General features: G+C 40.3%; 1 protein-coding gene across 2 annotated transcripts; it reads right to left on the bottom strand.

Moving 5' to 3' along the window:
• Positions 1–35,370: 35,370 nt before the first annotated feature.
• LOC311523537 (uncharacterized protein C10orf143) lies at positions 35,371–56,047 on the bottom strand. 2 transcript variants are annotated; one of them, XM_084633630.1, is made up of 5 exons: positions 55,817–56,047; positions 47,945–48,109; positions 47,764–47,829; positions 41,793–41,870; positions 35,371–35,779 (listed from the first exon to the last, which is right to left on the bottom strand). In XM_084633630.1, the coding sequence occupies exons 1-4, from the start codon at positions 55,895–55,897 to the stop codon at positions 41,841–41,843; spliced, it is 342 nt and encodes a 113-aa protein (XP_084489756.1). In that variant the 5' UTR covers positions 55,898–56,047; the 3' UTR covers positions 35,371–35,779; positions 41,793–41,840. The 2 variants fall into 2 exon arrangements, with proteins under 2 accessions (XP_084489756.1, XP_084489755.1); XM_084633629.1 differs by lacking the exon at positions 35,371–35,779 and having other exon boundaries at positions 41,132–41,870; positions 55,817–56,045.
• Between the last annotated feature and the right edge of the window lie 16,042 nt (positions 56,048–72,089).

Genomic DNA, 72,089 nt, shown 5'->3' with positions numbered 1-72,089 from the left:
CACACCGTGCTGCTGTGACAAGCTGCAGACATGCTCCCAGTCTTACAGTTCCACCAGCATACATATAAGTAGGGACACAACCAGCTGCAGTTACGTGCAGGCTTTCTGACCAGCCACTGCATGTGGACCAACAATAGAGAGGCTACAGCCAAAATAACCTCCAGCTTTCCAGTTTAGGACCCCCTCTGGAGTATAAACCCAGAATTATACCATCTTGCGCTGCACAGGGAACTGTACAGTGTAAACTCATAGAGTTTGCCCCACCCCCCAGCGTGGAGAGGAATATGCAACAGCCTTTGTCCCTTGAGCTAAGATTTCAAGGCACTTCACTCCAAACTCATTGGCTTAGATTAAAACAAAAACAAAGATTTAAAGTGATTACAAAGCATAGCAAACAGATCAAAGCAGATTAAGCTTAGTTTGTGTTTTGTTTATTTGCTAAAAGAAAAGGAGTACTTGTGGCACCTTAGAGACTAACCAATTTATTTGAGCATGAGCTTTCGTGAGCTACAGCTCACTTCATCGGATGTTACTCTGAAACCTGTTTATTTGCTAGGTAATCTACTAGATAAATTGGATATGAATTAGCAGATTCTCGCCCTAACTGATGGTACAGGCAGACTTGTAGATTCTTAAGGCTCAAGCTGCATTAGCTTTACAGCTTGGGTTTCTCAGGTCTTCATACACCGGCTAGAAATCCCCTTAGTCTGTGTCCAGCACTTCCCCTAGTTCAGTCTTTGTTCATCAGGTGTTTCCAGGAGTCCTCTTCTGAAGAACAACAGATGTAACTCCCTGTCTTATATAGTTTTAGCATATGGCAGGAACCCTTTGTTTCAAAATTTGGTTCCTATACCAGTTTGTGGAAAAATACTGACATCCCAAGATGGAGTACAGAATCGTGTGACCTGGTCACATGTCCTTGTAGAGTCACAGAGGCCATAACGTACAGACTGTCTGGAGTGTTCTCAGGAAGGCTCACCAGGTGGGAGATTAGCTTCTCCTAAGGCCTATTGTTTTCCCTAATGGTTCATTACCCTGAATAGGCCCTTCCCAACCAGCTATCTAGAGTCAAAGCATCTTGTCTCGTGGCCATTACACAGGTGTAACTACATTTGAAGTACAGATAGTCAGTGTTTATAACTTCAGATTCAAAAATGATACATGCATACAAATAGGATAATCCTATTCAGCAAATCATAACTTTTCCAATGACGCCTTACATGACCCATCTGCCATAAAATACTTATGTATCACACTTACTTTAAAGCAATCCAGTGTTTTTTTTTTTTTGGTCTCCAAAACTTCTGGCTCCTGAAAATAATCTGAGAACGTTTGCCCAAAGTGAGGTTAGTAGGCCATTTGTAGTCCAATCAGTAAAAGACAGAAGCCTAAGGTCATAGAAAATGCAGTTTTCATTCATATGTGAAGGTTAGACTGCAACATCTCAACTTTTTTTTCTTTCATTTTTCTTTTTAACAAAAATCTGCTTAAATTTTGAAATAGATTCTTGAACAAGTCAAAAGATCTTCCCTGGTGAATTTCACCACCATTAAGGTTGCTCTTTACTGATGTTTCCCGTTCATTTCAGTGGAATGAAATGGCATCCCGTCTCTTACATGGTGGGTAAAAGCAGCAGGAAACTGAAACTGAACAGTGGTACAATCCACAAGGGAAGTTCTACTACAGGTTTAATGTATTCCCATCAGAAATCACAAAAGTCTTTCAGAGTCTTGTGTTTATTGTTAAAGTTCTACAACATTTATGTGACTAAAGGCACTTGTATATTTTACGTTTTGTTGTTGCATGTAAAAAGAACAGGAGGACTTGTGGCACCTTAGAGACTAACCAATTTATTTGAGCATGAGCTTTCGTGAGCTACAGCTCACTTCATCGGATGCATGCTGTAGCTCAGGAAAGCTCATGCTCAAATAAATTGGTTAGTCTCTAAGGTGCCACAAGTACTCCTTTTCTTTTTGCGAATACAGACTAACACGGCTGCTACTCTGAAACTCATTGCATGTAGACATTTTATAAGTGAGTGCAGAAATTTAAAGTAACTATTCTTTGTTTTTACAAGGTCAGAGTAAGAAATATAAATATTAGTGGAGAGTAACTTTGGGATATTCTTAATTATGCTGACAGACTTTTGTATTGATTTGTATTGTTAATGACTAAAGTATCAGTATATTGTATAGCAATTATTTTTGCTTTGAATACATTTAAGTAATGATAACATGCTATGTACCATAGTAGAAGGGGCAGTATGTTTATTTCTTCACGAACACTTCATTACACAAAACCAATTATTTATTTCAATCCATGTATTTCTTAGAATCCTCTTTCCAATAAATAAACTTTTAACATGTTAGCCGTGTTTAAAACCAGCTCTTTTTACAGCCCTTATAAGTGTATCAGCAACACATACACACTGAAAACACGTCTCTCCTTTTCTTTGAAATGCAATTAGACATGCTTATGTTTGTAATTCTATTGGGATTCTATGTTTTTCCAATTACCAAAGAGTTTTCCCTTATTTGAATTTTTTTTCCTTTGACAGCCCAAGAGAATCTTTATAAAATAGCCAAGTGTTTAACTTTGAACTAGAATTCAAGGAAATAACTAATTGCATGAAGGCAATGAGTTCTTAATTTAGACACAATATTAAAAGGAGATTAAAAATTATCAAAATAAATAAGAAAGGAAATAGTAACAGCAGTATCAGAAGCAAGTACACATTTTACTGTAGAGGCCTGCAATAGGAGTGTGGGATAGGGATAGAGAAAGGGAGAACCTACTTTCATAGCTGTAAGTTATCAGAGGGTGATAAAAGGGGTGGAGAAGGGCACAGGCTTTCAAATTTACCTAAGTGATCTTTACACATTTACTATAGTTTATTTGTTGTCTAGCACTTAAAACTTGTCATTGAGTCTGCAATGGAAATACTTTTGTAATTGCCCGTATTATATGGATCATTGACCTTCAACAGTGGAACTGCTGAAGCAACTGTCCATTTATCTGGAAAATTACCACATGGCAAGTTCACATTAGACAGTTTTACAAGGGCCACTCTAGCAAAGTGCCCATGTATTATTAGATCCTGGACCACACAAATCTCTTTGCATTTGGTTATCAGCTGTACCTGTAATTACTAAATATAAAAGAAAAAAGGCACCAGACTACCAACTTGCCTTGTCAGTAATTTTTATGTAGTTATATTTTCTGTTTTCACATAATTCATTATTAGAAAGAACTTGTAAAAACATAGCCCTTTTTAGCATTGAAGTAAAAAAATACTGAACGTTATCACAGGAAAATATACACACCAAAGTTCCAATTCAATGGAAAGGTTAAAAAGATGAGCAAGTGATAACTTGTTTCTGCTCTACTTTATATTGCCTGAAATATATTAGAAACAATATTTTAATTTCTATAAAACAGCAGAAAGTGTTTGGGCTTGAAAATAGAAATCTAGACAGCATTTTGGGGGAATAAAGCATTGAGAAAATGCCAGCAAAACCACTAATTATTGACTAAGGATTATATTTACCTGCAGTATAATCTCTCCAAAGCAGATGTGAACAACAACAATGAGACTTTTCTATATGGTCTGGCTGTAAGAGACAAATGTAGGCGCTCAGCTGCAGACCTGAAATGACAGGAGATAAACATTGTAAAGAATGTCACACACTCTAGTGCCAGTTGTGTCAGGGTGCTATAGATAGCAACCCTCATGGGACAGTTTACTTAAAATACAGCATGTGTTAGCAACAGTGATCACGGGCTGATGTGTATGTTTGCATATATGTGTCTTGTTTTAGCCTTCTGAGCGGTCTGCATATCATAGTTACAGAAGCTATATGAATAGAAATGTACTTAATGTAGATGAGATTATTGATTGTGATAATCTGCATTACATTATCAAGACCGCATTTCTTTCTAAATGCGATGCTCTATTTACGCAGAAATAACTGGGTAAAATCCTATGCTGTGAGTTGTGCAGGAGTTCAGACTAGATGTTCACACTGGTTCCCTTTCACAAATTTGAAGGCAAGAATCCAGTTAAAAAACATAAAAGGCTTCAGTCAATTCTTCCACTATCAATAGCCTGGTTTTTACAGCTAAAAGAGCATGAAGTGCATTCCTGGCTAAGGCCCTGATTTTGCAAATGTGGCCAACCGCTATGAAGCCAGCCTTGTGCCCAGGCAGATTCCTACTGCCGTCCGTGAGACTCTTGCTAGCACAGACCAGGTATCCATGTGATCCCACATGGAAAAACTTATTTAAATCAAAATCCTGTGAGTGCACCCACTTAATTTGGAATCTGAGCTCTTGAGTCTAGGTTATAGATTAGGAAGATGCCCAGAATAAAGATCCAGACACCTGAAGATTTCCTAAGGAGCTGATAGACATGCTTTCTGAAGTTCACCAAACTCACTGGTTTGGAAGTCTTCAATATCCACATGGGCAATGCCTTTGAGAGGACAGCCCAAAACATAAAAAACTCTGTTTTTTATGTTTCTCACTGGCCATCTCTATCCAGCCCCACCTATGGAACCAGCCATACCCAAGATTGAATCTGTGGAGTGGATGTAAGAAATGCAAGGGCCACCCTCTCCCCCCCCCCTTGCCTGCTCAGACCAGGAAATAAAAAACAACTCCATTGCAAGGCAAGAAGAAACCACTCTGGCTGACCTCCCGGGAACTCCTGGACTTTACCACGTTCCAAAACTTAACCATAGAAAACTCCATCCAACTAAAAGACCAAGCACTAGAATGACTAACGCCTGGTCTACACTAAAAAATTAGATCGGTTTAACTCAGGGGTATGAAAAATCTACTCTCCTGAGTGGCATTGTTACAACAACCTAAGCCACCATGTAGATGGCACTAGGTCAACGGAAGAATTCTTCCATTGATCTTGGTGAGGTAGATTACTTCTGGTGACTGGAGAACCCTTCCCCTTGGCATAACTAATGTCTACACTGAAGCGGCACAGCTGTACCACTGTATTATTGACATACCCGAGGCACTGCAAAGTCCCTGACTGTTGCTATATATGGTTTAGCAACAATGTAACCTGTGACACTCCATTGCCCATGCAGACTACTGTGGTTCTCAGATTATCTTGGATGTGGGGGAAGCGGGGAAACAATTTGGAGCATTGGTAACAGAAAACATAGTCTGGTGCAGACAGAGTCAGGCTCAAAGGAGAGCTGACCTGTCCTAGGCCACAAAAGTAGCAAAGGTTTCAGAGTAACAGCCGTGTTAGTCTGTATTCGCAAAAAGAAAAGGAGTACTTGTGGCACCTGAGAGACTAACCAATTTATTTGAGCATGAGCTTTCGTGAGCTACAGCTCACTTCATCGGATGCATGCCGTGGAAACTGCAGCAGACTTTATTTATACACAGAGAATATGAAAAAATACCTCCTCCCACCCCACTGTCCTGCTGGTAATAGCTTATCTAAAGTGATCATCAGGTGGGCCATTTCCAGCACAAATCCAGGTTTTCTCACCCTCCACCCCCCCACACACAAATTCACTCTCCTGCTGGTGATAGCCCATCCAAAGTGATAACTCTTTACACAATGTGCATGATAATAAAGTTGGGCCATTTCCTGCACAAATCCAGGTTCTCTCACCCCCCTCCCAAAAACCACACACACAAACTCACTATCCTGCTGGTAATAGCTCATCCAAAGTGACCATTCTCCCTACAATGTGCATAATTAAGGTGGGCCATTTCCAGCACAAATCCAGGTTTTCTCACATCCCCCCCCCCCACCCCCATACACACACAAACTCACTCTCCTGCTGGTAATAGCTCATCCAAACTGACCACTCTCCAAGTTTAAATCCAAGTTAAACCAGAACATCTGGGGGGGGGGGGGTAGGAAAAAACAAGAGGAAATAGGCTACCTTGCATAATGACTTAGCCACTCCCAGTCTCTATTTAAGCCTAAATTAATAGTATCCAATTTGCAAATGAATTCCAATTCAGCAGTTTCTCGCTGGAGTCTGGATTTGAAGTTTTTTTTGTTTTAAGATAGCGACCTTCATGTCTGTGATTGTGTGACCAGAGAGATTGAAGTGTTCTCCGACTGGTTTATGAATGTTATAATTCTTGACATCTGATTTGTGTCCATTTATTCTTTTACGTAGAGACTGTCCAGTTTGACCAATGTACATGGCAGAGGGGCATTGCTGGCACATGATGGCATATATCACATTGGTGGATGTGCAGGTATATGAGCCTCTGATAGTGTGGCTGATGTTATTAGGCCCTGTGATGGTGTCCCCTGAATAGATATGTGGGCACAATTGGCAACGGGCTTTGTTGCAAGGATAAGTTCCTGGGTTAGTGGTTCTGTTGTGTGGTATGTGGTTGTTGGTGAGTATTTGCTTCAGGTTGCGGGGCTGTCTGTAGGCAAGGACTGGCCTGTCTCCCAAGATTTGTGAGAGTGTTGGGTCATCCTTTAGGATAGGTTGTAGATCCTTAATAATGCGTTGGAGGGGTTTTAGTTGGGGGCTGAAGGTGACGGCTAGTGGCGTTCTGTTATTTTCTTTGTTAGGCCTGTCCTGTAGTAGGTAACTTCTGGGAACTCTTCTGGCTCTATCAATCTGTTTCTTTACTTCAGCAGGTGGGTATTGTAGTTGTAAGAAAGCTTGACAGAGATCTTGTAGGTGTTTGTCTCTGTCTGAGGGGTTGGAGCAAATGCGGTTGTATCGCAGAGCTTGGCTGTAGACGATGGATCGTGTGGTGTGGTCAGGGTGAAAGCTGGAGGCATGCAGGTAGAAATAGCGGTCAGTAGGTTTCCGGTATAGGGTGGTGTTTATGTGACCATTGTTTATTAGCACTGTAGTGTCCAGGAAGTGGATCTCTTGTGTGGACTGGACCAGGCTGAGGTTGGTGGTGGGATGGAAATTGTTGAAATCATGGTGGAATTCCTCAAGGGCTTCTTTTCCATGGGTCCAGATGATGAAGATGTCATCAATATAGCGCAAGTAGAGTAGGGGCTTTAGGGGACGAGAGCTGAGGAAGCGTTGTTCTAAATCAGCCATAAAAATGTTGGCATACTGTGGGGCCATGCGGGTACCCATAGCAGTGCCGCTGATCTGAAGGTATACATTGTCCCCAAATGTGAAATAGTTATGGGTAAGCACAAAGTCACGAAGTTCAGCCACCAGGTTAGCCGTGACGTTATCGGGGATAGTGTTCCTGACGGCTTGTAGTCCATCTTTGTGTGGAATTTGGTGTAGAGGGCTTCTACATCCATAGTGGCCAGGATGGTGTTATCAGGAAGATCACCCATGGATTGAAGTTTCCTTAGGAAGTCAGTGGTGTCTCGAAGGTAGCTGGGAGTGCTGGTAGCGTAGGGCCTGAGGAGGGAGTCTACATAGCCAGACAATCCTGCTGTCAGGGTGCCAATGCCTGAGATGATGGGGCGCCCAGGATTTCCAGGTTTATGGATCTTGGGTAGTAGATAGAATATCCCAGGTCGGGGTTCCAGGGGTGTGTCTGTGCGGATTTGATCTTGTGCTTTTTCAGGAAGTTTCTTGAGCAAATGCTGTAGTTGCTTTTGGTAACTCTCAGTGGGATCATAGGGTAATGGCTTGTAGAAACTCGTGTTGGAGAGCTGCCGAGCAGCCTCTTGTTCATATTCCGACCTATTCATGATGACAACAGCACCTCCTTTGTCAGCCTTTTTGATTATGATGTCAGAGTTGTTTCTGAGGCTGTGGATGGCATTGTGTTCTGCACGGCTGAGGTTATGGGGCAAGTGATGCTGCTTTTCCACAATTTCAGCCCATGCACGTCGGCGGAAGCACTCTATGTAGAAGTCCAGTCTGCTGTTTCGACCTTCAGGAGGAGTCCACCTAGAATCCCTCTTTCTGTAGTGTTGGTAGGGAGGTCTCTGTGGATTAGTATGTTGTTCAGAGGTATTTTGGAAATATTCCTTGAGTTGGAGACGTCGAAAATAGGATTCTAGGTCACCACAGAACTGTATCATGTTCGTGGGGGTGGAGGGGCAGAAGGAAAGGCCCCGAGATAGAACAGCTGCTTCTGCTGGGCTGAGATTATAGTTGGATAGGTTAACAATATTGCTAGGTGGGTTGAGGGAACCATTGCTGTGGCCCCTTGTAGCATGTAGTAGTTTAGAAAGTTTAGTGTCCTTTTTCTTTTGTAGAGAAGCAAAGTGTGCGTTGTAAATGGCTTGTCTAGTTTTAGTAAAATCCAGCCACGAGGAAGTTTGTGTGGAAGGTTGTTTTTTTATGAGAGTATCCATTTTTGAGAGCTCATTCTTAATCTTTCCCTGTTTGCTGTAGAGGATGTTGATCAGGTGATTCCGCAGTTTCTTTGAGAGCGTGTGGCATAAGCTGTCAGCATAGTCTGTGTGGTATGTAGATTGTAATGGATAGCAAAGTCATGCCCCAAAGAACTTTTCTGAACCATAAAATGGCTTTGTAACCCCAGATCAATGGGAGGAAGTATGTGAGCATCAGAGACTGGGCTTTCATAAGAACTAGACCAAGGCTATGGAACTCACTCCTGCAAAAGATCAGAATGATCTTGGAATTAATTTCAGACTAAATGCAAAAATAATTCCATCTTAACTTTCCTCCAGTAATATGTTCATACATAAAGACACAGAATAAGGCCACACACAGCGCATAAGCAGGTGGGGGAAAAAAAAACCAAACACCAAACTCTCAGTAATAACACACCAAAAAACAACTTCTGAATTAAGGTATTTCTTACAGGCTGGGAAGGGACACATACACAGAAATTATTATTGTTCTATTTTTAAATTACCGAGAGGCATTTCAGATTCTAGTGGGGCTATATATATATAAAATTTTATATATAGATATATATACATTTAGACAGAAAAAAGCAAGACTACATTATTTTTCCTTTTGAAATGATTTTTAATGTGATGTAATATACATGTAATCTCTGATTTAGTACACAAATACACTATAGGTATTACATAGTGGGTGCTTCAGATATAATATGTTAATACAGAGTGGATTGTTTCTCAACTTTTCATCAGTTTCAAAAAAGCTAAAATTTGTTAGGTTTGCTTTTAGGACAAAGCTATTCGTACAGTTCTGTTTCTTTAAAGAACATTAGATAGGAAGAGAAACAAACCCCAACACTTCTCAGCACTAACCCACACCAAAAAAGTCAAGAAAGGTGACTTAAGGAATAAACATTCATAAAAGTCGCACTAAACTCGTAATAATGCTTTGGGCTAAATTCTGTTCTCAGTTCCATATAGATCTCAGTTCTAATGTTCTCTCCCACTGCACACAGAATCAAACTCCTTACAGGTCGAGGGCCAACATGTTGGTTTGAGATTAGAATTTTGGCTTTAATATTTGTAGTCCATTAATTAAACTCACCCTGGTTTGTAAATCTGGTGCATGTGTAGACTTTCTTAGGCTATATCAAAGTAAGTAATGAGCTCAGTTGCCAGTGGGGAATTTCATTGTCTAAATACTGCTGTTCTGAGATCAACTCTTATTGTTCTACTTTGTATGGTTCCTGTAAGGAAACTGAACTTGAATGGTACAAAAGTTTCTAGATTAACAGAACTTAAAAGTGGAGAAGATTTACTGGTTCAACCGGTCCAAACCCCTCCCAATACAGAATTGTTTCATCCAGAATACTTTCTAGTATTTGTCCAGTTTTAAAAGTACCAGTGGTTGAGTGCTCACCACTTACCTTGAGAGACTTTTCTGTAGCTGAATACATCTCCTTGACAGGAACTTCTTCCTGCTATTCAGACAGATTTTTACTTTATTCCTTTTATCCCATTACTCTTAGTGTATCACACTGGAAAAAAAAAACAAACAAACCCATCCTCTACTTTTATGGTCTTCAGACCTTTAAATTTTTGCATACTGTAACCAAGTCATGTTGTATTTGACAGATGTTAGTCATGTTACTGTTGTAAGGTGCTCTGATACTACAATGATGAGACTGGTATCAATCAATAGGTTTTTTTTCTGCTTAGGATTTTGACTTTTTGGCAAAAAATAAAAAACAGAGAAATTTGGGTCAACAATTAAAAAAAAATTGTTTTGTAAATGCTGCTGCAGCAGTGCCTCATAGGAGTTGCTGTTCAGGTTCCTCATACCTCCCTTCTCCTCTGTGGACCAAGCTCACTAGCTAGATTACATCTCCCATTGTGCACCAGGGCTCCTCTCTTGCTGAGCAATCACCATGCATTATAAGAGTACCAGGTTGTCTTGCATCCTGGGAGATGTAGTCTGAATGGGGAACCTAGCCCACTGAGAAGAATGGGGGCATGAGGCTCCCAACCACAACTCCCATAGGAACCACAGCAGCATTTCCAAATCAAGACAGTTTTGGATTTGGATAAAATTTTTAGGTTTTTGAAGTATTCAGTTTCTCAACAATAAGTTAAATTTTCCACAGAATGCAGACATTTTTCATGAAAATCTTTAGTCCAAAACCCATTTTTTTGTCAAAAATATTTTAATCAGAAACCACAACTATTCAGAATTTATATAGAATAGAATGTCCCTTTTTCACTTAGCTAACTTTTCTATAATTAGCTCTCTTAATCTTTCCCTTAAGTAAATACTTCCAGCATAATTTTTGTTACTCTTCTTTCAGTTCCCATGAACTTATCTATTATCCTGTTAATTAGAATTAGGTGCAGAGAAGTGGTGGAAATTCAGCTATTTATTGGGGGAGGCAAATTCCAGTCCTCTTGCCCTCCCAGCCCCCTAGTAGGGACCTCATTCCAGTCCCTGCTTGTTCCACTCCATTCTCTCCCAAAGGGACTCTGGGTCTCTCTCACCCATGCAGTGCACGAGCTGGTGCCACCAAGAGTAGAGTTCTCAGAGGACTCCTCTGTGTTCCATCACATAGGAACAGACTCCCCCTGCAGCAGGTTACACCAGCATTTGGTCTGGCCACCCTTCCAACTGTGCAGAGGGCCGACTGGGTAAAATTTCAGTGGTGTTGTGACCACATAGCCAGAGCTATGTTCTGGCAGCAGCTGTACTGATTTAGTATGGGACCACTGCTTAAAAGTGGTCAGATCATGGTCCCCTCAGCTCTGGATGAAATTTGAGCAAGTACAAAAACCTTGGAGGGGATGGAGGGGTGATTGCGCCCCTCCCTCCCATCCCTTAATTGGTGCCACTGGTGCAGAGCTACACAGAGAGGGCCTATTACCTCCTTTCCCCACTGACGCATGCTTCTGTTGATGCAACTCACCATTGGCATTGGCTTTTTTATGCTGCCATATCATACGGGACGCTCAAGTTTACTATACTGTCCACTATTGCTGGATGAATGCACTATAAGGTGGGTAGAAAGCTGCCTAGATTGTCGGGCTCAACGGGTAGTGATCAATGGCTCCATGTCTAGTTGGCAGCCGGTGTCAAGTGGAGTGCCCCAGGGGTCGGTCCTGGGGCCGGTTTTGTTCAATATCTTCATAATTGATCTGGAGGATGGTGTAGATTGCACACTCAGCAAATTTGCGGATGATACTAAACTGGGAGGAGTGATAGATACGCTGGAGGGGAGGGATAGGATACAGAAGGACCTAGACAAATTGGAGGATTGGGCCAAAAGAAATCTGATGAGGTTCAATAAGGATAAGTGCAGGGTCCTGCACTTACGACGGAAGAATCCAATGCACTGCTACAGACTAGGGACTGAATGGCTAGGCATCAGTTCTGCGGAAAAGGACCTAGGGGTGACAGTGGACGAGAAGCTGGATATGAGTCAGCAGTGTGCCCTTGTTGCCAAGAAGGCCAATGGCATTTTGGGATCTATAAGTAGGGGCATAGCGAGCAGATCGAGGGACGTGATCGTTCCCCTCTATTCGACATTGGTGAGGCCTCATCTGGAGTACTGTGTCCAGTTTTGGGCCCCACACTACAAGAAGGATGTGGATAAATTGGAGAGAGTCCAGCGAAGGGCAACAAAAATGATTAGGGGTCTGGAACACATGACTTATGAGGAGAGGCTGAGGGAGCTGGGATTGTTTAGTCTGCAGAAGAGAAGAATGAGGGGGGATTTGATAGCTGCTTTCAACTACCTGAAAGGGGGTTCCAAAGAGGATGGCTCTAGACTGTTCTCAATGGTAGCAGATGACAGAACGAGGAGTAATGGTCTCAAGTTGCAGTGGGGGAGGTTTAGATTGGATATTAGGAAAAACTTTTTCACTATGAGGGTGGTGAAACACTGGAATGCGTTACCTAGGGAGGTGGTAGAATCTCTTTCCTTAGAGGTTTTTAAGGTCAGGCTTGACAAAGCCCTGGCTGGGATGATTTAACTGGGAATTGGTCCTGCTTTGAGCAGGGGGTTGGACTAGATGACCTTCTGGGGTCCCTTCCAACCCTGATATTCTATGATTCTATTACCCCTCGGTCTCTTTCAGCATTACCACTTCCTAAGATTTTCCTTCCCATTGTTTTGGGTGGTTTTTCCTCTGCTGTATTAGTTATATGAAATTCAACCTGGGAAAAAATTTAGCTAATGTTTCCTATGTCCTCTGATATTATTCCTCCATGTTCCAGATATATAACATTCAAATTTGAATGAAAAGGGAATGAGGTATTTTAAGTGTTATGAGGGAAATTTTGTCCCTAGGAAACAACTGGGTTGTATGTTTGGGAAGTCGGTAGGGTGAGATAAGATTCAGAGAATTCTGTGTAGGGCATGGAGTAACATTAGGCAAGCTCTGTTGTTGCTATTGCAACTTTCAGGTGATTCCCCTCTATGGGACCAATCCAAAGCAAATCAAAGTGGAAAGACTTTCACTAGTTTCAATGAGATGAGGCTGATGGAGCTGAGTAGTTGCAACCTCCCTCTTTTCTTACCCCAAATCTTTTCTCCGTAGTGTTATGTTGGGATCTCCTGAGGAACTGTGCTGTGCAGACCCCCTGCATGGGCACTCCAAATCCTGCTTCCTATGAACAGTGAGGCCACATCAATTCCACTTCGTCCAGAATCTTCTGCACTTATGGAAGTAGAGCAGGATTTGCCCTTTAGCATGCACAGGTCAATGAAGATTTACACTCCTATTTTACACACACACACACACACACTAGCCAGGCTAACAGTGTTCTTTCACCTAAATAGTGTGCATCTTGCTGCATTACCCCATATCATTGTGGGGTTGATCCAGGATGAATCATGGCATGACTAAATGCTGACATTTGTATCTTCCCTATTTTGATATCACATGGCTGTGATGTCATTGTCAATGACACTGGTAGAATTATGTTGACATAATATATTTTTAAAATATTTTTAAAATTGTCTTTGGGATTACATGGAAAACTGCAATTTTATATATAAATGTGTAATCTCTAAATATTTGCATTTTATAAAGTGACTATATCTACAGAAAATGGAGAGAGCAGGATCAAGCTGAAGATAGGTTCTTTGTTTTGTTAGGAAGAGCAGTTTTTAACAGGCTTCATTTTCACTACATAAGCCACTCTATGATCTTTCTTATGCATCTATTTTCCCTTGATCTTACTGTGTGAGTGACATTTACTTTACACTAGCATTATCTGTCAAAATATTAACTGGAATATACTATCTAGAGCACATTTTTATTATTATTAACAATAAAAATGCAGGGATAATTGAATCCCTTTATATTCTCTATATAATGTAAGGAGAGTAAGACAGTGTTCAGACCTAAGGGGAAAACACATGTGGATTTCCTCTTTGCCCTAAGATCATGTACTCTCCCTTGCACTGTAACTACTTTGATTCAGTGTACCTTAGAGGGAGATAAAATTTTCAATATGTGCATATCATCTAAGGAAACAATAGCATACATACATTTTGCTATAAAACTCACATTAAATAAGTATATAGCAAGCTGCAATGTCACAACAAGTAGATGTACAATTATGAGGACAAAATACCCAAAGGAAATCAACACAAGACTTTATTAATATCCAGACCTGTAGAAGACAACTGTCAGACAATTGGTCAACAAGGTACATTGTATCTGTTAGATACTGACTAACCCATTATGATCTTTATGAAGTGTCCTTTTGGGGGTCTAGATCTTCAAATATGAGTTGGAAGACCCTTTTCTTTTATTAGTTGCTAAGCTCTTTATACTTTTACCATATTGCAGCAGGTTAGAAGTCTGAGCTTTATTGTCTTATGTTATTGAAAATCCAGATTCCCGCAGCCTTCTCCCTCAGGTCAAGATTTGTCTGAGAATACATTCTCATTTCTCCATGTACAAAGGCTGTCTGGAGAGAGGCAGAAAAGATTATGACTGTAATATACTTAAATCCAATTTATTTGCCTGACTAGAAACTTCCACACTTCACAATTGCTTCCTACAGAAGATTTTGTATTTAATTCTTTCATGGCAGTAAGAAGAAAGAGTGATCCTAGTCATCCAACAGGTATATATATTCAGCACACACCTGAGCCATACAAAATGCAACAGAAAAGACAGTGGTGAAAATAGCAAATTTATACATTTATTTTTCCATTTTCAGTTTATTTCCACTTAAGAATGATTCATTTGTTTGTTAGAAATAGATATTTAAATCTCATGTGCAAAGCTGGTGTTATACATCTGTGCACGAGGAATAGATTTTTAACTAGATAATCAGATGTCTGACATAAAAGCTATTTGATCCAAATGTGTAGTGGTTTTTACTGTAACATTATGCACACCCTTTTCATGTAGGTTATAATTCAGGAGTTTGCTATTTTATCCCAGCATGTTCACTGATGATACTATACAAGGGTTGTGTTGTTGCTTCCATTTTAAATGCTCATTTGAGAGAAAGGGTGAGAGAAATGTTCATATGGATGGTCTTATTTTTGACATGCAGGATTCTGTGTCAGGAGATCTGGGTTATTTGCACCCCACTTTGCAAGCTGTGAGTGAAGCAAATCCTTCCTGTGTACTTTTAAGAAAGTCAATCTCTCTCTCTTGGTCAGTTTTCTTTTGCATAATGTGGGGCCAATAATACTTAGCTATCCTGCAGGGGTGACATAGTGCTTAAATTGTTCCTGTTTGAAAGCACTTTGAGAGCCTCAAAGGCAAGGTGCTATGGAAGGACAAAGTATTAATTATTACTGTTACAACTTTCAGGGATGTATTAGTATGTGATTGTCTCAGTTTTCCTACTTAGGAGACCTCAATAACTTCAGGCTTTCTTGTTGCACTACTACCAGGGGTAGTTTATTATAAGAACATAGTCCGTAACAAAAGTGTCAGACATGTAGTCCATTTTCACACCAGTGCAAGCAATCATTAAAACTCAAGACAACTCATCATTCCATTCCCCAAATACCATGCACTGATGCCTCCAACCATGCCCGGACACTGTCAGTCATCTCCTGTCCTTGTACTAGAGCAGCCACCCTAGCCCTTCCAATTGGGGTGCACCCACCCTTTCCCCAGTGGGCACTCCCATAGTCTCTCTTCTGGGAACTTCCTTGCCATGGGAGCATTCCTCACTCTCCTGGCCCTCTCACAGTTCCTCAGGTCCAGCTCTCTGGCCCACAGATTTCAGTAGGTAAGCCCCCAAGCCTTTGGCCTTCTGGCCCTAGCTCTGGCCTGGGGACACCAGCTAGCAAATCCCTCTTGTTACTCTCTTGCCTTCCGCTTCCTTCTGGGACTCCTCCAGTCATAGAATCATAGATTCATAGAATATCAGTTTTGGAAGGGACCTCAGGAGGTCATCTAGTCCAACCCCCTGCTCAAAGCAGGACCAATCCCCAACTAAAGCATCCCAGCCAGGGCTTTGTCAAGCCTGACCTTAAAAACTTCTAAGGAAGGAGATTCCACCACCTCCCTAGGTAACGCATTCCATTGTTTCACCACCCTCCTAGTGAAAAAGGTTTTTCCTAATATCCAACCTAAACCTCCCCCACTGCAACTTGAGACCATTTATTCCTTGTTCTATCATCAGCTACCACTGAGAACAGTCTAGATCCATCCTCTTTGGAACCCCCTTTCAGGTAGTTGAAAGCAGCTATCAAATCCCCCCTCATTCTTCTCTTCTGCAGACTAAACAATCCCAGTTCCCTCAGCCTCTCCTCATAAGTCATGTGTTCCAGTCCCCTAATAATTTTTGTTGCCCTCCACTGGACTCTTTTCCACATCCTTCTTGTAGTGTGGAGCCCAAAACTGGACACAGTACTCCAGATGAGGCCTCAACAAAGTCTAAAAGAGGTGAACGATCACGTCCCTCGATCTGCTGGCAATGCCCCTACATATAAATCCCAAAATGCAATTGGCCTTCTTGGCAACAAGGGCACACTGTTGACTCATATCCAGCTTCTCGTCCACTGTAACCCCTAGGTCCTTTTCTGCAGCACTGCTGCTGAGCCATTCGGTCCCTAGTCTGTAGCGGTGCATGGGATTCTTCCGTCCTAAGTGCAGGACTCTGCAGTCCCGTGGTCACTGGCAACTCTCACCTGCACTTCCTGACTTGAACCAGTTGGATCTGACTCACTGGGATTCCCCCTCACTGGGTTGCTCTCTCATCCTTTATAGCCCCCGGGTGCTGCCCTGCCCTCTTTGTTAGCCAGATTGGAGCAATTGCTCTGGCACAGGGGAGCTGGACCTGCTTTGTTTACTGGGCCCAACCACCCTGTGATAGTGATTCTATTTGTTTTCAGGGTCCAGACCATCAGGAAGTCTGCCTGGGGGGAATGGTTTGCAGTAGTGCAAAGTGTCTGTGACCTCTCATCAGATGGGGGAACAACAGGGAACCAGCACTATTCCAAATGTAGATAGTGTTTGGCAGTGAGAGGTTGGCACCTGGTCATTCTCTTAGCACTGTGTTCTGGTGAAACAGAGATTAAAACTGCATCCTACTGGATGAAACAAGGGAAGGTCAATGGTGAAATACTCCTTTACTGTGGTGAGAAACCAGGATGGTGAAAGGAGCTACTAATGCATCTCACTGTGTTAGTAAAGATGAATTTGGCCCCCAGATTTCACTTGGTCTTTGCTACACCAGTCAGAAATGCAGATGTCTAGCAGCTTTTTAAACAGGTTGGTGGTGTGGTGATGATGAAGAAGATTAGCAGAGACAAGGGCATTCAATACTCTACAGGTGAGAGCTACATGTACTGAGGAGTATGTTTGGTAAAGGAAAGGAGAAAAGACCAGACTAGATTAAGAGGGCCTTGTCTGTGTCTGCCACCAAGGCTTCCTCTCTCTTTGCCCTGTAAGTGGCCATAGAAAGAGAGCAATGTTCCCACACTCAGGGAACCTGTAGCCCCTTCAGACTAGTAAGCGTCTATTATGGACGGGTTAAATAGTTATGAGCAAGACTGGCTTTATCCCTCTGGTCCTGTCAATCATGTCAAGAGTGGAACAAGGGCTAAAAACAGAAAGTTCCCAGCAGTTGCTGGACAGCTCTAGGAAAGAGCAGACCGTGGCTCTACCACTCCCAGAGGAGACTCCTGGAAGTCTGCAAGGAACTACCCCAGGAAGGCCATTTACCAACGTGCCCTTCCCTCGCCTTCTTACAGGGAAACAGTGACCCTGGTATACTGGCTGAGTAAGATTGCTCTCGTAAGCATCAAGGCTAGGCAGTTGAGGTCGCTACCCTCTTCCCCTTTCTGGGTTATAGAATCTGAGAATAGAGACGAGGGGAGTGGGAACCAGCGCCTCATCCCCTGTCACATAAAAAGACTACCTCAATTTATGTCATAGAGACTCCTACTTAGGTAGATGGAGGTGCTCGAAGGAGTTCCTAATGCCTGTCTAGTAAGAAGCACCCATCAGCAGCCTGAGAACTGTGACAGCTTCCCAGGCACTCAGCCTTAAATCAGTGAAATGTTCACTAGGTCCATCCCAAGCCCTTCATCCTTCAAAAGACTGAAGAACTATAGTTCTTTCCAAAGATCATTTTAAAGCTCACCAAACATCCAGAGTACAGCCTAGATCAGGGATCACCCTGAGAAAAAAGAGGGTCTGCTGACAATAGAACGTCTTCCCACTCATTGCCAACATGCTTATGGGCAACATGGTGATGGACAAATTCATAGATTCCAAGATCAGAAGGGCCCACTGTGATCATCTAGTCTGAACTCCTGTATAACACAGGCCATAGAACATCCTCAAAATAATTCCTAGACAATATCTTTTCGAAAAACATCTAATCGTGATTTAAAAATTGTCAGTGTGCAGAATCTGCCATGACTCTTGGTAAGTTGTTCCAATGGTTCATTACTGTCACTGTTAAAAATTTACATCTTATTTCCCATCTAAATTTGTCTAGCTTCAACTTCCAGCCATTGGATCAAATTATACCTTCTCTGCTTGATTGACTGAAAAGCCCATTATTAAATATTTGTTCCGCATGTAGGTATTTATAGACTGTAAACAAGTCACTCTTTAACCTTCTCTTTGTTAGACTCAAGGAGCTCAGTCTATCCATTTTATCACTATAAGGCCGGTTTTCTAATCCTTTAATCATTCTTGTGGCTCTTCTCTGAACCTTTCCAATATATCAACATCCTTCTTCAACTGTGGACATCCACAGAATTCCAGAAGTGGTCACACCAGTGCCAAGTACAGAGGTAAATTAACCTCTCTACTCCTACTTAGGATTCTCTTGTCTGTGCATCCAAAGATTGGATTAGCCCTTTTGGCCACAGTGTTGCACTGAGAACTCATGTTCAGCTGACTCTCCACCATGACCCCCCAAATCTTTTTCAGAGTCACTCTTCCCAGGATAGTCTACCTCATCCTGTAAGTGTGGCCTACATTTAACCATATTTAAAATGCATATTGTTTTCTTGTGCCCAGTTTACTAAGTGATCCAGATTGCTCTGTATCAGTGACCTGTCTTTTTCATTATTTACCACTTACCCAATTTTTGTGTCATCTGTAAACTTTATAAATTAGTATTTTATATTGTCTTCCAGCTCATTAACAAAAATGTTAAGTAGCATAGGACCAAGAACCAGTCCCTGCAGGACCCCATTAGAAACACATTGGTCTGATGATTCTCCAACTACGATTACATTTTGCAACCTATCCATTAGCTAGCTTTTAATCCATTCAATGGCTGCCATGTTAACTTTTTATCATTCTAGTTTTTTAATCAAAATGTTGTGTGGTACCAAGCCTTACAGAAGTCTAAGTATATTACATCAATATCATTATCTTCATCAACCAAACTTGTAGTCTCATCAAAGAAAGATATCCAGTTAGTTTGACAGGATCTATTTTTCATAAACCCATGTTGATTGGTATGAGTTATATTGCCCTCCTTTAAGTCTTTATTAATTGAGTCCCACCTAAGCAGCTCCATTATCTTTCCTAGGATCGATGTCAAACTCACAGGTCTATAACTACCCGGGTCATCCCATTTACCCTTTTTAAATATTGGCACAACACTAGCTTTCTTTCAGTCTTCTGCAACTTTCCTAATGGTATCGTGAGTACAGTCTAAACACCTAGACATTGCAGAGTGCAGATACCAGTGACAGGATATTGGGGTTTCCCACTGGGCTTCAGGTGTCTCTCTCTGGAGTCCCACGCTGGAGTGTGCTGGAGACCTGCTCAGGAGTTTCTCACTGGAGTGTGCTATAGTCCTCTGCTGGGGCTTGTGGCCCTGCACTGAAATTACTGGCATGTGCTAGGGACCAGGTCTGGAGTCCTGCACTGGGGTCTCTCTTCTAGTACTGAGGTGTACTAGAACTCCTTGCTTGGGCACTGGGGTCCTGCATTGATTTGGGATGGGGCAGATTCTTCTTTCTGGGTAGCTGCTTCTTTTCCCAGATGCAGGCAGGCAGCAGGAATATGTCAGTAACAATACCTCCTTTGAGTTGCTCCTGTTGCTACCCTTACACCTTTAGAGATGGGACTCTGGTGGCATCGGTGGCTTCTGCAGCTCCCCAGCAATGGGTGGCTCCAGGCTCAGCAGTGGGAAAGTAGCTGCTGGTAGGGAAGTAGCTGCCTGAGCTGGGTCTCTTTTGTCAGTCTCAGGAGGCTGCTCCACTGGTTCTGATTGGCCTGTAGCTCCACCAGCATAGGAAGGGGCCATGATCAGATGGAGACCATTGTTAAGTATTTCAAGCATAGGATGAGAGAGCTGATCTTAGAGTTTTTCAGGACCCAGGAATTTCTGTTAAGATGTAAATAAACAATTGCTTCAAAATCCAAAGTTGATTTATTATCATTGTCAGGACTGTTTCTTTTATTCTTTTTATAGTCAGAAGGGGACTGTTTTGGGAGAGTAGAAAGGTAGGCTCAGTGATACGTATTCTGTTTCTAAGGCATCTAGCACATGGGCAGGACTGCAGGGTTACTTACAAGGAAGCTGACCTAGCTGAACCCCATTCAGGGGATTCAGGGGACACAGTGAATGGACCAGCAAGCCCTGATCACTAGGCCTGCTGATCAAACAGCCCCCTTCACAACACACCATTCTGCATGGCACTCCCTGCCTCAGTTTGTAAATGCTCCAAGCCAACTCTGTGATGAATACTCACTGTGCAAGGAATCCTTCTCCTTGCTGGTCTGCCAGGAGCTGGAAGGAGATCAAGGATTCCATGGGTGTGTCTACCCCTTGCTGACAACAGGTGCTCAGACTGTGCTGAGCATGGTTTGTCCCTGACTGTACTTGCAGTTTAACTGTGTTCAGAACCATTCAGCTGCATCCATTGTCAGCATTTATTGACAATGTCATTTCCACAGTGCAGAGAAAGCTATAGAGGGGCTGGGAAAGAACTGGGGTTAAAATAGTAGCTGCTTGAGGAGAGTTAAGGGAGGGCCAGGGTGGCAGAGAAATAGCAGTTGGGAAATGGGAAAATAGACACAGAGGCTCAAGAAGAGAGACAGAAGAAGAGAGAAGAAAGAACAAAACACAGGTCATACACAGCAAGTTAAACGTTTATTGTTTCAAGAAAATCTGCTTCCAAAATATTATAATATATATTTATAAAACTATACGCTTACACACACATAGATACATACACACACCACACTACACAGTGTCTGAATTGTCAGTCTCCATTGGAGTCAGTGCCTAGATACTATGGTTGAGAAAAAGAATGACAGAAAGAATTAGGTGTTCCAATATATTGTTTTGAAAAATCACTTCAGCCACTGCTGAAATGTGTGGAACACAGCAGCTGTTTATCAGCATAAAACAACAGTATGTCCAAATGAAAGGAGGTAAGTGAATAATACTGTATTCAATTGAAAGAGCAGTTTTAATTTGGGTAGCCTTTTAGTATTGGGATCCTCCATTCTGACAATTTTTTCTACAGGTCACTTTTAAAATTGTGGACATATTTGACTTCATTAATGAGCATGTACAACTAGTAAATCTAAACATTAATTTGTTTTAAGTATGTGGATCCACTGAATATGGGCTCTACAGAGATTTTTAGTGTGCACATTACATTTTAGTCTATGCACTAAAAATATTTTACCCATGTATACAACTCAGAACAAAAAGAGCAAAGAGTCCTGGGGAAAACCCAAAACTATAGGAACAGTGGACTACTTCCTTAATACTTTTTTTAATGCAGGTGCTTCATCTGTAACTCTGCATTTTCTTCATTTTTATCACGATAGGACCTAATTCTCTATTCCAAAGTCTCTACACCATGGAGTTCTAAAATCATCACATTTAATACTGGAAAAGCCAGTGCAGGATTGTTCTGACATGTAAATAAATTAATGGGGTAAAAACTAACCAGTGGCCCGCTGTGGAGAAAAAATTCCTGAATTTGGAAGTATTTGAAATGAACATTTAGAAGGAAGACACCGATAGTACCTATTTGCACTCAACTGTAAGTTACCCAGGCAAGTTTTAATCAGTAATCCCATCACATTTAATTCCCCTTCCAACTTTTTACCTTCTTTTTACCAAAAGATTTAGCCCATGTCCTCCTCCCTCCAACAAGCAGTTTAATGGATTTATGAAATGCAATAGCCAATGTTTGTGCCATGTCTAGAGAGGTTAAAAAGTTTTAAATACAAACCAAACTTTAACGGGTTCTTGTCCCGTTAAACTAATGTTCTTTCTAAGCTTCAGCTCCTTTGCAGGAAAAATAAGAGGCAATAGCAGGAATTTGTATGCCTAGTCTCTGCACAGATGCCCAGAACAGCTAGATACTGGATGGGGTTGCTGGGGGGAAAGAAAACCCATCAAGGACAATTAGACAACTTGGGAATGGTGGCCTAAAGGAAAAGTGCTCAAAGATAGCAATCATGTTCTTTATTGACGCTTCCTCCATCTCTAATTGGAAGCGGACATTATTGCTGCAGTGTAGTGCTGCCCAATCTTTGCTCTTAAATATACAAAAAAACTAAACTTTGATTAGGTACAATCTGGAATGTCTGTCTTACATATTTCCTTGTTAAGTTATACGCCGTTATTATTTTTTCTACCTCTTTCTGTTTTTCAGCTACATTTTCTTCTTTCTATTTGCTCTCCCTTCAAAACAAGCTTACATATAATCTCCCTCTCCTATCTGCTGTTCAGCAGCTCTCCTGCTACTGTGCTTATATCAATGGCATGTCTGACTTATGAGGGTAAGACCTATCACATGCTAATATATTATGTGAGTTAAGGACTGTTAGTAGCCTCCATGAGTAAATTCTGATCTGCTGGTATTCTACTGTCCAACAGATGTACCTGTGGCACCTTAGAGACTAACAAATTTATTTGAGCATAAGCTTTCGTGGGCTACAGTACACTTCATCAGATGCATAGAATGGAACATATAGTAAGAAGATATGTATATACACATACCGAGAACATGAAAAGGTGGAAGTTGCCATACCAACTCTAAGAGGCTAATTAGTTAAGATGAGCTATTATCAGCAGGAGAAAAAAAACCTTTTGTAGTGATTATCAAGATGTTCCATTTCAGACAGTTGACAGGAAGGTGTGAGGATACTTAACATGGGGAAATAGATTAAATTTGTGTAATGACCCAGCCACTCCCAGTCTCTATTCAAGCCCAAGTTAATGGTATCTAGTTTGCAAATTAATTCTAGTTCAGCAGCTTCTCATTGGAGTCTGTTCTTGAAGCTTTTCTGCTGCAAAATTGCCACCTTTGTCTGTTATTGAGTGACCAGAGAGGTTGAAGTGTTCTCCTACTGGTTTTTGAAAGTTATGATTCCTGATGTCAGATGTCACCTTCAACCCCCAACTAAAACCTCTCCATCGCATCATCAAAGATCTACTACCTATCCTGAAAGACTATCCCTCACTCTCACGGATCTTGGGAGACAGACCAGTCTTCGCTTACAGACAGCCCCCCAACCTGAAGCAAATACCAACCAGCAACCATACACCACACAACAAAAACACTAACCCAGGAACCTATCGTTGCAACAAAGCCCAATGCCAACTCTGTCCACATATCTATTCAAGTGACACCATCATAGGACCTAATCACATCAGCCATGCCACCAGGGGCTCGTCCACCTGCACATCTACCAATGTGATATATACCATCATGTGCCACCAATGCCCCTCTGCCAATTGGCCAAACCGGACAGTCTCTATGTAAAAGAATAAATGGACACAAATCAGACGTCAAGAATTATAACATTCAAAAACCAGTAGGAGAACACTTCAATCTCCCTGGTCACTCAATAAGAGACCTAAAACTGGCAATTCTTCAACAGAAAACCTTCAAAAACAGACTCCAATGTGAAACTGCAGAACTGGAATTAATTTGCAAACTGAATACCATCAAATTAGGCCTGAATAAAGACTGGGCGTGGTTGGGTCATTACAAAACTAATTTCCCCCATAGTAATTTCCCCCGACTGTTACTCACACCTTCTTTTCAAGTGTTTGAAATGGGCCACTCTCATTACCACTTCAAAAGTAATTTTCTCTCCCTTGGTATCCTACTGTTAATTGAATTGCCTTGTTAGAGTGACCTCCTACTTGGTAAGGCAACTCCCATCTGTTCATGTGCTGAGTATTTATACCTGCTCCTGTATTTTCCACTCCATGCACCTGATGAAGTGGGTTCTACCCCATGAAAGCTTATGCCCAAATAAATTTGTTTGTCTCTAATGTTAGGATATAGATATTCAGGCCTGTCTGCAAAGGCCTGTACTCTAAGAATTTATGTGTATTCTTATCACTTGGCTAGTGATAGAGGTATAAAAGAAAGAATCAAAATCACTGTCTGCTGGTGGAAGGGCCTTCTCTTACTGTGACAGTCTGAGGCCCTGGTCTTAGGCTAAGGCCTTTGGCTAAGCAGCAGAGGCAGCCATAAGCTGGGAAGCGAACAGTCACATCCTCACATTCCAAACTAGTCACACTGAAATAAGGTGCTATTCGGCTGTTAGGAATACAATCCTGTCCTGATAGTTCCTATCACCTCCAGAGAAAGGGAAGTGCCTAGAAAATGTAAAAGGAAACTTAGTTTGATAGCATCCTGTCTGGCAAGAACTCACTTATCAATAGCTGGGATGTGAAATCCTCACTTCTGTATTGTCTTGTCATTATAGTTCCCACTTTGCTGCTGTTTGTCTGTATAATCTCTGTCTGGTTTTGTGATTGTTCCTGTCTGCTGTATAATTAATTTTGCTGGGTGTAAACTAATTAAGGTGGTGGGATATAATTGGTTACATAATCATGTTACAATATGTTAGGATTGGTTAGTTAAATTTCAGGAAAATGATTGGTTAAGGTATAGCTAAGCAGAACTCAAGTTTTACTATATAATCTGTAGTCAATGAGGAAGTGACTGGGGGTGGGCATGTGAGATGGGAACAGGGAATGGGGGTAAGAAAATTGGAATCATGTTTTGCTAAGGGGGGAGATGGGAACAGGGAATGGGGGTAAGGAAGTTGGAATCATGTTTGGCTAAAGGGGGAGATGGGAACAGGGAATGGGAGTAAGGAAGTTGGAATCATGTTTGGCTAAGGGTAGGAATGGGAACAGGGACACAGGTGTAAGGCTCTGTGGTGTCAGAGCTGGGAAGGAGGATACTAAGGAAGGAAACTGGAATCATGCTTGCTGGAAGTTCACCCCAATAAACATCGAATTGTTTGCACCTTTGGACTTCGGGTATTGTTGCTCTCTGTTCATGCGAGAAGGACCAGGGAAGTACGTGGGTGAAGGAATAAGCCCTCTAGCATCTAAGGTGCACAAGGACTCCTCGTTTTTGCTTCATTTCTTATGACTATCAACTTAGCGTTCCATTGATGATTGTCACTGTTTGCTTTAACCATTGATGCTATTCTAAGAGAATGCTAAATGAAATTCTGTATCTGAATTGCAACAGGAGATGAAATCCAAACAAATGATTTTACTTTGACCTGATTATTCTTAAATTCCATAAAATCCCCAATGTCTGGCTTTCCATTTTATTTTATTTTTTTGGTGCAAAAACACTTGGGCAGGTGGAACATGATGCCATTAAAGGCTCTGAATTATTAAAGAAGAGTGAATGATGACAAAACCAGACACTTGCTATTTTTAATGTAAAATAATGCATCAGATCATTTTACTATATTGTATTTGTAACATTATTATCAAGGATCTGTTATCAATGTGAACTAATTGCTTTGCTTATTTTGAGAATTATCACAATTGTATTTAAAGCAAATTAGCATTTGGCCTGTGGATTAATTTTTTATTCCCATAAAATTCCAAAGGTATTTTTAGCATACAAGCATCCTGCATATGTTTAGCACTCATAGAACATCAGGGTTGGAAGGGACCTCAGGAGGTCATCTAGTCCAACCCCCTGCTCAAAGCAGGACCAAGCCCCAATTTTTGCCCCAATCCCTAAGTGGCCCCCCTCAGGGGTTGAACTCACAACCTTGGGTTTAGCAGGCCAATGCTCAAACCACTGAGCTATCCCTCCCCCACTCAATAGCTAGTGATGGCTCAGAAGGATCTACTGAAGTAAACCAGGGCTATAATCCACAAACTATTTCAGAAAGAGGTAGTTGGCAGCAATGACTAAAACATTATCTAATAAAAATCTTAAATACCTCGCCATAATAGTGAAGTGTGTTTAAAGGTTAAAATCTTAACTGAATTACCTGACACTGCGTATCAACACTTAGGTTATAAAATTGTTAGAGAACAACTTTTTCCCGCTTTTCTTAAAGAAAAGTCATAGACTGGTTACAGTGAAAGATTAGTGTTTTTTTAATGTGCTCTCATGATCTTTACAAAAATTGAATTATAACAACTTCCCTTTTAGGTAAATGTTATGGTTAGTTAAATACAAATACATGTGATGTTTGATTAAGCAGAATTTCCTACCTATTTTTGACTAGTAATCATTGTAATATTATAGTAACAACAATTTTTGCCCATTATAACTAAGGTTAAAATTACACTCAAGGCCTCTCTTCAGAGTCCTTATCTAAAAATAATCCAATCCTTTGTCTGAAGTTTTTCATACTTGGTTTTAGCTCAGAAGTGAATATTTTTGGACAATCTCATAAAATCAATTAAACCTTTCTGAGTTATCCAGTCATGAAATAAAAATCTTTCACCTGGTCAGACATTTTTCAGACAAATTTTTTGAGTTCGGATAGCTCACAGTGGCTTTATTTTAATCAGATTAAATTATGGAGTCCTGAATGAGAACTAATACTTTTGACATGTTTGAAGAAATTTAATTTAGACATAAACTCATATGGGTTTTTTTCAGATGGCACACTGAAAATGCACACTGCATTTGTTCCCACTAATTTCATAGACTCACTAGACTGTGATGCTCTGAATGCGTAGATACTTGAGTACAAAGTCATTCTCATAGCCCCAAACCCTTCTCCTAGGAAAAGCAATAGCCTGATACAAGTAACCTTACAAACTTAAGATATACAGAAAAGCTATTAATGGAGCTATGTGAATTTACACCAGATGAGCATCTGGCCTAGCAAGTGTATGTATTTTCATTACAGATTACAGTCAACTCACAGTGAGTACTGCTCTATACTCTTTTCCTGCGTCTTTCCCAGTGGTGTATATAATTTTAAAACTAAAAGTACAACACAAATAACTAGAGCTGCTCACCATCCAAAGCTCAGACTACTGCTGTGAGCATCATCCAGGTAGGAGTCACTAAAAACAGTATTTGTTAACATGGACAACTCCTGACCGCTGTTCACCATCCAGATAGAGGAGAGATTAATAGGATGGTGTTAGCCGACGGCCAAGGATGTTTGGTGAGGTGCCAGCTATGCCCGTTTATACCATCCGTGACTTTAACCGCTAGGACGCACTGTCCCTTTGCGGCGGGCAGCCCGGGCTAGGCTGACGGATGCCCCAAGGTCCTAACCACCCGTGACTTTAACTGCTAGAGCTCAGAGCTCCTTTGCAGCGGGCAGTCAATACTGACTGACAGGTGCCCCAATGGCAGCACTAAGAGCCTCTCCATACCCGTGACTTTAACTGCTAGAGCTCAGAGCTCCTTCGCAGCGGGCAGCCAGGATTGACTGACAGGTGCCCCAAGAGTTTGCCCCGTGGAGGCGGCACAACTCAACGCTAGGCTCTTAGTACTCTCACCTAATGGCCAGGCTTTAGAGCCAAAACGGCTGAGGTTCTTTAATTGTGTTGGCTGCTTTACAGTAAACCAGAGAAAACAAGTCAGGCTTATGCACAAATGGTTACCAAAATTTATTAAGCTAGATTCTAATCATGTGGTTACAAAATTGCTAGTGCCTACTTATTTAAATGTAGAGATGTTACACACATAAACAAGTTACAAAACTGAAGCCACAATCCCAAAGAAAGAAAACAAAGTATAGAGCTCTATTTCAAAATATGTGTACACTAAAGATAGGAGATCAGGTGTGGGTGCTTCTTACCCTCCTTGCATCTCTCAATTCCAGTGTTGCCAAGCCAGGATCGGTCACTCAATTCTGCGGAAAGACGAATAAGGGACAAGGCGTAGGGACCCTCTTAGCTGCAGAAGCCTTGGGAGGCTGTCACTTATCTGACCAGCAGATAGATAGTGAAAAGCACTCAAAAATCATGGTGCTGTAGGTCCCCTACTTATACCTCTGTACTCCTTTATTCTCTTTCTCCTTTCTTATGCCAAATTGAGGCTGGTCTGTCTGGGTGACGCCAGCTTTCGCAAGAGTAGTTTACACTTGCAAAGGAGAGAAACAATAAGTTTCGACTACTGGACATTTCTTTTATCAGGGTAAATATTTTCCCACCTAGGATGTTGGTGTGTGTGCATCACGCTATTTAGTAGGGGCTAAGAGCCATGTCTGTCACAGGGCCTCTGCCTGCTGTGAGCTTAATCGTCGTATCTGTTCCCAGAGGCACATTGTAGCAGCACACCTGTGCTTTCACAGCTTCAAAGGCTGTGCTGGAATATATGTTAAGTGCCCTGTTCCGGCTTCCTCCTGTGTTTCCAGCAATGCTGGTCTGAGGGGGGGAGGGCTGTCTGTCTGGCTACAGATGGGTCTTACTAGAGAGTAGACGACTCATCAGAGGTACTCATCTATGAGGGTGCCTGCTACTGCTGAGGATAGGTGGAAGTGAGTAAATAAAAATAACACATGCACAAACCCATAGGACATGGAGGTGGAGAGGGAAGTGGGGCTTCTTTATCTAACATTTTAGGGGGAAGCTGGTTTTGCCGTTTATAATGTCAAAAAGTGTGGGAGACTCTAATAACCAAATTCTGCTCAGTTGCACCAGCACAATTCTATGTCTGTGTTTACAATGATGGTACAAAACCAAACCAAGCCTCAAGACTCTGTCAGGCGCTGTCTTGGCCCAGTGTGTATGTCACTTCCTTTGTTTCAAATTTCGGTTTAGAGGATTATATTCTTATTTTAGGAGATGCAGTGGATTTTGTATTAATTGGATGTCATGGGCATGGAGATGAGTGAGACTGAGGGAAAGTGTGATAGTGTGGGGGGATATTCTGCTGGGAAAGAGGAACTTGATTTTGTGTGAATTAAAACATCATAATGGGATGTTGGCTGTAGGTGGGTCTTCTAGATAGTGGCATTTTATAATGCGCAGATGACTTTCTGTCTGCAGTGAGATGCATGCACGTGTGTCTATATTTCACTAGTGGTTTTTCTTCATTTTCCCCTTGGTCTAATCGGGTTGAGGTCTTACAGAGGAAGGGGCAGATTGTGAGGGAGTTACAGAGTGTCCACCCTCCTGTTTTATATGGAAACACCTTTATTTATTAAATAAGGCCCCGCTTTGGCATGGTTCTTAAGCACATACCTGACTTGAAGCACGTGAGTGTACCTTGCTGAACTGGAGCCTTCAATTTAACATTACGTTCTTTTGTTCTTCAAGATGATTTTTAGCTGGGTATGCAGTTGCAATGCTTTAGAGACACTTTTTTAACCTTTAGAGTAAATATATTTACATAGGCATTTCTAGGTCATTCATCACTGTACTATGAGCACACAGTGGATATGAGCAATGTCATCATGACCTCGAAACATGGGGGACTAGACAGGAGATGGTTTCTAGAGGCTTGGATTCTCAAATGTTTTTGACATTGGATGAGGATAAGCATTGATAGTGATCTGCAGGTCCAGAAACATTAGAGACAGTGTCTTTTTGCTGTGTACAGCAGGAGTCCTAGACAACATGGTGCATTGGTTGGCTTCATCGCTCACCTTAAACTCAAGCACAGGAATGAGAGTAAGTGGGTCGCTGAAGTGGTGTGAGCACAGAAGCATGGAGGGATGTGCTCTGCACAGAGTTAGGCTATGCCATTTGTGGGTACTATTCCTTTGCAGTTGAATGGCCAATCAGGATGTTGTGGCCTGAGGAGCTGACTACCAAATGACTGAGTTCATGGTGCTGTTTCATCACATATGGGCTTGATAGACCATGATTTGAACAGTAAGAGGCCTTGTTGGTTGTGCATTACCATTCTAAGATTTTTGACAGATACTTTGAGTGCTGCCTAAGAGTTGCCCCTCATGCTTAACCATCACATCTATTTGCAGCCTTTATTTGCAATCACTTGTTGCAACACCAATGCAGTATGGCATATTATGAACATATGCCCCAGAAAAGCTCAGGTTGGCTTCTCACTGGTAGTTCTATTGATTCAGAAAACCCCGTTGCTTCTGCAGGTCAATATTCCATCTGCAGTTTTGTCTGTAACTTCAGATATTTTATTATACATTAAAAATAACCCTTGCTAGAAAGAAACATTCCCACACTCAAAGATTAGAGACATTTTCTTTTACTTTTTTATTACATTGTTTCCTACTGCTTATTACAAAGGTTTGAGAAAATGTTTTACATGATATAGAATTTTTATTAAATTTACATGATATATATTTGTATTAAACAAAGAATTTAGCTATGTTTATTCAAATTAGGCCTTTTTCTTGAAGCTCACATTTTTGGAAATATGTCATCAGACTTAATTAAAGTAGAATGGAATGCATAGTCACAAATCAGTGTTACGGACAGTGTTGATGTGACAGAATCAAAACCAAATATAAAAATAAATATGACATTTTGTCCTTCAGATATGTAAAAATGTGAATGCAAATTCTGTAGTCTTATTTTCTGATCCCTGCTACTCTCGAATCTTATCAAATATACATTCACATATTCTGAGAAGGTCTGATAAAGTAGGCTGATACAAACAAGTTGCATTAGATTTTGTAAAATACATTTTCCTAGTAAATCCGATTCCACAATTTTTTTTCTGGTGACATATTAGCCATTTCTTAGTATATAAAAAGGTATTAGAATATTTTAACTGTAGAAGACAGAACTATGCTCTACAGCAAAATGTAGCTCTACAGCAAAATGTAGTATAATGTAACCAAACTGAATATTATCTGTTTCCAGAAAACATTGTTTCTTTAATGTTTTACAGTGTGTACCTGGTCTACTCTCTCAGGGCCCAGGTAACTAGCAAACATCTTACTTACCACTTCCTGTCCTCATGCTGCTTATCTGCTCACACTTTCTGATATCATTGTTTGTATCTGAATGGAAGAGCCTCAAGATTCATAAATCTGTATGCAGTTGTATGGTTCTCATTTTAATTATGTGTGACATAAAAAGACCACCTACAGCTGAGAATACAGTATAAGATTCTCAAGGTTACTATGGGGAATACTTCATAACTGAAGTATGTTTTCCCAAAGGAGTTATACTACCATTTGATTTAATTTTTAATTTTTACATTTTAATCAAAATAGATCAAATGGTGGTGGTATCTCCTGGGAAACGTACTTCAGATATGAAGCAGTCCATGTTCCCTTTAAATATGTAAAGCTGCCATTTATGTATAACTCATGAATGACGCCTTGTGTTGCAAGCAAATATCATGCAGTGATTCCCACATTGTTTTAGTAACAACACCATAATCCCACATACATATCAAGACATGGCATTAATTAGTATCAACACCTAATTGATTCAATATATGGTTGGTCCAAAAAAGAGCCAATTCTTTATATTGACAGGTCCCATCCTCCACGTTGTCCCCAAACATCAAACAAGCCTTTACCTGGGGTTTCCAGAAGGCCACAACTATAACTTGAAAACTCAGAATTAGAAACACTGCTTAATTAAGAATAGGAAAGAACAAAGCAACAGTTTCAAACTTGGGTGTCTAAATTTAGGCCCCCTAATCCGTAAGTAGGCACTGAATGATGATCTACCAATTTTAAGTCCAGCTGCCACAGGCTCGCTCTCTCCCTTTGCTCTGTCCTACTCAGGTTCTTACACTCTGTTCATCCCTATAGTATCTGAGCACCTTCTCCAGTAATGCATGAAACAACATGATTAACATCTGCCATGCATTTGTTCTCTCAACCTCTCCTGAAGGGAGAGAAGTGTGTGCAGGGGACTATTTTGTTTTGGATTTTTTCTTTTTTTTTAAAAATAAATGACACTAATACACATACTCTTATGTTAGAGAAGGTAAGGTCAAATAAATGCTTCTTGCATTTCAAGCAGAAGGTGGTGGAGGTCTTCCCAGCTGCCTGCTCCAGCTCTGCCAAAGAGATTTGAACTCGGGCAAATGCTTATGTAGCCCCATTTGAAAATAAGCTTACAAATTCAATGCCATCTATCTGTTACACTGTTCAACCTGAGTGTATGTGAAATACATTAATTATATCTGGATGATCTGCTTAACAGGAGAAAAAGTCAAGTCTAGGAGAAAGTCTTTGAGACAAGAAAAATAAGCACCTCAGAGAGCAAACCTTTTCTTGAACATTTCTTCATGGGCTTTAATTAATCCCTTGATAGATTCATGATCTTGACGATTTTTCTATTTATTTTTAAAGAGATCTTGCTCATCAAATGATCTTCATATATTCTGAACTTCAGTTTAATGGGTGAAAATAATCTCTGATGATTTGCTAGTGTCAATTGTGTTGGCCTGATGTATAAGCAGTTCTTAAAATCATGTTAAACATTTTTTTTCACTCTTAACAATTTGTCATCTGAAGATAACCATGGGAGCTAAGATTTTCAAAGCAGTGCAGTGGATTTAGTCACACATCTTTCCTTAAAGATGATGCACTGCTTTGAAAATCTCAACCAGGAAGTTCTCTTAACACAAGTCAAACACTGGATCTTTTCCTATCCAGCTTTTGAATATTATTTTCCAATACTAGATTCTGAAACAGCATATCTACGAAGTCTGCGACTTCTAACAATAAATTCAAGTCAGAGGAGATCTAAGGTTGACTAGAAAAACCAACACAGGCTTTGACACTAGGTTAGGCTCAAATATCAGTAGTGACTTCAGTAACAACTAATTTGACCTTAACAGGCAGGATGGAAGGAACTTTAACACTTGCTTTAAAAAAAACAACAACTTCACCTGGCTTTTTATGTGTTGCTTTCCATTTGGACTGTTTCTGGCCTGAAGACTATTGCAAAAAGAACTAGGGAAGCTAGACCTTTAGTATTACCTTGGCATACCTACTCCCTTGACCTGTAGAAACTGGCCTCAGAAACCATAGTAGGCACTCTAGAGCCCCACATGTTAGGTAAGGAGATGTGGAGAACCCTGGATGGCAGAACCTCATCACAAGATTTTTGTTCTTTTCCTTCTCTCATTTTTAGATGTATGTGTCTGACAGAGACGTGTCCTTTTTGTGGTGGCCTTAGTAGCTGGGAAGACAAGCTGGGAAAGTTCACTCAGTGTGTGCAAGAGCAAGATTGGGACTTGGAAAATACTTGAGGTGCCTCAGCACCTCAGCAGGTGCCGCAAAACTCTTGAGATTTCATTGGCCACTTATGCTTTTGTTCAAGTGTGATATAAACAAAAAAATTAATTCATGGGCTGAGCATGTTCACTCGGTCCCCGATTCAGCAAAGTACTTAAGCATATGAATAGCACCTAAAATGCAACTGGTACACATTTTTAGAGTTTTCTTTTCAGAAATAACTGGTAAAATAAAATCTGCTGCATCAGTCAAACTTCAGGATATTGTACTCATTAGGACTATATCGTGCCACTAGTTTGTATACAAAATTCCCATTAACTTCAGCGGGCGTTCCACATGGACTAATGGTAAGATACGAGTCCTAATGTTAGACTTGCTATTAGTGCACTTTATGTTTAAATCTGAAATTACTATAAAAACAAAATTATTGAAATGTGACTTAATATAGGTCAAATACTTCAATTACATTGTTTTCTTACAGTATTCCCAAATGGTGATAGGGTTATCAGCATTAGATTTGCTTTGGTTTTGCATGTAAAAGGTCAGCTTGGTAATTTACAGCATGACTCTTGTTCAAGTTTCAAATATACTGTAACTTTTTGTATTCATTTCTGAGTTTCACCTGCTGGCATTGATAAGCCTATGAAAATGCCTCTAAGTTTTGATGACGCAGTTTCATGAAGGGCCAGCACCATCCAGCCAAGTAGAATATGAGTGCCAATACAGTTTGTTGATAATTATCCCCTGTCCCAAGAAACAAAAGAAACCTTTTGAGTAAACTCTATTTTAACATAAAAATGTATTATTCTTATCCTGGCCCTTTCATGTTCACTCTCACATTGGATCAGCCCCTCTTACTTGCTCAAATCAGACATCAAGCCGGTAGTAGAGGCCTGATTCTCTTCTCTTGAATGGTGTGTAGTCAATTTTCATCCATGCAGAGTGGATGTAAAACACAACCAAATCAGAATCCTTCATCCAATCCTCAAAACCACCCCCAAAACCAAACTGCCAGGGATGGTCTATATAATACTTAGTCCCTTGCATTCAGTCAGGACTGGACTAGATGATCTATCAAAGTCCCTTCCAGTCCTACATTTCTATGATTAACTTGCACTGATGTCAGTATTTTACACCGACTGTACACAGGTGTAAATGGCTACACAAGATGAAAAGCAGGGAAAAATCAGGTCTTGTATCGCCCATCTTGGCTTCAAATATTAACTTTTTAAGTAAGATTATTCCTTTTTCAGGAATGTGAGTTTTCAGGACTTTGTTCTGCATTTGTACAGCAGTGTGGGATTCTGGTCCATGATTAGGGCTCCTAGTTGCTACAATAATACAAATAAATAATACTCTGATATATAATAGTAAAAATCAGAAAAGTGTAATTCCTTTAATGTTCCCTTTCTTAGGGCTCCTTTTAAAAGAAATCTGCACCATAACTGGAATGAATGCAAGCCAATACATCAGGTTTTTTTAAAAAATATTTTCTCATTTATAAGACATGATTTACAGTTTAATTTATAACTCTATAACGCTGGCATCCTAAAGAGGGGTTCAAAGACAGCTGCTACTTTGCTTTGGATGGAAACAAGGCACAGGGCATTCTAGAACTGGTAATTTCCCAAGGTCTTTAGGACTTGCAGCAATGTATGATGGGGAAAGAGGCAGGATATAAAGCCCTTTCATTGTGTAATGAGAGACCTGGAGCGAACAGATTTGTGGTCTCTCCTCTGAGGAGACCTGAAGAAAATGGCAGCTGGTGAAGGAGAAGACCTGTTGTAGGTCTCTCTAGGCACTATAGAACATCTTGAGCAATTAAGCTTGAGGTGAGGACTAAAAGACTGGTGTCAGTCTAGAAAGAGTCCTGAAAGAAACCAAGAGTAAGGGGAAAGTTAGGATGGAAGGCTTCATGTATATTTACTGGAGACATTTTCTTTTGCCATTGACCCAGAGTGTAGGCAGGGTGATGCTGTTCAGGACTTTACTAAAACAGAGCTTGAGGGAAGTGAGTTTGTTTTGAAATGTTAGTAGTTTCATATGTGATTACACTAGACCAGGGATTGAACTGTCTGGCATGGGATGGGGAAACGGCACCTGGCTCTACAGTGGTGTACAAAATAAAAATGGTGTACATTTATCTACATACTTCAACCATCTGAAGAGTGTAACTTGATTATGAATGGGAATGTGAAGAAAAAACAGTCACTTTCACACTTTTAAGCCAAGATGGTGTTTACTGCTTTTGTGAACAGCAATTTACAAAATACAAAGTTAAAAAAGATCAGATAAAAATATTAGATTGTATCAGTTATATCTGGATTAAAACCAGGAAACAAGTCTGTGTATTGCTATACACATTCAAATGTACCTCCTACAGGTTATTTTGTGTACAAAAGCATAAACATTAGGAAATATAAAGTGTATATAACATTACCAATAAAATCAAAATACCACAGTGCTACATCATATGGTAAGGAAAACTCTCAAAACAATAATTTTGTGGTTCTAGTGCAGATTTAAGACAAGTCTTCGCTGAAGAATGCTTACCTCGCCAAATCTGTATTGTATTTGTCTGTACCCATTACAACAGCTTTACCATTCTGACCGATGGCAAGCCTGGAACTGGATGACAAATACAATACATTAAAAAAATTAGTATTGTTATGTCTTTAATATATTAAAAGATCTCACTTTCAAAAGGTTTTCATACTGGCCTGTTTAGACACACATTCCATATTCCATTGGGGGAAAAAAAAATTCAAAACCATTCTAGCATGTAAACATACTACAAAGCAGCCCAGAGTTGCCCTAAAGCTTCAGATATGGAAATGAAAAGTCACCCACTCAATTTCTGCAATGGAATTTTACATATTTTCTAGTTCATGAAAATCAAGAGAAATTACATTGTTTCCATTAAGAACCAGCCAAAGTTGGTATCTGATACTGAACAACAGTGACTGTCCTGTGAAAAGGCCAAGGGAAGAACATCAGGGACACCTAGAAGGCCATGTCTTACTCCCAATGAAACAATTAGGAGTTTGCTATTGAATTGATTGGGAATATGATAGGGCCCCAGAAAGTGATGCTTAACTATACTAGGTGTTTCACAAATGGTTATGGACACTATACATAAAGTTGGATTTGAATCTACACAGAAGTATTTTATTAAACAGCATCTAGCAGCATCCCCAGAAACACAAGTAGGCTGGCTGAATTAATTTTAGGGCTTCTGGCTATGTGCAGTACACTACAAGTTCAAAACAATGGGTGGATTGTTAGATTGGTGGATCCTAGACTGTTGTGATTTTAAAAAATACGCTGCATACCTTCCTCTTATAATTTTACATCACAGAAGTTTCAGTATTTTATTGTAAACTACATTAAGAAAAAAAGTATTAAGGGGATTGTTAGTAGATGCCATTACGAAGTTAGGATGAATGTACTTTCACAATGTGAATTAATCTGAGAAGTAATTTTGATAAGACTTTGATTAGTGAAGGACCTACTTCCTGTACAGTAAAGCCACCAATGCTAATCAAAAGTAGCAAGACTGTTGATTAGCATCAGAGGAATGGCTGACCAATTTTTTCTGTTTGTTTTGCAGTCTATGAAAAAAGGTGGAAGCATCAGAATTACAAGATGACTAAAAATGCAGATCTGAAATAACCTATAATTTCAGTGCAAATTGTAATCTCAGGTCTTAAGGTTTACTGAAGCAGCAAGAGAATTAGGTGATATCCAGAACTAAAGCACAGTAATAACATATGGTGTTTAAAGGACTAGAGAAAATTGGCTTGTTAAGTAAGAGTGTGGGGATGCGAAAGTTAAAATGACATTCCTCATTCATGGAGAAGTGTGGCAAGGTCTAAGCAGAAATTCTCTTAATGGGTCTTTCTCTGAGGAACAGAAGGGAACACTATATTCTGCTTTATACAACTATTCTGTATTTTACAACAACCATATGTATTATGTGAACTGGTAGAGACAACTGGTTTACCTAATACTTTTTGCAAACTCACAGTGGCAGGTGAGGGTTGAAATAGGCTGGAAGGACTTCGTTCTCTAATTTGTTAAAGCACAGTAGATTAGATCAATTCATAATCGTCATCACTTAGCTAAGTGAGCGTTTTCTTCCAACAGTTTTATAGTATTGTTTAGGGCTGTCAAGCGATTAAAAAAAATAATTGCGATTAATCGTGCAATTAATTGCAGTTAAACAATAGTAGAATACAATTTATTTAAATATTTTTGGATGTTTTCTATATTTTAAAATATATTGATTTCAATTACAACACAGAACACAATGTACAATGCTCACTTTATTTTTTATTACAAATATTTGGGCTGTAAAAAACAAAAGAAATAGTATTTCAATTTACCTCATACAAGTACTGTAATGCAATCTCTTTACCATGAAAGTTGAACTTACAAATGTAGAATTATGTACAAACAATAACTGCATTCAAAAATAAAACAATGCAAAACTTTAGAGCCTTTAAGTCCATTCAGTCCTACTACTTATTCAGCCAGTCACTCAGACAAACAAGTCTGTTTACATTTGCAGGAGATAATGCTGCCCGCTTCTTGTTTACAGTGTCACCTGAAAGTGAGAACAGACGTTCGCATGGCACTGTTGTAGCCAGTGTCACAAGATATTTACATGCCAGATGCGTTAAAGATTCATATGGTCCCTTCATGCTTCAACCACCATCCCAGAGGACATGTGTCCATGCTGACGACAGGTTCTGTTCGATAATGATCCAAAGCAGTGCAGACTGACACATGTTCACTTTCATCATCTGAGTCAGATGCCACCAGCAGAAGATTGATTTTCTTTTTTGGTGGTTTGGGTTCTGTAGTTTCTATGTTGGAGTGTTGCTCTTTTAAAGCTTCTGAAAGCATGATCCACACCTCATCCCTCTGAGATTTTGGAGCTATCTTTAGAAATCTTACATTGGTGCCTTCTTTGGGTTTTTTCAAATCTGCAGTGAAGGTTCTTAAAATGAACGTGTGCTGGGTCATCATCCGAGACTGCTATAATATGAAATGCATGGCAGAATGCGGGTAAAACAGAGCAGGAGACATACTATTCTCACCCAAGGAGTTCAGTCAAAATTTAATTAGCACATTTATTTTTTTTAACGAGCGGCATCAGCATGGAAGCATGTCCTCTGGAATGGTGGCTGAAGCATAAAGGGGCATACAAATGTTTAGCATATCTGGCATGTAAATACCGTGCAATTCTCGCTACAGAAGTGCTGGTGAATGCCTGTTCTCACTTTCAGGTGACACTGTAAATACGGAATGGGCAGCAATATCTCCCGTAAAAGTAAACAAACTTGTTTGTATTAGCAATCGGTTGAATAAGTAGGACTGAGTGGACATGTAGGCTCTCAAGTTTTACATTGTTTTGTTTTTGAGTGCAGTTATGTAACAAAAAAAATCTGCAAGACATTTGTAAGTTGCACTTTCACAATAAAGAGATTGCATTACGGTACTTGTATGAGGTGAATTGAAAAATACTATTTTGTTGTTTTACAGTGCAAATATTTGTAATAAAAATAATATAAAGTGAGCACTGTATACTTTGTATTCTGTGTTGTAATTTAAATCAATATATTTAAAAATGTAGAAAAACATCCAAAAATATTTAATAAATGTCAATTGGTATTCTATTGTTTAATGATGCGATTAAAACTGATTAGTCACAATTAAAAATTAATTTGATTTAATCGCATGAGTTAACGGCGATTGACAGCCCAAGTATTGTTCCTAAATAAAGAAGTCTCATACTGTTGCTATACAGTGCAAAAGATAACTATAAATTAACTATTTTTGTGACAACCTATTCTGAAATTGGTGTACAGTTTTTATGATTTTTTCCAATTTACTTTCCGAACTGTAGCGTTTAGATGTTCAGTACATATAAGTCTATTCAAATGAATAACACTATCGCTGAAACATTAAAGGATGAGACAGTGCAAAGAGATGTAAAATGCTACCAGTCTGATTTGTTAGCATATTATTCCTCTGCTCTGGGGTAAGTGACCACACAAGATGCAGGGCAATGGTGAAATAGGCCCATGCTCATGTTACAAGCAAAAGTGGTAAGAACAGTCTAAAATTCTCTTGTTGTTGGACTCAACAGGTACAGTATAGTCCAAGGATGAAGTCTTGGGAGTCATTGTGGATAACATAATGAAATACCTTCCCACTGTGCAGCAACAGTGATAAAAAACCCATTATAATCAAACACTAGTATAACTTAATCAACACTCTGTAATACCGCCAAGGACTGGGACCAATCCTTGTGATTTCTGTAAGGTGAGATATTACAAAAACCAAGTATTGTATAGCCTGAAGGGAGAAGAGTTAGTGGGAACATGATATAAAAGTTATGAATGGCACAGTGAACAATACTTGGACCCTCATTTTTTGCCACATCTCATAACAGAATTAAAGCTCAGCAGTTTAGATCAAACAGAAGAAATATGCATGGACATTATCAATAATTCACTGAAAGAATTCATATCTTTGTTAACAAATAAGCATCTCTCCAAACTGATAATACATGAAGACATATCTTCCAATGTTTTAAAACTGGTGACACACTATTGCTATAATATGTACTGGCACAAACTCATTCCTGAGCAGAGTCAAGTCTGCTTTTGCCCCGTCTCTTCTTTGGTTACATGTTGTTTCAGCCCGATCTTTTCTTTAGCTATATATTGTTATACCCATGATTAAATTTAGGGCTCATCTACACTATAGGTGCTGTAGGGGCACAGCTATCGTGCTGCAGCTGTGCTGCAGTAGCACAAAAGTGTAGACGCTTACTACAGTGAGGTAAAGGGTTTTTCAATAGTTGTAGAGAGGCGACCCCTTGAGAGGCAACAGCCAGGTTGATGGAAGAATTCTTTCATTGACCTAGTGGTTTCTACACAGGGGCGTAAACAGACTTAACTACATCTCTAAGGGGTGAGAATTTTTCACACCCCTGGAGTGATATAGCTAGATTGACATAAATTTTAGGTGTGGACCAGACCTTATATCATAAAACAAAAGAGCGTTTGAGTCATTGTGCAATAACTGAACTTTCAGATGCCTTTGTACCTTCGACCATCTACTTGTACTATAACTGCAGAGAAACTCATACCTAGTCATGCTTATTGCCTGTCTTTGCTCTTTAGATGGTGTCCATCAATGTGGTATCGATTTATTTAAGATTCATATATTTTTAAGAAACAGCCATCCCTACACCACGTGCTCCTTCTACCTCCACCCAACACAAAAGGCATTCTAGCGGTTTGAAGGGGACTTGGCTTGAATGTCTTGTGCCCTGTCAATTCCTGTCTGAATACTAGCCCTTAGAGAGCTATTACCAGCCTGGTGTACTTGCAGCTTCAGGGCTGCAGTCCTAAGATGCTCCCAGAACTGCGGAGGCAGAATACTGTTCTAATGCCAACTCTGCCCTGCTGCCCCTGTGCTGATCATAGGTTAACTAGAGTGAAGGATCTGGCCCATAATCTTTGTTTTGGGCTAACCTATTTGACTGGCTGCTTAAAGGAAGCCCTCCCTTGAGCAGCAGTTAGGTACAACTGTAGTTCAGAGATTTCTCTCTGTGTGCACCTTCTGGGGTATGACACAGCAAAAGAAAGTTGAAAGAGTTTGGGCCATATGCCATCAGTCTCCCAGGCAGGTGCCCAATATGCTGGCTATACCTCCTCTGCTCCAGAACCTTCCACCAGTGAATATATATAATAGAGATTAAAATAACGTTCAAACAATTTCAGCAGTGGCCAAGATCCAGCAACCAAACCAACAACTGGAAAGCAAGTGAGTCTTCCCTACTAAAGTTAAGCAGTGGCAAACTGGTTGCGTCCTTGGCAGCTTTGAGCAGGGAACTGCATAGCACAGGTGCTACCATTCAATTTCACATGCTGGAATGTTGCAAAAATAGTATTTCTTTTTCAGAGATGGGGGTGTGTGTGTGTGTGTAAAACTGTGTTCATTTATAAACAAGTAGAAAGTTCTTAAAATGGATGGGGGAATATGTTTTTGGTGAGTAACAAACAATGGAAAGCTTAGGACCAGATTGTTATTGGCCTCTGTGCAAGTGTACAGAGGCTGTGGGTGTGTAAAGAGAACCTCTGCTTTGTCAATCTGTATAAACTTCTAGAAAAAGCTAGGCTACAAATGCAGTCCCTGTTCTCATCTGAGCACAGGGATGGTCACTACCAGTGCCCCAACAGGTGCCCAAAAGGAACAGAGAGTGGAGCAAGAGAACTAAGGGTTTGCAGGACTGGACACTGGGCTAACTAAACTCTTATAACAAAGCAAAATCAGACCTACTTTCATGACTTTCTTTACCCATTACTAAAAACACCTATGTCTGAATGAAACACTAGCCTGTGTGAAGGGCCTCAGGGAGGGAGTAGGAAGGAAGGATCAAGATAGAAGTTATTTGCACTAATAACTTCTTAAACTATAAAAACAAAGGAATATGGATTTTGTATTAAAAATACAACATAACGCACAAAATCTTATATAATGTATAACAAATCTAGATCCACATTAATTGAATGGGTGTGTACAGAAATCCAGCTGTATGGTGTTTACACATGCACGTTCTTACGTTTTAAAAACAGAAATCGAACATTTCTGCTTTGCAGGCTCTCTTCTTCTAGAAGCCCATAATATGGTTGAAGTGTCCCTGAAATGACAAAGTTTCACACATCACAAAACAAAACAAAACTGATGCAGCATTTTTGTCATTGTGCAGTGAAACTCTTTGGTCAAAGAGAAATATACACTGTACCACTAAAAGCATCATACCTTGAGCAGCTGAATGACATAGTGGACAATGAATCAATCTGGATAATCAAGGAAGTTTTCAATGTCATTTTTATTGGGAATATGGTTCTCTTTTGGATAAGACTTTCATATGTTGGTTAAAATGTTATGCATACAAAAAAGTATACAACGGAATTGCATACAATATATTGACAATTTTAACATCCCATTGGTGTTAACTGTTAGCATGTTAGAAATCATACTCTTTTGATTAAATATAAAAGAATTTAGCACAGTCCAAATGGGTTAAGGTTTTATTTTCTGGCTGGGGACTTATTTTAAATTATCTTGTTCATTTTTATGTATACATTTTTACATGATTAAATAAACTATTTGTGGGTATATATTTTACAAACAGATCAAACAAAAATGACCCTTTCACACTGTGTAGCCTAATATAAAGGATTTTTTTTAAAGTAATTCAAACAAATTTGTCCCAAAACTTTTCACCTGTGCATTCCCCCCCCCCCACCCTTTGTTTCTCTTACATTCAAACTCTGATCCAGAGAATGCTTAAAAGTAGAAACTGTTGAAATAAAAACTTCTCCTCACCCCACCCCTAGTACTAGTTTAATTCAGTTGCATTTTTCACAGCACAGTATTTAAATGTAATTTTTACCTTGCCCCTTCCTATATTAGCTAACCAGTTTAAGCTTGAATCCTGTCCTCTCTACACTTTTAAGTGCAGACCTAAAAGTGGAAGCATTCAGGAATTGCTGATGTTAGTCAAGTTATTTACATTCCCCATACACTGCATAAAATCAGGATTTCCCAGTGCAAAACACAGTGCTTATAAAAGGCCCACCAATAACCACAAAAGGGTTGTGTCAGCCCATTAGGCTTTGTGTCTGATTTACCTCAATCTAGCTGCCATATTTTACTTTAATTCATTTGTACTCCACTATAAACTGTAGAATGTACAGCTTCTTATGTGACTTTAACATATCTTATGTTATTCCTTGTAAAATCAATAGAGGCATGCTTTATCTCTTCCCACATCTGGGCTCCTCCTCCTTGTTAAAGCCATATTGGAGTATAATTTCCACGGTAATTATTTTGAAAGGTATCAGAATTGGATCTCTGTGAATGACAAGCCTTTAAATATTTTAAGGTGAAATTTGATCTCTGCAGAAAGTTACTAGTTAGCTGAGCTAGTAACACCTTTGCAAGGCTTTATACTGTAGTCTGATACACTGCAATTTAAAATTGTTTCGTGAATGAAAATAATGTACCAGTTTGGTTCCTGATCAATTGATCAAAATATGTGTATTTTCTTCTCTTATGATATTGGCCAGAAGTAGCTGATTAGTCAAACAGAACGTAATGAGTGAGTCTATACATGCTGATCTTTAAATGATCCATGTCAACCCCATTACATTTTAATCCTTGACCTCTGCCTCCACTGACAATATGATCTCCTGTATCAAGCATGGACAAATGCTTTTGTTCCTAATCGCCTCATGGCACATTGAAGACATAGTTTCACTTGATCCAGACATTTTAAAGTTGCTCTGCTTTAACTGGGAAAAGTATTTATCCATTCTTGGGTGGGCAAACCTACCTAGAAGAGTAAAAGAGAAGCCCCGTAAAGCTATAATTTGAAATTCTTATGCTTTGCAAGCTGAAATATATGGTGGAAAATAGATCTTTAGTTTTGAAATTGTGGTGTTCCTATATAGGAAAACTAGAGCTATAAGAAGAGACTGGGATAAAGAAAACTCTTTTCCACTATCAGATATGTCTACTGAATGCACTAAATTTAAGAGCAACATGAACAGATCATCCATGGTATTAGCCTTTCATAGATGCAACCACTTACACAAGGGCTGAATTTTACCTGGCAAGTTTTTTGGTTTTTTTTTTGGCTCATAAATTTGTTCTTACATTTACTGATGTAAAATTTAATGAAGAGAGGCACAAGACTATTGCATTTCTAATACTACTGCCAAAATAGAAATTATGTTATTTGAAATTATGAGGTATACACAAATATTACCTAAAGCTGGGTATAATGTATTCCAGGACTAATTTGCAACTGTGTAATTCATCAAAAATTAGTTTCACATTAAAACTGAAGAATCTTATTAACACTAATGCTGGCACTTGTAATTCTGAAAACCATTTTAAAAAGTTAGAGGTCAAAGAGTGACTTCTCTAAAATGGAAGTAACATTCTAAAACAATTTGGGTTTTGATCCAAAGATGCATTTTACAGTTTGCATGTGGAGAAAGAATACGCAATATGTTCACAACAAAAGCTTATAAAACTTGATAATTCAAGTTGATTAATAGAACAGATTCTTCAATTTTCAGTGACTTCAGTGGGAGGGAAAGATAGTCAAGGGCAGATTTTTAAATATATTTAGGTGTCTACAGATATGCAGAGGTGCCTATTGGGATTTTTAAAGGTGCCTACTTGCTTAACTCTCATTGAAATCAACAGAAGTTAGATACCTGTGTGCTTTTGAAAATCCCAGTAGGAATCTGATGCACCTTTAGGTGCCTACATACCTTTAAAAATCTGGCCCTCAATGCCTTACAAGAGATGCTTGTTGCAACATTTGACTCTAGGCATGGAATCCTAGCCCTCTTGAACTCAACGGCAGTTTGCCCATTGATTTAGCTGAGTCCAGGATTTCACCCTAGATCAGTGATACTCAGTGAACCTCAGTGGTTCAAGTGCCAAGTTAGCGATCAACATTACCCAAAATAGCCACAGCAGTGTGAATTCATTGTTTGTTTCATTTACTATAGTATGGTCTATTCATATTTAAACAAACAGTATGATGGGAAATATTTAGTTTATATATATAATTCTCTCACCAAAATGACTGATCAAGTATTATTTTATCAACTGCAATTGGTTAATAACATAGTAAAAGCATCCTGATTGGTTAAATCACACAGTGTTTTAATATCATGTGCTGCAAAGAGCTGCAGGAGACACATTAAAGAACCATTTGCGAGCCTCAGCCTGAGTATCACTGCCCTAGATGTTCAACCTTCTCCTCAAGATTGACTGAGACTTCATTCACATATCTCTCCCATTCTCCTACTGGCTGCTCTTGCAGAACTCTGCTTGGATGGATTCAACAGTAGAGGGTGCAAACACAATTTAACAGTAACTCTCAGAGTAATACATTTTTAGGGGCTTCCCTATAAGCTTTGTGTGTGGATGTCCAATGGATGGTAAATCTTCTGTGGGATCTGGTAGGAAATGACACTGTAGAGACAGCACTTACTCTTTTGCCCATCTGGGACCCGAAAAGCACCCAATACTAGATGGCTAGGGCCGCCCTCGTATGTAACAGTAAATTTCTCACACTATTGTCATAATACAGTAGAACCTCAGACTTACGAACACCTTGGGAATGGAGGTTGTTTGTAACTCTGAAATGTTCATGAGTCTGAACAAAACATTATGGTTGATCTTTCAAAAGTTTACAACTGAATATTGACTTGAAACTGTACTAGGCCAAGAAAAATGCTGCTTTTAGCCATCTTAATATAAATGAAACAAGCATAGAAACAGTTTCTTCACCTTGTCAAATATTTTTTTAAACTTTGCCTTTATTTTTTTTAGTAGTTTATGTTTAATATAGTACTGTATGTATTTGCCTTTTTTGTGTCTCTCTTTGTTGCTGCCTGATTATATACTTCTGGTTGAAATGAACTGTGTGGTTGACCGGTCAGTTTCTAACTCTGGTGTTCATAACTCTGAGGTTCTACTATATTTATTTAAAAGGTGTCTTGTAATATCATTTGAAAACTAATAAACTAGACATTAATATCACTGTGAAATGCATGTTACAATGCTGTTTTTAAAATAAAAATCTTATATTTTTCATAGTCTGTGAACAGACAAAGGAGGCAAAACTGTTTCCCCCAGGCAAAGAAGAACTGCAAACACCTCTTTGGCTCAACTGCAAATCAAGCCAGGTGTGACCAGAGACAAGGACAACTGGGCTATTCATTTGCAATGCAGATTTCAGGAAGATCATTTGCACTGTAAATCAGAGGGGACTGCAAAATTAAGATGGCACAGGCTCCCTGGTGGACACAGAAAGCTGAAACAAGGAGGAGTCCTTGTGGCACCTTAGAGTCCCTTGGAGGGCTTCCTGACCTCCAAGACAAAGATAAACTTTGGTGACATAAGGAACTGCTGAAAGACTTTGGGGTGTCCATCAGCTGAGAGAACAAAGAAGTCAGCGCTTTGTATTCATGAAAGATGGGTCCTGCTAAACAGGCTGGAGAATGCTGACAACTTGGTGTGAGTTAAAAAAAACTGTTAGAAAAAACTTGGTGTGAGTTTAAAAAAAACCTCCCTGGTCACTCAATTACAGACCTAAAAGTTGGAATCCTTCAACAAAAAAAACTTCAAAAACAGACTCCAATGAGAAACTGCAGAACTGGAATTAATTTGCAAACTGGACACCATTAAATTAGGCTTGAATAAAGACTGGGAGTGGATGGGTCATTACACAAAGTAAAAACTATTTCCCCATTCTAATTTTTTCCCCTAGTGTTACTCACACCTTCTTGTTAACTGTTTGAAATAGGCCATCCTGATTATCACTACAAAAGTATTTTTTTCTCCTGCTGATAATAGCCCACCTTAATTGATTAGTCTCATTTAAAGTTGGTACGGCAACACTCATTTTTTCATATTCTCTGTGTGTATATATATCTTCCGACTGTATTTTCCACTGCATGCATCCGATGAAGTGGGTTTTAGCCCACGAAAGCTTATGCCCAAATAAATTTTTTAGTCTTTAAGGTGCCACAAGTACTCCTCGTTTTTTTTGCTGATACAGACTAACACGGCTACCACTGAAACTTGTTAGACAAAGCTATACTTTGCTAGAATTAAGTTTTATACACTAGAGAGCATGATGTTTTTGTTAGTAACCCTTTCATATCTCTTTCACTCTTGCTTGAAATCACTTAAACCTATGCTCTTTCTTAGTTTTACTACATACCATCTGTGTTTGGGTAATACGGTGGTTTTGGGTACAACTCCAGCTGACCTAACAAGCTGTTGCGCATACTGGTTCTTTGGAGGCAGCGAACTCAGTGTTACCTCTGCGAATATCCAGTAAGAGGGACCGGACACTGCAGGGGAAATGGTTTTGGGGAGACTTGAACTGCAACGGTTTTGGGGGTCATCCTGCAAGGAGTAACTGGGCTGGCCAGGGGAGACCATGGTGCTGTGAGCATGTTGCAGGTATCAGGACTCTGAGCCAAAGCTGCATAGCACAGAGGCACCCAAGGTTACAGGGCAGGAGGTGACAGAATGCCTTACTGGCCTGTATGAACTCCCAAAGCATCACACCATCACTGGAATACTCAGCACAATATCTAAAAAAAAGTAAGCAGGTACCTATTAAAAATCTGAATAAAATGTTCAGGGACTCTACTCTTCTTAACTATCTTAATGAGAAATACTAGTGGAAAAGAGGAGATGAGGCATTATTTTTACTTAAAAATGCATTCAGTTACTTCAGTAAACTGCTTTTTAGAGCGAATTTGAAAAATATGCTTGCAATCTCTATATTTTCAACTTGATTGTGGAAACATATTAGTTTGTACTCTGCTAGCATACCTCGGAAAAGCTAAATCAATCTGCCTTTTTTATTTACATGCTTTATTCCTGAGAAATGTAACTGCGATTTTTATTAACTTTATGTTTTATGGATCTAATATTTAAGAACAAGTCTATCTTTTATGTCACAGTAAGAAGGTTAATATACTTACAGATTCTCCTGCAATACATCTTGGGCAAGGCTGGGCAGTACCTTTGCTTCCATGATTTTGAAAAATCTAACAAAAACATATACAAAACTCTCAAAAAAAGCAATTATTTGCAATTTTATTATAAAATGTATTTTAAACATGTTCTACTAATAAATAGTTATTGTTGGTGATGTAAACATACCATTGAATTTGGCTTTTCCTTAGGGGTCTGAGGAATAAATTGTTCTGTGGTACCTTTCTGTATAGAATCCAGCTCCATAGTCCAGTAATCCATAGCACATTCATTTAATTGGTGGCAAAAATCACTCTCATTTGGAATGGGCTCTAAACTCTTGCATACTCGTTTCTAAAAGAATAAAAAGCAATATGTACCTATCGTCATAAAGCAGAGTCCACTGCAATTAAAAAAAGAAAATTCTGAAAATCCGTAACAGATAAGAATCTTGAGTTCAATTCTCAAGTGTGCAAAATTTCCATAGCCCGATTATATTGAGGGGCTTTACAGAACAAGATGAGGATGGGTAAAAATTTCAAAAGCATCTAAGTCCCATTTTCAAACATGACTTAGACATTCCAGATCCTAAGTCCCGGAGGGATAGCTCAGTGGTTTGAGCATTGGCCTGCTAAACCCAGGGTTGTGAGTTCAATCCTTGAGGGGGCCATTTAGGGATCTGGGGCAAAAATTGGGGATTGGCCCTGCTTTGAGCAGGGGGTTGGACTAGATGACCTCCTGAGGTCCCTTCCAATCCTGATATTCTATGATTCTATGACTTTCATGCTTTATTCAGAATCTCTAAGTTACCTTTGAAAATAGGACTTAGGCTTCTAAATAACGTAGCTTTGAAAATTTTCCCTAATATCTTTTTGAACCAACTTTGTTTTTAGGAATAGCAACATTTTAATATGTGGTATCATGGTACAATAATCTACATTTTCCTCTCCGTACCCCAGTGTTGATCAGTGTTACATATTGGCCCATTAGCATAGATTGCTTTGCAGATTCCAGTACTGTCTATTGACAGAGTCAATCTTCACAATGAATACCGAGTGAAATATTCTCTCTCTCCCAGTAGCATAAGAACTTCATAGGCAGGAGATGACTTGCCAGCAAACTAACCAGGCTCCTGAAGCATGGAAACTAAATTTAAAATTTGAATATATATAAAAAAATCCTGTTATGTAAAAATAAAATGGATCAATACGCCAGGAACCTCAGTGGAGAACAGTTGAAACAAGAACGCTACTGAGGAATAAAGCATATTTGTAAGGGAGGTAAATCAAAAAGTAAAATATGTATTGTACTAAGAAAGTGAATAATATAATAACATAGCCTGAGAAGGTCCTCTAAAGACAGGCTTTCCTCCACTGGGAAAACATCCTTTTCCCTTTGTTGTTGTAGAATTTGTCCTTTATTAAAGGCTATGGCATATCAGTACAGCAACGTAACTAACAAGATGTATGAAATGAAGGATAAAAGGAAAAAGTGATTTACTGCTATGCATTGTAAGAAATTTGGCTTATCAAAAATAAATTCAAGGTATTGTTTTTTGGGTTTAAGATACTTAATATCAGTGAGGAAAATTTAGCATACAGAGTAGTTGGCTGACAAAATCTTATCATACTGATGCCAAAAGAACTTAAAGTTTCTAGAGAGGTTGGCTGCAGAGAAGACTAAACTATACTGAAATTATATGAAAGCAGAGCATCATCTCAGGGAAGAAGAACAGTAAACCAATAAATCAATTCTGACTGTCGACAGAATCCAAATAATGCAAGATCTATTAAGTTTACAATTAATAAGGCCCAACAGGTCAGCTGTTCAGAAAGCCTAGTTTCCACTAGGCAAGATTACATCAGAATGACCCTTATTTACCAGGAATGGTAAACTCAATCTAATGATCGCTTTATGCACTATATCCAATGTGGGTCCAGGGCTCAAGACAAGAAACACAAGGTCATATTCTATCCTAGGAAAGACAGAAAAGAACAGATCCTTCTACAGAGAAGATACACACCAACCTATCCTTTTAGGAGCAAAGTAGGTGTGAGTGTTTGGAGGAGAAAGAGGAAGGTTTCCAGATAAATCCCTCTTCCCCTTGAGTACTGGTGAAGTTGCCACAAGTTTATTTCCTAGCTTTGTAGAACACACTGATCATGAAAGGGTGATACAGGTGGTGCAAGAACTAATATGAAAAATTAACTGAGCTAAATGCAATTGCAGATGGTTTTGAGAGACTGTCAACTGCTTTCTTATAATTTTAATATATATATATATATATATATATATATATATATATATATATATACACACACACACACACAAACAGAAAGATGCATAACATCTTAGAAGCTTCAATGTCAAGTGCTTATTCCTATTTTCTTTTGTTCTCTCTTTGCCAAACATTTTTCTCCTGTATATACTAAGAACCACACTGGCAGTTTTGTTTTATCTTTTGTTTATAGTATATCTCAGCCTGTGTTCCAGCTGGATGACAGCAAGTATGTACAAAACAGGCTCCCAACGTGCAGTCTTAGAGAATGCTAAGCCCTTTGCTAACCTTCAAGTCAAAGTACATGGAAATGAATACAAAGTTAATAAGGAACTTCTCAAAAATTAGAGGTCTATCTTAAGTCAAGCCCCTATAATATACAGGAAGAATTACCCAGATATGGAAAAGGGAACCATATAGATGAATAATGTGCAAAGGAGCGTGAGGGAGGCTAAGAAAAGACAAGAGGGAGAGAAGAGAGGACACAAGGAATCTTCCCCCTGCACAGGAACCTAGCAACTAGCTTTTTGCAGTTAGAGTACAAAGAATGAGGAAGCCTAGTATCCAAAGTGGTGCTAGCCTTTCCAGAGAGGACAACATTATGGCACCTTTACCCCTATGCAGCAGAATGCCCACCATGCCCCTTGAAAGGATGTCAGTGTCCGAGTTTCCCCTGGGTACTGACTGCCACAAAAATGATGCCTCCAGAAGATCCTGCTCGAACCGTAGAGATGCACACTACACCCTTTGTTGGCAGCAATTTAATAGCCACAGTCAGGCCCAAAGATTCCATGTTAGAGGGAACCTAAAAGGGAAGAGTTTTGCTGTTTAAAAACAAAGTGTAGAGCTATGTACAGTGCTCTGCAAATTATAAAACAAGACCAGTTTCCCAGCATTAATACTAGGGGTAAGCTTAAGGCTTCTACTATTAGTTTAAGTCTAAAACAGAAACCAGGTTCCACTTCCTTGGCTCACAGAACACCTGTGATGCAGTCATGAGCGGCTACTAATTTGCTCCTTCAGAGGAAAATTCTCCTTTCGGATTGTGTCTAGTAATTTGCTTTCTAGATGCAAGGATCTCTCACAGGAAAGAGAGCAGAATATGCAAGTTGGGATCTGGCATGTGGATCTGAGAGGATAATTTTATCTCATCTCTGAAAAATGGTCTCTCTAACTTATTTGTTACCACACATGGACAAACTACAATGACTGAGCCAGGACAAGTCATTATCTGGCTGTGTAACCTCAAAAAGGAACAAAGAGAAGTTCTTTTTCTCTTATGCATTCTACTCACTTATAGTCAGACAGGGCTTGAAAGCAAGAGTTCACTGACAGATTTTTTTTTCTTTCTTACCTGTAAATGGATTTCTCTGATGGACAAGGTTAGCCTCTAACTAGATGGGTTTTTGCTCATGTCACACTCGAACAGGCATCATCAACCAATGGAGTAAGAGCATATGAGCACCAACACAAGTTGTCTTGAGGCTCCTGTTAATTTCCCCGAAGTGAATGCCCTGGCACTCACTATAAAGAAAAATGCTTACAAGCTAGGAGGTGAGAGACACCTTCTTGGAATGAATTTGGTTAGAGAAATGAACTCACTCAAGCTTAAAACTTTTATCCTGAGAAAGCAACAATAAACTCCTAACAGACTCTCCTCGTGAGACATTTCAGAACTAGGCCAGTAGCAAGTGAATACTGTTAGTACTGCCAACTGGTAATAAGGCAGAATACCAACTAAAGTGCGGCTATTGAGCAACAAAGTTTTAGTGCTGAAAAGCACCAGTATACACAGCACTTTATCACCAGGATAAAACTACCACCCCTCATTCAGGATGGCCTTTTTTTTTTTTTTTTTTTAAATCGCTGGGAGAACTCTCCCCCCGGCAATAAAGCATCTACACTGTCTATGTCATAGTGCTGCCACAGGGGCAGTGCAGACATACCCTTAGAAGTAAAACGGTCTACAGACCGACCTTACCCACTCAGAAAATAACTATATGGGATACAACAATCTCTTTTAATACATATGGGACATCGCAAGCTGCAAAGCCAGAACAAATACTGAGGAAAGCTTTGTGAGTAGAAGCATGTGTGTCTGCCATGCAAGGGCTAATAATAGTATATACGTAGAACCACTTAATAGCACTCCATATCAGTTCTGTGCTGACCATGGGCAACATTGGCTGCAAAAGTATATCATCCTATGGACATTTTCAGAGAGTTTGTATCTAAATGGTCTGTGTGCCTGTTCAGTGTATGTTTTAGTGACTGGAAGGTTTCACACATCCAGATATTTTAGCACTGTGGAAGCAGCTGTTTTAATGTACATCATAGTCATGTGTAGGTTAATACACTATGACTCTTGGCTTATGACAGATGTTAACCTGGGCCTGGGGGGTGTGTAGCCAGATCACATCTTGTCATTGGTTCCTATGCTGTGGGTTTAACAACTGCTTCTGTAACACATACGGGATGGTGCATGGTTTGTGGGTGCAACTGTGAATGATGGTTGAGTGGGGGATACAAGTCTGGCCAATACTTGTATCAATTGTTCTTCCCAGGGTCTTGATTCATAAAGAAGGAAAGCCTCAAAATGGTATGAGCACTTATGTGGGGACGTGTGCTAGTGAGGTAGCAGCTGGTAATTTAGAAGATGACTTCTGTTTTACAGCAGTGATACTCAGACTGAGGCTTGTGAGCTGCAAGTGGCTCTTTAATGTACCTCCTGTGGCTCTATGCAGCACGTGATATTAAAACACTGTGTGAGTTAATTATTAACCAATTGGGATGCTTTTACTATGTTATTAATCAATTGTAGCTGATAAAATAATGCTTGGTCAGTCATTTTGCTGTGAGAATAATTTTTATATATATATAAAATAACGAATTCACACTACTGTGGTCCTTTGGGTAACGCTGATTGCTAATTTGGCTCCTGAATTACTGAGGTCTGAGTGTTACTGTTCTACAGTATGCCCTGCTGCATTCCTCTGACTGGAGGGTGCTATGTATCTGCATCAACATGCTTTGTCTGCGTGTCAAACTATGTCCTTTTTCTTAACTGCTAAAGATTATTCTCTCATGTTTAGGCGGATGAGCAGTCATGGATCCTGACATTCATTTGCAATATAAATTAACCTAGCTAACTACTCCTAACTTTCACTACCAAAAGAAAGAGGAGAAGAACCATAGCATGTTCCTCCCACCATGAGAAGTGTTGTGGAAAGCAATATTGCATGCTGGCTGCTTGGTAGTAATGCGCTACAGGTCTGCACAATTGTGTGTACTGCTCTAATACTAGTAGCATGCCTTCCCAGTGATACATGGGTGCTTGACATAACACATGGATTTCTAGTACAAGAGGCAATAATTGGTTATGATGTATCATTTCCATTGTGCAGTTGACTAGCATACTGTGAGAACTATGGGACCTAATTGCCCACACAGCCAGGGGAGTCACACATACCCAAGCCCCGTTGTCTTCATGGCTGACCTGTGTGCTGCCCTCCCATTCTACAGGGCTCAGATGGTTTATTTGCTGGATATTTATGAGCTAGTGTTATGGGCAACGTATGGGCTCTAGGCAGACGCTATGGGCCACTATTTTGATTCAACTGGTACAGTTTTCCCCGCTCAAGGCCCATGTCTTAGTTAATCAGTGTTAAGTGGTGCAATGTCTGCTTGGCTCAGTCAGTATTGCAGAGGGAGGGATGGCCAGTTCTTAACCAACATCTAGATATGGTGATTTATTGATAGCTTTTTACTTTTTTGGCTTCACCACAGAATGGTTATCAATGTTCATGTATATGTATATCCCTTAGCAGAGTTGTGCGATACTGACTGCTGCCTGTGACTGCACACTTTGGGACATGAGCAGAGGTTCAGAACTCCTCCAATCAGCAATTATCAGTTTGTTAGTCCTGTTTCTTTACTTAATGACAATTTTCTCAGTGAGCCTATTAAGTTGCTGTTGGGCTTTGGGTCATAATGCCTTATATAATTTTTGCCTCCAGCTTAATTTTATGTTTGCTTCTGCATTGAATAGGTTCCACTAACCTGAAGTGGTGGATGGGTAGCCTGTATGTAATGGGAAAGGAGGAGGACAGAGGTCATGACAGATCTTACCAGTTTTCTTATTGAAAAGGTCAGCAAGATCTTGCATATATAGAGGAAAATGTACTTTCTACTTATTAAAATAGTTAAGCACTGGAACAGGCCTCCCAGGGAGGTTGTGAAATCCTCATCACTTGGTGTTTGTCTGACCAAACTATCAGCGTACATGCAGTTCTCTTTCAATTTTAAGAACTTTAATTTTGCTAACAATAAACAAATAAATCAATACTTCAGCTAGGGCTGAATTCTGCAAACACTTTCACATGTGCATGAAAGCACTGGTGTGGAAGGTTATGCAGGGTTGGGCCTCTAGAGAGTTCAGTAATATTTCAGTACTAACGCTACGGGGCTAACAGCCAAAACTCCAGCCAAATAAACTCAAATTCCAAGAGTTAGTGGCATATAGCTCAGAAAGTTCACAACTCATTTTAACCTAAGACACTACATTTTTAATTGTTAGAAACTTTGTAGTTTACAAGAAACCTATCCAAAGCCTATTACATTTGGAGGAAAGCCTCAAATTAACTTTAATGGATCACTCAAACCATATAGTACTTTTACTTAAACAATGAAAAGCTTCATTTACAACAAAACGAATGAGACTTTTCCATTTTTCCTCCTGAAAATGTCTTGAGAGCAAAATGCCCACAATCCTTTAATCTCTTTCTCATATCAGTATCTACTCAAGGTTAAGCAACAACTAACAATTAGAACATGACTGTATTATAAACACAAATATTCATTTAATTTCTAGAGGAGACACCCATTACTATACATGTACTATCACAAAAACGTTCGTGGTAGGGCTTTTCTGGAGTTAAGGACTCAGTCCTGCAGTTTTTACACAAACAAACTGCTTCTTGTAGATTTGGGCTCCAATCCTGCAAATATGCAGATGTGGAACTTTAGTCCCATGAAGCTATGTGAGTAAAGTTACAAGCACAAGCGTCTCTGGGACTAGAGCTGTAGCTATGAAATTTGCTTCAGCAAAGATTGCAAGAATTGGCACAACATACAGTTAATATTGGATACAGCAATTTAAGCTACATGAAGCGTCTTCAATAGGGCCATATCTCAGTGGCTCTCAAGGGCGAAATGTATGCAAAGGTCCAACACAAGGGACCAAAACTTGCAGGAAACTTAAAAGTCCATGGTGGACTAATCCCTTTAGTGTAAGTAACCCATTTCCACAGCAAAAAGAGGTCAATACCATTATCCACATTTTGCAGCTCGGGAAACTGAGTCAGGGTACGGGGGGGGGAGGAGGGAGTGATTTCCCCAAGGTGAAGCAGAAGGCTTATACAGCTGACATCACTATCTTTCCTCAATAAAAGTGACGGGGGCTTCAAACCTGCGTGGACGCCGAGCGAGCTCCCTGGAAAGGACAAGGAGCGGTAGCGCGCAGCACAACTCGGAGTGGTGTAAACAGAAGGGGGAAGCGCAGGGTTTGCAGTTGTTTTAGGAACTCACGGGGCCCTCGCGAGCAGCTAGCGGCTGCGAGCGCCGCTCGGGAACCTGCCGGGTGGCAGCAGAGCGCTCCGGGCCTGGCAACATGCCCGGGGAGCCAGGAGTCTTCCGCAGTCGCGCCGGGGCACGGACCACCCCGGCCCGCCGCCAGAAACCGCGGCGCCCCTTCCTTCCTCCCTCCCTCCGCGGGCGGAACTTACGCGCTCCGGTTCTCCCGCGGGCTCGGGCGGGACCAGCGCCCCCCGCCGCCGCCGCCGCGTGTGCAGCGCCAGCAGCTCCATGCGGCCCAGCGCCAGCCGCTGGTCTCCCTAGCTCGGCGCTCGGTCCGCAGAATCCCGCTCGAAGCGCGCGGTCTAGGCCCAGGCCGGCAGCGAGTCCCGCCGGGCCGGGCGGAAACAGGGCGGGTCGGCCCCGCCTCCTGGGCCAGGGGAACCTTCTGGTGCAGATTGAGCCCAGGCACAGGCCGTGCACAGACAAGCAGCCGGCCAAGCACAGGCTATGCACGTACACGGATAGACAAACACCCCCCTGCACCCACACAGCAGCTGCCCTTCTGGGCAGTATAGTGGCTGGTTTCCGGGGCAGGCTGTGCAAGCAAAACCATTATAATTGTTTCACTCAACCCCTCTCCAAAACATTTTCTTCTCGAAGTGCATTGCCGTTGCACGCACACACACACACCTTCGTTCGTGTGCCTGTGACCCACCAGCATCAGCTACATAAAAGTTACTTTTAAAGTAACCTGAGAAATACTTTCTTGCTGTGGCAAATTACACAAGAGTTGTCCAAGGCTGGATTTCTGTACGCATGTACCAGTGTAGCAACAGGCTGTTGAAGTATCACTATCTACCAGCATTTTAACCACGATGTTGCTTGGACAGGCTCTCTGCAGAGGGGTGGTCACTACTGTCCCTGCTGCTGTTGCGTCTGGTGGAGCTGCAACATGATTTGGGACTCACATTATTGTAATATTTTTTCCAGATATTGCCCTGTTTCCCTCCTCCAGTGTTAACCCACAACATGGAACCTCCTTTTCTCTTCCAGCCTGCCATGTGTATCCGACTGTCCCATCTGCACAGGAGGAATACAATCCACACCTGACAGGGTCCTTCCGCACTCTGATCAGGAGGTTTGATGTAGCCTATTAACATTAATTCCCTCCTTACTGAGATTTCTTTAAAAAGAGGAATATTTAGGAATTTGCATTATGTAGTTAAAGCACAGCAAAAAAATTGGTGAATTACAAAAATAAAAATGATAAACCTTGGAGCTTGAGACAGAGAACAAAAGACTTTCTAGTAAAAAAAAAAAAAGTCACTGAAAGCAGCCTACACTGTCTCCTAGGACTTTAACCTTCAGCTTATGCCTTTTATTTTATAACACACAAGGTTGTTACAGCAGGGTGTAACCTCTAAGCTTATGTTACTGTGAATGCAGCTTCTTATTTTATCCTAAATGGATTGAGATCTGTAGTTTTACTTTGCCAGGAGTTCAACTGCATGCATGTTTTACCAAGAATCATAGTTCTGATCTCGTGACATGTCATCTCCTACTGTATGTTTGTTTGTTTTTTATTCCTGAAAGGAGTTGATATAGTGTTGCTTTGAATTTAAGCACTTCAAACTGATCTGCTGAACCCTGAAACTAAAGTCGAATGGGAGTCTTACCATTGACTTAAATGGAAGCAGCATCAGGTCCATTTTTCTTTTATTTTCAAAATCATTGGTGTTCCTACAACTCAAAATGCTTTTGTTTCAGTGAGCCTTTTCACAATTGGTTTATAATGTAGGCCTGGCCTTTTAGGCATTATTAAAATATAGAACAAGTAGAGGGATTTCATTTTTAAAAGTATATTTTAACGCACATATCAATATTAATACACATCTGCATTATGGCCTATATGATACAAAACAAGTGGCAAAATCCTTGGCAACAGCTCCATGTTCTTACATATAATTATGTGTTTGCTTATAGTAATGAATTACAATGGACACAAATCAGCAAAAATGATCTACTTTGTTGCCTCATATACATGAAATCCAATTTGCTCCCATTGAAGTCAAAGGCAGTTTTGACATTGTCTTCAGCAATAGGAGGGTTGGGCACTGAAGTATCCTATTGTACCATAACAGGTATTCCCAGTTAGGCCAATTAAGGAGCAGGACTACATCTGAGGCTATAAAGGGTGAGAGAGAGACACAATGAGAGGGGACTGGCTGGGAGAGAGAAAACTGCAGGCAGTAGCACAGGGGTGGGCAGAGTACGGCCTGTGGACTGCATCTGGCCCGTCAGACTCTAACACGGCCCTTGAGGTCCCGCTGTGCTGCGCGGCTCCCAGAAGCACCAGCATGTCTCACGGCCAATGGGAGATGCAGGAGCCATGCCTGCAGACAGAGCAGAGTGCAGAGCTGCCTGGAGCCTGCACCCCGACCTCCTCCTGCGCCCCAAACCCCTGCCCTAGCCCTGATCCCCCTCCCGCCCTCTGAACCCCTCGGTCCCAACCCAGAGCACCCTCCTGCCCCCCAAACCACTCATTCCCAGCCACACCCCAGAGCCTGCACCCCCAGCGAGAGCCCTCACCGCCCCACACACACCTCAACCCCCTGCACCAGCCCGGAGTCCTCTCCTGTCTGAAGCCTGCTCGAACCCCCCAGCCCAGAGCCTGCTCCCCCATACCCCAACCTTGTGTCCCAGCCCGGAGGTCCCTCCCGCAGCCTGAACCTCTCATTTCTGGCCCCAGCCTGGAATCCACACCTCCAGCCCAGAGCCCGAACCCCCCGCCACTCCAACCCCTGCCTCAGCCCAGAGCCCCCTCCTATACTCCAAACCCCTCTGCTCCACCTCCAGCCCCCTCCTCCACCCCAAGCCCTTCATCCCTGGCCCCACCTCAGAGCCCAAACCTCCAGCTGGAGCCCACACCCCAACCCCCAATTTTGTGAGAATTCATGGCCTGCAATACAATTTCCATACCCAGATGTGGCCCTCAGGCCAAAAAGTTTGCCCACCCTTACAGTAGCAGAACTGCCAAAGTCCCATGAGAGAGGAGGCAGTGAGAGCCCAAAATGTAAAGGGTGAGCTGAGGAACTGGTTTGTTTAAGTTTGGACAGTAAGTCTGCCTAAAAGAGATTGTGGGTATGGCAGCAAGTCCTTAGCAAGGTTGAGAGAAACCCTGTCTTGTGGCACACTTCCTCTCACAGGGGACTCTGGCAGTCTTGCACTTCTGCTTTCAGCAATTTACTAGCTTGCTCCCTCTTTCAACCAATTCCCCCTCATTGGTGCTATGTCTCTACTAGAAATTCTACAGTGGCGTACACTTACAGTGATGGAAGGGAGTCTTCTGTTGCTGTAATAAATCCACCTCTCCAAATGCTGGTAGCTAGAATTCTTCTGTCAACCTAGTGCTGTCTACACTGCGGCTTAGATCAGCTTAACTCTGTCTCTAAGAGTGACATAGCTAAGTTTCAGGTGTAGACCAGCTCTTTCTCTCTCTCTCTCTCTCTCTGACCTTTTATAGCCCCAGGTACAGCCTTCCCCCTTAACTGGCCCAACTGGGAGCACTTGTTCTGACACAGGTTGCTGGATCTACTTCAGTTTCAGGAGCCAGCCACCCTGTGACAGGCCTAGTGTGATCATTTTTTTATTTGTAACAAAAAACTATAAGTATATATGTGCTTTAATTTAACCTAACATTAAGAGCCTTCCTTAACCCAGTACAAGTAAGGGAATTAAAGGCTGAACCTGAAATTTCATTGCATGGTCTTCAAATACTGTGTGATCTTATATACTATACCATAAATTCTGCAGTAGCTTGGAACAATACATTGAATTAAGGATGGAGTTTCAGGCTTCACTTTGAATTTTCTCGCTTTTGAAGGTGTTAAGTCAAACTGGAAATGTTATTTGAAAAGGTTGTGTGTGTGTGTGTGTGGTTTAATGTAAACGGTAGTCTAATTTCTGTGCCTTCAAGCTCTGGTAATGCTGTAACATAAAAAAAACAAAATCCATGTGGAAGTATAACTGATGCTGCATTAGTCTGTGGGTTGAAAATAGAAAGGATTATAAATGATTCACTAGGTGTAGAAAATAAGGTAAGAAGACTTATTGGGGGGAAAAAAGTAAAAAGGTTTGTTCTGTTTATGCACAGCCTGAAGAAGGCACCATAAAAGATATATGACCATCCACCTTGTTTTTATTTGTAAAGTGTATTTTATTAGCTTATTTTTATCACTAGCAGTAAATGTTTAGTTATCTAATTACGAGACCAAGGTTGTTTCAATCATTAAACAAAACTAAGTCTATAATTACCTGTATTCTAAAGCTAGGAGTAAACTCCAACTTCCACATAACGTTAATGGAAAGATTATTGTAAAATTATACATGTTAATGGTGAGATAAAACAGCAAAGCAAGGGAGTAAAGTCCAGCTTTCTATTGTGCTTCTGTGTAATTACAGAACACATAACTGAATAGGAAGGAAAATGTTTAGTCTGCTTCCTATTTTTTGAGAACAATTTTACCTATCTCCAGTAGGGACATATTTAAATAGGATGTGTATCCCAGGTGGTACAAAACTGAGCACTAAGGGAAATGACCACAATTTTCAAACCTGGAGGCCTCAAGCCAGGCGTCTAAACCCATATTTAGGCATACAAATAAACCATTTGGCATTTAGAGGTTTTAAACACCCACAGTTCACTTCCCTTTTTTTGTTGCATGTTAAGTATGTGCTGTCACCTGTCATCTTGATATGAGGTGCTATGTAGCTGCCTGACTCTGATCAATAGTATTATGTGGCTAGAGTCCTCGTGTGTTTTTCAACACAAGGGTTTCACTGACAATCTGAGGGCATGCTGCAGTAGTTATTCCTATAACTGGTTTTTGAGTATTTTTGTGCATTTCAGCCTTTTCCATGCTTTTTGATGCACAAGGAGCACTTATGACCCACAGGCAGCTATATAATTTTTATTAAAAGATAAAAAGTCATCCAACTGTACAACCAGTTTTTTATTTGTTTGTTTTTTAAATGCACTGGTGTGTGGCAGTACCCAAGAACCCTCCTCAAAAGCCCTTGAATTGTGGTAACCTTCTTCCTACTCTGAAGTGTTATGGTTGTGACCACTTTCAAAGTATGTCATAGAATCATAGAATATCAGTGTTGGAAGGAACCTCAGGAGCAGGACCAATCCCCAACTAAATTATCCCAGCCAGGGCTTTGTCAAGCTGACCTTAAAAACCTCTAAGGAAGGTTTACCTCCCTAGGTAACTTCACCACTCTCCTAGTGAAAAAGTTTTTCCTAATATCCAAACTAAACCTCCCCCACTGCAACTTGAGGCCATTACTCCTTGTTCTGTCATCTGGTACCACCGCATCCCTTTGGGTGTTGTGCTTCATGGGCAGATTGGCTCATGTGGGCTCCACCCTCAGCAGTAAGTCATGTAAGGTTAGCTTTCCTGTGAAAGGCACAAAGAGAATGTTTTCATTCTTCTGAGAATCTACTGAAACCATCTGCTGCCTTAGTGTGGATATCATCACCTGAGGTTCATTTATACACAACAGAATTGTCTGCTGGGGATGCAGATCATTTGGTGGATGGAGAACAAGAACAGCTAGAATGTCCTCCTTCTTTTTCTACTCATGTTAATATGAGATCTTCTTTGATCTCGCCACTATGACTTCAGAAGCTTTCAAGACCTTCCAAGAAGGGTGGTGGAAAATCTGGATATCCAATTTTTGGTAGTTCAGGAAAAGATCCATCAGTTGATAGCCTATTGATAATTAATCATTGCAACAATTTACCCAGTGTCGTGGTGAATTCTCCACCACTGAGAAGTTTTAAATCAAGACTGGATGTCCATTCTGGCTTTAGAATCTATGAATCTATATCCTAGAGCTACATAAGAGAGTAAGTGAATGTCTCCTGCAGCTGGCAAGGGATATTGGCTCACTCTTGCATCCACACTAGTCTGATAAATAGATCAGATTCTTCAATATGGGTTAAAGCATTTTTATGAGCACTCCTCCAAAATCACTCATTGTGTTACTTTTTAGCAAGAGGATCAGAAGCTGGGAGAGCTTCAACATCTATGCCACAAGAAAAGGAAGCAAAGAGTATGGATGCTTTCAGAAGCATATATTCATAAACAACTATACAACTGTATTGCAAATTTTCAGGTGTTGTTGGTGAAATATTACTTCTGTTTGTAGACAAGCTTCTCCTATCATTGTAGCACCTTCTAGAGATGGAGAGAGAGAATATCAAAGCCTTAGTTTCTGAATGGGAAAATATACTTCATAGTGGTGTATTTCACTCATGACATTGTGGTCAACTCAGTTGTAATAGTTACAATGCACTCTTAATTTTGACTGAAGAACTCCACCCTGTCTTTTGAGGTCAAGGCTAAAACAGAGGACATGGGTATTTGAACGCCCAAACCTGTTCATTGTTGTCAAGGTTCCTTCCCCACTCTGAACTCTAGGGTACAGATGTGGGGACCTGCATGAAAACCTCCTAAGCTTACTTTCACCAGCTTAGGTTAAAACTTCCCCAAGGTACAAATTAATTTTATCCTTTGCCCCTGGATCCACTGCCACCACCAAACTTTATCTGGGTTTACTGGAAAACGTAGTTTGGACACGTCTTTCCCCAAAATCCTCCCAACCTTTGCATTCCACTTCCTGGGGAAGGTTTGGTAAAAATCCTCACCAATTTGCATAGGTGACCACAGACCCAAACCCTTGGATCTTAGAACAATGAAAAAATGTTCAGTTTTCTTACAAGAAGACTTTTAATAGAAGTAAAGGAATCACCTCTGTAAAATCAGGATGGTAGATACCTTACAGGGTAATTAGATTCAAAACATAGAGAATCCCTCTAGGCAAACCCTTAAGTTACAAAAAAGACACATAGACAGGAATAGTCATTCTATTCAGCACAGTTCTTTTCTCAACCATTTAAAGAAATCATAATCTAACACATACCTAGCTAGATTACTTACTAAAGTTCTAAGACTCCATTCCTGGTCTATCCCCAGTAAAGACCAGCATATAGACAGACACAGACCCTTTGTTTCTCTCCCTCCTCCCAGCTTTTGAAAGTATCTTGTCTCCTCATTAGTCATTTTGATCAGGTGCCAGAGAGGTTACCTTTAGCTTCTTAACCTTTTTTCAGGTGAGAGGATTTTTCCTGTGGCCAGGAGGGATTTTAAAGGGGTTTACCCTTCCCTTTATATTTATGACAACTGTCAAAATAGAAGACACTCTTGAGATAACGGACATGTGCTCCTCCTTTCAGTCCTTGAGCCTTTTGCATACCATCTTGAAGAGGAAATCCACTCCATTCGGGTGTAACAGAGGTAGTCCTTTTCCCAGCAATGCAGAGGTCTGGATCAACAGCTTCTTAAGAAACAGCCTTTCTCCAAACAGAAGGGCAATCATGGAAAAGTCAAAGCCCTCATCTTTCGCTTTATCCAGAGCATCTTCTAATGAGTAGTAAATTTGATGTAATATCAGTGAGCCTCTCTGTAAATCTAGAGGATGTCCCCTCCTCCATATTGTCATATGGAAATAGTCTCTATGGCATGGAGTAGAGTTGCTTTTTGACAAATAAGACCTACAAAATATTCACAAAGAATATGTTCTTTAATTCCATTCCTTGATGCCATTTCCCTTCTTTTTCAGGGATTCTTCTCATGAGGAATTGCTAATGGATGAAGTAGTTTCTTTCTTCAATTACACACTCCATAAGAAATCCCTCAGTAACACAGAGGCTTTATTTTCTTATTTATCATTCCAAAGAAATAAGCCAGACATCATTCCACAATGGAATTAAGAAAACAGAAGAAGGTACATGAAAAGCTTTAAGTTCTATATGTTAAACTGATAAGAACTGATTTAATAATTTTATTAAGATAATGTTGAAATAAAAAACGGTACAGAGTTTAAGCATAGAACTTTCTGGTTGTCGGGGAATAAGGTACAGATTATCAAGGGGTGCGAAATTCGGTTTAGGAGCTGGCGGAGTAAGGATTACATAATAATCTGCAATCTCCCCGACTGGGGGTAATAGTTTAACCGGTCAGAGTACAGACATTGAGATATGGGGGTAAGTTACCATATAACGGCTATGTTCAGGTGCAGAGTATAGTGAGAGCAAGCTCCTATTCCATCTCCCTGATACTACACTAGATCTTAGCCAAAAGGCCATGGCAACTTTAGTTTGTTTTATCTCATCTCTAAGTCCACAAGATTGGTTTGTGGCTCTCAGTTTAAAGGTGCTTTTTTCCATATTTCTTTCAGACCAAGCCATTGAAAAATACTTGGCTTACAAATTGTAGAGAGTGGCTTAAACAATAACTATTTGAAAATATTCAATCAATAGTAATTTCTTGTCATGCATGGATATTCTACTAGACAAAAAGAAGTTTATTTTGCAAAGGGGTTGTGATAAGAATTGAATCTTTTTGTAGTACAGCAGAAAGTTTCAGAAACTACCTGCAGTTTTTATGCATCAACCACAGAGGATGTTAGTGCTGTAAAATGAATAACACAGTATTAATTGCCTACTACTGAGAGGATTGTTTGCCTCAAATATAAATGGAAACTCTGTAGTTGTAAGATTTAAAGTGTTCAGTAGCAAATGTAGAGGATATATAACTTATAAACAATTTAAATATTGATAGATGTGAACATGGTACAGTACATCATAGGAACAAAGAAGTTAGAAATGGAAGAGATCCATTAAATCATTAAGTCCATACCCCTGCAAGTATATTATGTAGTCCTTTCAACAGAGGACATGTTGTGTATTTGACCAAAACAAGTACTCTTCCCCCCTCAATCAGTATTTAAAGCTTATGCTGCATAATGACAGAAATAACAAGGACATGTGATAATGATACTAGCCAGCCGCTCAGGTGCCATTAGGGAATAATGCACCAGTAAAGCTCAGAGTTACAATATCCCATGTATAACAAAAAAAATCTATATTTTTATATCAGTGCCCCTTACTAGCATGAATGACTATTTCATATCTGTGTATAGACTTTTCTTTTTTATTCCATTAAACAGATGTTAATTTCCTTTGATAGAAAAAGAACAAGGCAGATATTTTGGTCAGAGTCTCAGGCAGGCACTAATTCTAAATAATGCTTCTAATAAAGTAAAATTCCAACAAAGGGATATAGATTTACATCAGTCTTCAGAGGTTGCTGATGCCACCTACAGACTATCAGCTATTTCTACAGCTTCTAAACTCATATAGAGACCTTTGTCTCTGAGACCTATTCTGACACTGACTCAGAGGACTGTGCTCTTTTTGCCTTTTAAAAAAAAATACGCTGTATTCAAAAAGCATTTGCTTTGTCACATTTGGATGTTTTGTGCACTTCTGAGGAACTGAAGGATTTACAACAGTGTTTTGGATTTAAAGAAGTGGCCTGATGAATTTGTCACATGAGGTATGTTTTAATGTAAGTTTAACCTCTGTCTTCATTAAGCACTGCTCTGTCTCTGATCTTTGTATCACCATGTTCCCTATCTCTGGCAACTCACATAATTTTCTTCATCATTACACACTAGTTTCCTGGTCCACATCCCTCCACCTAACATTTCCATGGCCTCCAATCCATCGATGTTGATGACTTCTCTGCCTCCTCTTTCCAAAAGTATTCTCCCTCTCCTTCATTGGTTCAGTCAATTGAATTCCTGTTCTTTAATCTCTCCACTACCCTTAACTCCTTCCACCACAAAATCTGTTGCAATAACCCACAACATCCGTTTCTTCGACTGCATTGCTGAGTGCTTGTGGAGAAACTCCCATGATCATGTGGACTTCCTCGATTTACAAATTTGTTCTCTCTTCGTTTAGAGCTTGATACCACTGACAAGAGTGGGCTTTGGATCAGGACCTTAGTTTTGCCATTTTCTTGGTCAAGCAGCACTACTTTTGAAAACCTCATGAATCCTATACCCACAATCTCAGGACCTGTTTGCCACCTTAGACTTCCTTCTATAATTCTTCCCTCCTGTGTTGCACAGAACCATAAAGATGTAGGCCTGGACAGGACTTTTAGAGGTCATCTAGTCCATCCCAGTGTGCTGAGGGAGGATCCAATACACCTAGACAATCCCTGACAGTTGTTCGTCTCACCTGTTAAAAAAAACCTCCAGTGATGGGGATTCCACAACCCACTTTGGAAGACTATTCCAGTGCTTAGCTATCCTTATAGTTAGAAAGTATATTTTCCACTGCATGTGCAAGATCTTGCTAACCTTTTCAGTGTGATTGACCAGATCTGTCCTGACCTCTATCCTCCTCCTCTCCCATTGTACTTTGTTATATAATGCCTTTCTTATTAAGAATCATTGAGGTAGCCACTCAAGGAGAAACTATAGAAATAGTGGATGCAATGCAGGTAACCACCCAGAGTGTTGTTAGGAGGTATTGTGAGGTTTATGGCCCAGTCTCATTTTGGAGGCAGAGAGCCCCAATGGAAGAGCCTGGAACTAATGGGATATTCTAGGTTCCAAGCACAGCGTCCGGAGACTGGAAGAATGCAGTTGGAGTGAGCAAACAGAAGGAGTCTCTGTGGGTCTCTGGAGAGAAAAGGCAAAAAGGTAGATGTTTCTTAGGAGAAGGGCTGGAGTGCCTTCTCTTGGATTTCTGCAGAAGAGGACTGTCTGTATGCAGTTTGTTCCTGATGCTGTTCAAGGAAACAGGACTGGTGTACATTTTTGTAAAAAATAAATAAATTGCACGAAGCAAATACCTTGAGTACATCTCACTGATATCCCATACAAATGGAAACCATCCTGTAAAGCTCTGAATTTTGGTTACCACTCAGCCAAAGGGGCAACAACCGTTTCCTTCTCTTCACTTACTAATTTTGAAGTTTCTTACCTGCTCTCCTCTGATCTATCAATCTGTCTCAGTTACCCTATTTCCTGTTGACTCATGATCTCCCTTGCACTTACTCTTACTCCCTCCTTCAACTTTTCCTTAACCTCTCTCTTCTGGCTCTTTGCCCTCACAATACAAGCATGATCTGTTCTCTCCCAACCTCAAAAAACCACCTATGATCCCTCTTGCCTGTTCAGCCACTTCAGTTCTTTACTTCCCTCATCTCTAAACTTGTCAAATATTCCACCTACAACTATTTATTTGAGTTCTTCTTTTCTATTCACATCTCTGATCCCCTCCAGTCTGGCTTCTATCCTCTCCACTCCACTAAAACTGCTGTCATCAAGACGGCTAACAACTGCAGCATGGCTAATCCTCAGAACCTCTATTCTCATCCTTTTTGATTTCGCCACTGCTTTTGACATTGTCACTCATATCTTCCTCCTTTGTGTATTGACCTCCCTTTCTTGTTCTTGTCGTTGATGACTTTGTCCTCTCCTATTTTTCTTATACTTCTCTGATCATTCCTTCAGCACCTTCTTCTTTGGTGGGTTCTCCTACTCAGCTGTCCCACTTTCCAGGGTGGTCTCATAGGGATCCATCCTTGGTCCACTCCTATCTCTCTCCACATCCGTTCCCACTTATCCACTCATCTACCCAATCCACCCATGGCTTCAGTTGCCAATTTTATGCCATTGACTTACAAAACTACTTCTCTGCTTCTGGTTTGTCTCCTTCCACCCAACCCTACCTCTTCACTTGTCTCTCTGACATCTCATCCTGTATGCTTTGTCAGGAACTTCAACTTAATGGGTGAAATCCTGACCTCCGTGAAGTCAGTGGGAATTGACTCCCCATTCCTATTGACATTAATGGGGTCAGGATTTCATCTGGTATGTCTAAAGCTGAAATCCTGCCTTCTCTTCCAGAATCTTCCCACTCTTCTCTTTTTCTGTCAATGTGCACTGCAAGACCATTTCCCAAGTCACTGAAGCCCATGCTTCTACCCACAACCAAATATTCTCTTTGATACTTCCCTTTCTCTCACCTTGAACGTCCAGGCTGTGTCAAAATATGGCCTTCCTCCGTAGCATCTGTCAACAAAGATTTCTTCACTCTGCTGTCATCTTTGTTTTGACTATTGCCACTGTCTTCTCCCTGGCACCCTCTGACATCCACGTGGATTCGGCCCCCAGTCCATTTATAGTGTGCCTTCTATGATTACCCTCTTTGCCCATCATCCCCATCATGTCACGAACCTCTCCCATCAGCACCATCTCTCCTTTTCCTCCTCCTCAAGTTCATTCCCCAGCACACTGGGGGAGTGCCCCCTGCTATCAACCTCTGTGTACCATTCTGTGTACTGTTCCTGACCCCGGAGTCGCTGTGGAGAGGGGGCAGGACCATGGTCTCACCCTTTTCCTACCCATCTCTGCCCCTTTTGGGGTATCAAGTTTCTTTGGGAAGTAATGAGAGAGCAGCCCATGGACTCCCCTAACTGCAGTTCTACCTTGAGGATCTTGCAAGAGGGGAAGGCTCCTTACATGCTCATCACATCTCCCCCCCCCCCCCCCCCGTGTATCATATAAGGTCAAGACCCTAAGTCAAGGAAATAAAGTTGCCAATAAAAGTCAGCATTTTTTTATAAAGAAATACTTGTTTGTCTTTGAAAGTGTGTACTCTTTTCACCCTGTGGAAGGTGATTATTATTTTGTAATAAGCATGATCAAGGTTTGTACAGTTAGGTAGTCTCACTAGTTCAGAAAATCAAGATGTCTTTTGTGTGTGTTTGAAAACATTAACAAAAATACTGTTTTTAATAGGTTTGTATAAATGAGTTCCCAGATTAATGCTTAATAAATGGTGTTTTGGAGTAAGACAGTGAATATGTTCCTATTAGTGCTTCATATAATTTACCAGAATTGGAACAGGAAGTAACATGATAGAATTAAAAAAAAGTGGAGTTACATAGGAGACCTTCTTACATCTATATAGTTTAATTTTACATATTTTATCATACAAGTACTGAGAAGTAATATTTCTGTGCACAATATAACGTATCTGCCTTCAGTTATTGTTAACCATAACATTATGAATTTCTCCCCGGATTTTTATTTCTTCTCCTCTGTGAACTGGAATTACGTATTACCTCTGTTCATTGTGATGTTTTTGTCTGAGGTTGTGTCAGGGAAGTGGTTTCAAGACCTAACAGCCAAAAGAAATACATCATATTTACCTGCTCCACATAAAAATGATTCCTTGCTGTGTATAAAACTAGGATTCTGTCTAATTGTGTTAATTTTTAATGGGGAATTCCTAGCTTGAATATAATAAAATAAAACCTGTGTCTGTCAGGAATATGTTTCAGTGCTTCAAAGGGCACTATAATATTATTAATAGTAAATGTTTGCAATAACAATTCTTTGTAGACTGAGTTATTCATGCTCAGAGAAAAATTAGTAATACAGTCGAGAGTAACTACCCATTTTAAGAGATTTTGCATCTTTAATTTTTTTTATCTCTGAGTTTGATACTGACTCTGTAATTGGGTTGTGTGTGACTTGAGGGGAGTAGTAGATCAGCTGGGAACGATGGGAGGTTTGCCAGATTAATTTGGCCTGCTGCCTGTTGTTCAATCTGGAGCCATTGAAGTCCTGGGTTTCCCTGGGATCATGCTGCCAAAGACTCCATATGGGATGCCCAGAAATATAGCCTAAGTTAGGGAGATTTAGTTCTCCGATGTCTCAATGGGCCTATACATTTTTAACAGCAATTCTTGTTTTTTGCCTACCAAATGAACCTTGAAAAGGTCTTGTGAAGCTTATTAAAGAATGAGGTTTTAAATTCTCTGAAACAGTTGTGGTAGACATAGGAGATTAGAGAGGATATTTATTCTGAGAAGCAACAGCCTTCCTATAACTGTTATGGGGAGAGTCATTCCTAAAATTTAATAGCATGGGATTAATTTTCAGTTTTGAATTAGGTTTAAGATCACTTTAGCCCTCAAATATTTATTCCATCTTGGGGGGATTTAAATTGGACCACTATTTCAGGTTGAAATCTTCTACAGATTTGTTTAAATTCAGTATGTAAACTGAATACTAGCCAAATGATAGTTGTAGTTGGGAATGAGGGACTTGATTGTATAGTAAACACCAAGAGTTCATTGGACTAAATGCCATTTTATAATCTCACTGCTAACTCACATTCATTTCCAGTAATTTGAAACATGTCATAGTTTCCACAAATGGCCCAATTACTAGATAAAATAGTTGTGGGGACAGAGTATCTTTGTCAGGTTCCATTTGATTAAAAGGGAGAGACATATATTACTGTTAATAAACAGATTTATTTGTTTGGTCTTATAAAGGCCTTAATTGTGTCCCAGGCCACTCTACACAGTCAAATACCTTTTCTCCCCTTTAAAAAAATCCATAAAAGAGCTGAAGTCCTGATAGGTGAGTGCCGATGAGCCCTCTGATGTAGGGGAAAGGTGCTTGATTAAGTGTGTACATCAATGTTCCTTATAATGTTTTTTTCCCCCATGAAACCTCATGTCCCTCCCACCATCTTTTCTCCCCATTTAAAAATAGCACACACCCCACGTGTAATTTTAGAAAACAAACATATTGAGTTTTTGTTGCTTTACAGATCTAATGCTACAAAATAAAATATTAGGGAATAAATTAAAAAAGAGTGGTATGGTGATCTGATTACACAATCCACATCAGACTAGTGTCCTGTGCTTGGGCAGAGGTAGAACAAACAGCAGCAGAGTCAGCATCTGTTATTCACTTACTCGGCTTGCTGGGCTTGGCAAGGGCATGTGGAGTACTTTGTTTATCCGAATAGAGATGTCCATTTTATCCTGTTGACAGATCTCAATGAAACTTTAATAGAGATTCTCTGCAGTCCTCTCCTGAAGATTTCTAGGGATGGCAGCCTTGTTTGTTTCACTGCAATTGGAGATTTCCCAGACCACTTTACGATGAGTTTGCCTGGCACCATGTCAGTAAACAAGTTAGCAGTATATGTCCACAGGTGGCTTTGGGACACCAGTAGCAGCTGGGTCCTCTGTGACTTTGTCACCCCCAGGAGTGAGATATCATCAAAATCACCATTGCCTGTGAAAACAATGCCAGTATTCATTACACTTTCTTTATGCCCATATGCAGGGAGGGGCACCCAACGTTTATAGCTTTCATGGAACAGAACAACTCCATTCCTCCCCACTAGGCTATACTCACCATAGTTTGAGCTGCAGAGTGGTGCTGTAATGAGGTGCTCAAAAGCTAAAGCATCAATAAGCATTTCCTATTTATGGGAATAATGTTTGGGGGTTTTGAGACCTAACTTTCCTTGATTGTTGTGATTGTAAATCTAATGGTGCATCTGTACATTTTAATCAGCAGCCTCTGGCATGATGGTCTTGTCGGGTGCCCTCTCCATGCCTGCTCAACATCTGACCCTGATCAGGAGGAGAAATAAGAGGTTTAGGGAAGATATGTTCTGGAAGATCCTCCAATTCTTTACAGCTCCAGCCTATAAGTGCAGGGTTTGGAGAGCCCATCTGAACACGACCATGGAGAAGGACCAAAAAATGGAGAGAATGGTTGCTGCAGGAGAGGCAAAAGGACTGAGATGCATCGGGAAATAAAGCAGAACCTAATGGCTTTGCTCAGGGAATAAACTCAAATGTTGCAGAGTGTCATTGACCTACATGCCCAAAGATCCCCATGGTTGCACTCCCTACATCCCCCAACATTCCTCATGGCACCATGATGTACCTCCTTAGCCCTACCTCTCCATGCTGAACAACAAAGAGAAAAATACCTACACATGTACTGATCTAAAAAAAACACAGGTTGGTGTATATGTAATGCACACAGCTCCAGAAATGTGGCTATGAAACGTGAGGCATTAAAATGTCATTATTGGAAATATCCTATGCAACTTCATGTAGACCGGTGGATCAATGTTCTTGAGTCTTAACATATTGAGATCTCATTACCATAAGCAGGACAAGTGGGAATTGTTCCCCAACATCTGGAATCTGAGAGGTGAATATTTCACTGTATAGAAGGATCCGGTATGTACTGTACATGACAGTGTCTTTCTTCTGTGAATGGTGCATTGAGATGACGTAAGTTTTGGAGAGAGCTGGACAGGAGAGGATAATGAGGGGACGGAGATGGTGCTGGATCATAGAGGTGTAGGAGTGGAAGGGACCGCCATAGGTAATTTAGTCCAGTCCCCTGCACTCAAGGCAGGACTATGTAATAACTAGACCACTCCTGACTGGTGTTTATCTAACCTGTTCTGAAAGAAAACCTCCCGTGATGGAGATTCCACAACCTTCCTCAGCAATTTGTCCCAGTGCTTAACGACCCTGACAGTTAAGAAGTTTTTTCTAATGTCCAACCTAAACCTTCCTTGTTGAAATTTAAGCCTATTGCTTCTTGTTCTATCCTCTGATGTTAAGGAGAATCATTTTTCATCCTCCTCTTTATAAGAACCTTTTACATATTTGCAAACTGGTATCGTGTCCCTTCTGTCTTCTCCAAACTAAATAAACC

The sequence above is a fragment of the Lepidochelys olivacea genome (assembly GCF_965140295.1).
Source record: "Lepidochelys olivacea isolate rLepOli2 genome assembly, chromosome: 7".
Lineage (NCBI taxonomy): Eukaryota > Metazoa > Chordata > Testudines > Cheloniidae > Lepidochelys > Lepidochelys olivacea.
The sequence above is the reverse complement of the archived record's forward strand: the minus strand, read 5'-3'. Positions and strand labels throughout refer to the sequence as shown.

Excerpts from the sequence above, each read along its gene's own strand:
- LOC311523537 (XM_084633630.1), bottom strand. The coding sequence starts at position 55,897 with ATGGAGCTGCTGGCGCTGCACACGCGGCGGCGGCGGCGGGGGGCGCTG. Across the intron at positions 48,110-55,816 it reads CCGCGGGAGAACCGGAGCGC|AAACGAGTATGCAAGAGTTT; the intron begins GTAAGTTCCGCC and ends TTATTCTTTTAG. Across the intron at positions 41,871-47,763 it reads GATGTATTGCAGGAGAATCT|GGACACTTCAACCATATTAT; the intron begins GTAAGTATATTA and ends TTGTCATTTCAG.